Genomic DNA, 66,217 nt, shown 5'->3' on the forward strand with positions numbered 1-66,217 from the left:
TAAGCATTAGGTACTAAAGAAATAACCGGCACGAGGGCTTTTATGGTAATCGGGATCCTCTCCGGCGACGACTATTCCTTTATAGATAACCTCGAGTCCTTTTTTTAGGTTCTCTTTTGGATTTATATCTATTATAACGGATAGGGTAATAGCTAAAGTATTCCTCGATATGATAAGTAGAATTATATGGATATAGAAGAGCTTGCTACCTTAAAGCGAGGAATAATAACTAAAAAGGCCTTCCATAAAACTATATCGGTATACTTTACTCCGTATTATTAGTCGCTAATCCCTTGCGTAATTAAATTACGCGATATAGTATTTCCTAACGGTTAAAGTTAGGAATAAGAAGATAAATTACTATATTTACGGATGCGGGAAATTCTTTACGAAGCCTAAATTAATCCGTTAGTAGTAGTAGTAGATTAATAAACTTAAGTTTATTCTTTTGCCGCGACTAGGGGTAGTTAGGGTAGCGTAACTTTAAACGTAAGTACGAAGGTAATAATACGAAGGTAATACTACCTTATTTAAAATATATAAAGAGAAGTAACGTTAAGCGTCGGATAATATAACTACTAACGCGACGACGTACTTTAATGCCGACTTATTTAGGAAACTAACGGAGTCGATAATCCTTTATAAATATAATTAGATTTATCTTATAGCCGCGGTATAGCTAACCCCGATAAGGAAAACATACTACTATTATAAAGTCTTATTAGCCTCGAAATCTAGGATTTAAGTAATACGATCCTAGATATTAAGAGTTTCGACTATTATAATGATACGGTAGAACTAAGCTACGTAGCCTTTTAGATATATATTTATATAGGTCTCGTATTTATCTTTTCATCGATTAAACTTAAACTTATAGATATTAGGATCTATAGCTCTTTATTCGTTTCTTATTATGCCTTTATTCGCTATTTCCATCTATTTCTATTAGTTTTTCCTTTTCCTAGCTACCGTTTTTAGCTAGCCGATTAGCTAATTATAGTTATTTATAGCTATGATTTAGTTCGATCGGCATTAGGCTATGGTAGTACTCCTAAGACCCGTCGGAAGGTCCTCCCGGTACTAGGTAAGCGCTTCGTACGTATAGCTAATATACGGTAAGCGAAAAGGTCGTTAAAAGATAGGATCGTATATAAGGACGAGGCAAGCAACGAGGAGGTACCTAACGAGTAAGAAACGGCGTAGAAAACGGCTAAAAACGAGGGATCGTAAATAGAGGATTATATTAAGGTAGTAACGCCGTAATCGAAGGGTTTTAATTAGTTTTAATAATCTAAATAGCTTTAATTACTTACGTAGTAGTAATAATAGTAAGGGTTTTTTAGGTAGTCCGCGAAGGGGTAGTCCGTAGAAAGGGATCAAGCTTACATACCAAAGTCTATTTTATATTAAACGGTCTTTTTAGCGTAATTACGGTAATACGTATTTAGAAATTATGTAAGTTTATTTATATTAGGTTATAAAAAGCGGGTCTTATTAAGCCAGACTTAGGTTTAGGCTTAGGCTAAAAGCGGCGTGGCTTAGGTTGGATTTCCATTCCGATTCTGGATAGTAAAACCGATCTTGGAGGTTCCAGGTTCGACGTTGCTTCGCCATATGGGATCGTCATATCATCAGTACGCTAATGCTCCACCCCAGGGCACGCCTGCACGTATGTACATATGTACGTACACCCATGTGCACAGTACGTGCTGTGTCGTCTCGTCTCAGGAACGGGCATCTTATTTGGTCGTCGACCGTAAAGCTGTCTGTCAGGGGGGAGCGGCCGAGGCATGGTATGGCCCGAGGCTCTGGACATGCGTATATGTATATGTACGCACATACGTGTCGATGTCCATACGCACGATACGCCGCATCACTGAGATCGCGAGAGGGAGAAGGGGGGGGGGACGAGCTACCATAGGCCAGCCTAGCTTCTCTGCCAGGCCATGGGGGTGCATACTCATATATTGTATTGTTTCCTTTCCGGCGCGCGCACGGTCTATTTATTCATTGTCCTATGTGTTGCATGCTCCGTAGATGCATCCACGCGCGCGCGCACACTTCAAGGTTTTTTTCTTTCTTGTCCTTCTCATGACTGGCCCGAACGGGGAAACGGGCATGGGGACGAGAGTCCTAGAGCAGGACGAGGCGACACGGCAATTTCTCCCCGGAGCCCGAGGAGGGAATAGCTCTTCTTCCCCATCCTACCCTCGGAATCGGACGGAGTTTTCCCCTCTCTCTCTCTCTCTCTCTCTCTCTCTCTCTCTCTCTCTCTCTCTCTCTCTCTCTCTCTCTCTCTTCTTCCTTTGTGTCTATCCTATCACTCCCGGTGTATCCGTGCCGCTTTCTTCGCTGTCGTTGACGGGCCTGGTGGCTGCTTGATGTCTGAGGATCCCCGAATCTTGACAGCGGATCTTTTACTCGGTTAGGAATAGGTGAGGGGGGATGCGATGGGACGGGATGTCTCTGGACGGAGCGGTGGAGGAAAGCCGCGGCGTCTATCTATGCTCGACGGGTCGCATAGCCATGCGAACAGCGACTTGTTTCTCATCTACCGCGGGCTTCGATATTACGGCCGTCTCTCTACGTACATACGCAACGCTATCCATGTGTATGTGGGTATATAGTTCTGTTGCTCGGCGTCATGTTGTATGCGCGTTTGTATGCATGTGGGTTGTATCCTGCATTTGTTTTATTGCTCTTCATGGATGCAGGGGGGAAGCAAGTGTATATACCTAGTTTACGGACATACGGACACATGCACACGCACATACAGAACGACTTTATTATCTTATTACGATTATCGAAAAAGGGGTTCGACTTCACCGCGGGGCGTAGAAACGGTTAGACGTAATATGGATTTGTATACCACATACCTGTACACAGTCTTAGAGACAGGGGAAACCCTTGACCACTTCTACCCTTGGCGCGTGCCCATACCTAGGTACCTACCTATGTAGGTATGCAGCGCATGCAGGCGGACGAAGAATTGGGATAGGACTTCGGCTGATGTTGCTACGTAGGAGGTAGTAAGGTAAGCGTTGCGGAACGGACCATCTCAACTCTGCTACGACCAGGATGTGACTCGGCGATGGTGGCTTTCGTATTGGCCTGCCCTTTCATTGGTTTCGGCATACCTGACACCGTCGTCTGAGAAGAACAGCAGAACCGGTACGTAGGCCACCAGAGAAAGCCTGTTTCTACGTCGTATGGACACAGTCCCGGACCTAGCGATGACGACGAGATGGTTCCCGCTTACCGACCCCGGGAACCGGATGGGTCGACTACGATGCCTCTCCAAGATCTTGGACGTATCGTACGAAGCACACAGTCGGTCCCATGTAACGACATACGTGTATGTGCCTGTGTCTCTCTGTAGATGCTCAGCACTCCGGGAATTCTACTTGGACAGCCAGTCGCAAGTATGTACTTATATGCACATGCCTACACGCATACGTACCTACGTCGCAGGGCTTGCTTGAATGCCGGCATGGGTCAGATAGGCATGTAGTGTGTGTGTGTGTGTGTGTGTGTGTGCGCATGCAGGTATGCGTGAGCACGCACAGGTTTCATGAAACCAACAACGGCAACCCGGGGAGCTGGTCAGCGCAGCACAAGGCGGCGCAAGGCGGCACGTCGTAGAGGCTCGGAGAGCAGCGAGGGGAGGAGAGGCGAGGGGACGGTAAAAGTGATAGCAGACGTGATAGTGAGCGGCGTGTTGCCCGTCACACCTCGCCAAGGCAAGGCTTCGGCATTCAGGACGGGGCTCGTCAGCGAGGATGAGAAACAGGCACCAGCAGGACTGGTCCAAGTCCTATTCTATAAGCGGCTCCAATCAAAGAGAGGGAGAGAACAAGAAGAGAGAGGGGGGGGGGAAGGGGGGCTCTCGTTCCTTGCCCTACTCTCCCGCCTGGACGGGACGACTGTTACAATGTGTGATGATGGACAGGGCATGGGAAGGAAACCCCCATCGGGGCCGTCGCAGGATTCCATCTATAATTCCATCTATATGTACATGCACACTCGTATGTAGGGGTACTGTACGCCCACAGCCAGAGGAGGCCACCTTCGGAACACCCCCATCTGCTGGCGTCTACCTGTCAACGGCCCAAGCACCGGCCTCCTCTCTCCCCTGGCCTCCGGACACCGCTGATTCCGTCTCGGGATCCGGGACCAACCAGGCAAATTCCATATAGAATTACCACCTATTTATCGCTTCCAAGCTACCTAGACAATGGTCAGTTCTTTAGCGGCGGCGAGTATCATCAGACCACCACGCCGCTGGGGTGCGCGCGCGAACGGTCCGGGGGAGGAGGGACGGGGACAGGGACGAGGACGGAGGAAGGGTCGCGGCAATCTCCACACACGCACGTATGCCATGTACATATATGTCCGCACGTATGGACCGAACTTGCCTCTGGTATGTACTAGGTATGGCGTGTAGGTATACTAGGTAGTATGTTCTAAGTGTGCTCTCTCTCTCGTGGATATGGAGCAGCCAAGTGTCGAAGGATGAGTTTATTTCGGGGTTCTTCAGGCACGACAGCTGCAGGCGTCGAGTTATCGTACGTTGTTTTCTTTCCTTCTCGCGGCGAGGCTTCTCCTAATCAATACGGAGCTTGGCGTGTAAGTGGTTAAGACGGCTTTGCAATATGGCCATTACACGCCTGCTGCACCCAAGGCGCCTATGCGTGTATTGCCTGCTGCCTCCCCCCTCCCTTGATATATATGTAGTTGCTCGCGGCGGATACCGTATCCTCTTCCTCCTGTCAACGCATGCAAAACGGCGTGGGTATGAAGCACCCCTTTCCCATCTGGGTTTTATTCGCAGCGAGAGAAAGGGGGAGGAGGGGGAGTGACACCGATGATTTCTCGTGTCGCTATGCCGTTTTACCTCGCAGCCTCAATCCTTGGCGTGTTCTATCGGCAACGGTGTTGGCGGCGTCGGCGCGAATGCACAGGTAGGTAAGTAAGTACGTGTATGCGCAAGGTAGGAGAGGGAGGAGGTGGAAGAGGAGGGGGAGGATGGATGGATGGATGGATGGATGGATGGATGGATGGACTCGAATCCCGGGTTACGCGAATGTGTAATATGAGTAAAGGTATCCATGTACGTACACATGGGGGTACCTCAGGCAGGGTTCATTTGACGCTTCGAGGCGTCCAAGCCGCGGGGTTGCATCGATACTACGTTGGGTACCTCCAGGGAGGTACCTAGGTGGGTACCTACCCGGTACCTTCGTTGCGCGCGTGTACCTGGACTTGCGCCCTTCTACCATCCGGCCGAGAGAGATTGCAAAAAAAACGACGGCACTTGAGTCAGTTCCAAGTTTGCCTGCTAGTATTTAGTATTAGCGTGGATCGCCGCCGCCACGACGAGCGAGGCAGCCCAGCGGGGGGGTACCCGACACATACTACTACGCAGTACAGGGTACCTAGGTACGTACGTAGACGGGCACGTATTACGGTCCAACCCGAGCAGGCTATAGGTACCTACCTACCTAGGTATCTACCTCTTGCCTTCTACTGGAAGGGAATCAACAACCTGTGGCTGCTTTTCGGTACCTGAGCGATACTTGGCACCGCTTCAGGCGCCTGGCTACGGGTTCCCCCCCTTTAGGAGAGGAGTCCGGCTACGGACCGCGTAGTAGTAGGAGAAATTGCAAGTAGATACGGGTAATTCCCTGGTAGCGGCGCCGTCCTGCAATGAAGCGGCACCACAGCACCGGAAAAGTGCTGGCGGGTGTTTGAAAGTGCTGCCAGATGCACATGGATCTGCCGTTGGCGGACAAGGCTGGCACACCGTTCGGAATGGAAGAAATCGCCAGATAGGTGCGCGCTCAACCCCCAGGCGAAATGAGAGAATTTCCCTGCACACCTCCTTATTTTTGTTCTCGTTGCTCTTTCTTTTTTCCTTTTTTTCCCTTTCCCCTTCGCTGATCTCCTCGATATATGTATGTATACTACGATAGTATACACGCACGCACCTAGGCGGCCTAGGCACATACGCGATGTAGAGGCAGAATCGGACGAGGTGGGAGGTGGAATGTGTGGCGCCTGGGGGTGTCGATGTTAGACGTTAGCGTGCACGGGAGAGGTAAGTAGGTATAGGTAGGTAGTATTCCCTCTTCCCACACGATTTGACACCTCACGGCACACGTGCATATTCTATAATCGAGACCTAGCGCGCGTACATACTCATACAGCAGGGAGTGCGTGGTTATCGTGATCATAGAGCTTTGGGGGGGGGATCAAGATAGGGAGGCTAGCGGGAAGCCTTCTTTAGGGGCTGCCTTGCTTCCTTCTGCGGAGGTATCATCCACAGTTACGGGGTGATACTGCCCCAATCCAGGCAACCTAAGACGTGGAATAACTATATGGAATAATAGTAACATCAACAACAATAATAATATTTCTTCTTCTTCTTCTTATTATTATGAATTATCTTCTCTTAACGCGCAAGGCGGACTGCCTCCCCTAGCCTTGCTCTGCTAGGCACATTCGCGCATTGCTGACATATTGGTGGAATATGAGAGCCTTCTTCGCCTTGAGCACATGCCTCCTGCTCGCAGCCGTGGCACGCACGTTGCGTATGCAAATATGCATGTACCGAGCAAAGGCCGTCCGTAGGTATACATTTCGACGTGAGGGTGGGCAGACAGGCTGGCAGACAAAACACAGCGTACCTGCATAGACACATCCGACATTCGTCTACGGGGAATCTGAATAGCATTAGTAACATATTAGCTCAACGGGTTCCTCGCAACGGTGCGTCAGAGGCACTGGAAACTACCTACCTTAGGTAGTCCGTTCGGAGGTACCTGGCCTTAGATGGTTAGGTGGGTGGTAAGAGGAAGTACCTCGCGTGTGCCTGTACATTCGCATCCGTTCACGATAACCGTCAACCTTGACTATACCCATCCTTCCGTCTCAACAACCCCCCCGTCCTTCTTTTTATTTCGTGACATCTGGTTATATTAGTATTATTATTCCTCTTCTTCTGATTATCCCCGCCCCCCTCACCTCCTGGCTCCTCTCTCTCCCCCGTCTCTGTTTACTCGCTACGCCCGGCAGTCGGTTTGCCATCTGAGACAAGACAATTCTACTGGTTTAATTACCTCGATCGCTTTGCGGCAGCGCCCTCGTCCCCATTCGTCATTGCACCTGTGCCCTCTAAATTAACCAGCCCGGTAGCTTGCCGTCCAGCCCATCTCGACCTGCACCGGCGATTGGATCGTCGTACCCCAATGGTTCAGGGCCACCAGCCGCCCTGCAGATAATACTCCGACCTTCGCAGCCCATCCCCAGAACCTCCAGAGCCTCAGGTCTCCAGAAGCTGCAGAGCCGGGAGTCGAGAGGCCGTCGAGCGTCAACGAGTCGACTGCCAGCATCACCGAGCATCGGCAAACCCCAGCTCTCAGCCCTCTCCCGGTCTATCTGTCCGTACATATGCAGCACCCATAAGCCCTGCCCTGCCCTGCCCTGTCCTGTCCTGCCCATCCCGGCCCTGCCCATCCCTTCCCTTCCTATCCTATCCCGTCCGACGAACCAGCGCCATCGCAATCACGCACACACACGCACGCACACACACACACTCTCACCATACACACCCACCCACGTACACCTACACGTACATACATATATACACGTACATAGGCACGCATAGCCTGTGCCCTACGCTGTGCCCGGCTCGACCGTCCTCTCATACGAGCCCGCCGCCCGACCGCCAGCGTCGTCTTACCCACACCTGGTCTCGCCCATTCCGCCCGTCTGGCCGGTTCCTGCAGTTCCTGGCCCTGAATCTCCCCACGTGCCGGATGGACATGACTAGCCCGTGAGCGTTAGGAGGACCTGGCACTACATGCGCACGATATTATGGTAATATCGGCAAGCAGGTACACGCGGAACCCACCCTCCTTAGTACCCATTCGCGGCGTGGATACTCGACTCGAACCTGCGTACGCCGCCCTATCATGCGCCGTCCAGCCCACCCGCCTACATAGCTCGCCCGCGACAACTTCTCCCGTCCTTCTAGAATGCCCATCGCCCGATGGCAGCTGGTGAACCAACGATCTTCCTCGAGTCGCGATTTCTGACCAGACACCTCCCCCCCGCGCCCGTCTAGCTCTCTCGATAGCCTCCCCCCCCCCCGCGAATGAACCGCGAGGTAGGTGGCCTCGACGCCGACACACCTGACCAAATAGGCACAGCACTGATCCTTTTGATTCGTGAGGAGGAGCCAGCTGAGTGCTCGATGCTCGATCGCGCCCGTCTCGATGCCGTCGAAATCACGCAGTCGTGGTGTTCCGCCGCCGGAGACGGAGACTCACAGCGACCACATCGAGAACCTCGTCGACTGGTCGCAAGCCACTGCGGGAGATACGCTACCGGCCAGCAACGATTGGGCGCCCAATAGTAACAATAACATGAACGTCAGCAACAATCACAACGGCAACAATAATGACAACAACAATATCACACCCGCTAATATCAGGTCCAACGTGAGTCTCTTGCAGACCGCTACTGTTCGGGCTGTTACGCCTGAGCCTGGCGAGAACGGCCGCGCCACGGACACCAGCTTTACCCAAGTCGCTCGGGGCTTCGGCGCTGCCTCACCCCAGCAGAGCTCCCCCAGATCCATACCCGGTGGGGAAGCGAGACGACAAGGCATAGTGTTTAACGATGCCTGTAACGACTCCCTCGATAATAACAACACCTCCACAAGCCCACCGCCCCAGCACCAGAAGGCTCCTCTTAGACCGCGCACGCACACCGTCGATGGCGCGCTAGCGCTACGTCAACAGAACACCTCGCCAGTTGTCGACAGCAACCGGCACAGGGTCGGATCCTTTTCATCCTCGGGTTCCCAGCCGTTCGCAGACGTCGATATCCGTCCCCCACCAACAGTCCTGGAATCAGTAGGCTATCCGTCCGTCGCATCACCGAGACCCCCCGATCTGAAAATCTCCTCTTCGTCGAGCAAGGAGAAGAAATCCTCCAACCGACGCCTTATTAAACGTGCAAACCCCCGTCCGACCTCGCCTCTGGTATCTCCACCGCCTTCTGTGGACTCGTTGCCCCTTCCGGTACCTACGGACGATGCGAACAAGATCCTCCTGCTCATGAAGACGTTGTGCGGCCGGATGAAGGGCGAAATCGAATACCAAGGTGAGCCAAATGGTCCCTGGCATACCGGCACCTGCTATATCGACGAAGACCGAGGCAGCTTGGTGTTCGACTCAGCTCAGAATGGGCCGTACCACACTCCGCTCGTGGCGGATCTTCGCGGGTGCAGGGTCCTGCCGGTGGATGGCCTGGACGGCAGAGGAAAGTGCCTAGAAATCCACAACCATAAAATAGGCGTCGACCTTCTGCTGCGACCTATCCCAGCCGAGGAATTTGACCTGTGGCTCGCTAGCTTGCTCTGCTGGCAACAGCTGCGTCCCAGCGCGGTGAGATTCGCCAACGGAAGAAGTGCCAATCCACCCGGCTCGAACAGGACGGAGATGCGGAGGCGAGGATCTTCGGCCGCCGCCGGTTCGTCCTCGAAGGATGCGGCCATTATCAAGGTTGGCAAGGTGAAGCTATGGGACAAAGGCGTCGCTACGTCGCCGCGCGCCATCGTCAAGCGCCCCTCCACGCGGTATCTCCGCTCGGGACAGACGTCGTGGCGGGAGGTGTCGTGCATCCTGCAGGATAACGGCGAATTCAAATTGATGTCCGAGAGCGACGTGACGGTGCTCTCCGTCATCGAGCTGTCCCAGCTCTCCCGCTGTGCCGTGCAGCAGCTCGATAGATCTGTCTTGGACAGAGAATTCTGCATCGCCATCTTCCCGATCTACACCTCCACGTCGAAGCAGCTCTCGATATTCCGCCCCGTGTTCCTTTCCCTAAACTCGAGAGTTCTCTTCGAGGTTTGGTTCGTCCTCCTGCGAGCCTTCGCCGTCCCGGACCTGTTCGGGATCGAGGCGTCGGGAGGCCAGGTAACCGAGGTACGAGACTTCGAGAGGGAGTTCGAAGGGCAACTCTTCCGTCTCGAGAAGACCATACAGGTGAGGGTCACGGAGGCCAAAATATGCAAGCCGACCCCGTTGCCGGAGCACCATCACGACCGACACGCCAAGGACCGCGATGCCCTCGCCGGCAATTACCTCGCCGAAGTTATCTTAGACGGCGAGGTCCGGTCGAGAACCACGACGCAGCCAAACACGAAGAATCCGTTCTGGCGAGAGTCCTCCCAGTTCACCGAATTGCCCACCACGTTGCCGTACCTCTCGATCATCCTAAAGCGAGTCGAGAGCAACCCGGAAAGTTTCAGCCACCAGCTTCAAGCCTCCTTGGGCCTCCCCAGGACCGGAAACTTCGCCGAGGCTCTATGTGGGTCCGTGGATATATCCTTGGACAAGTTGGAGCGGGCAAAGGATCACGAGCAGTGGTTCCAGGTCTACGATGAGAACCAGGAGTCGATCGGAAACATGCTCGTCAAGATAAACCACGACGAGCTGATCGTTCTCGCGGCGAAAGATTACGAGCGGCTCTCGGAGCTCCTCCACAAGTTCAGCGTCGGGCTGACGAGTCAGATCGCAGTCGCGATACCTACCTCTATGCGACGACTTGCCGAGTTGTTTCTCAACATTTTTCAGGTGTCGGGAAGCTCCGGCCAATGGCTCATGGCCCTCGTCGAGGAAGAGATTGACGGGATCAGCAGTCAGAATAGTATGAAGAGGGTGCGCTTCAGCCGCCGGTTGAAGTCAAACGACTCTGGAACCTCTTCGAACGAGAGGGATCAGCTCTTCCGCGACGTCAAGTCCCTAGCCGGAGAGGCAAATCTCCTATTCCGCGGAAATACTTTGCTCACGCAGGCCTTAGAATTTCATATGCGGCGCCTCGGGAAGGAGTACCTCGAGGATATCCTGAAGGACAAGATCAACGAGATCAACGATCTCAACCCGGACTGCGAGGTTGATCCGAGCAGGGTTCAGCACGGCGACAACATACAGCAACACTGGGACCAGCTGATCGCCCTGACGAGCGACGTATGGGAATGCATCGCCGATTCGGCGACCAAACTCCCGCTCGAGCTCCGGCAGATTCTCAAATACGTCCGAGCCGTCGCGGAAGATCGCTACGGCGACTTTCTCCGCACCGTGAATTACACAAGCGTCTCGGGATTCCTGTTCCTTCGTTTCATCTGTCCGGCCATCCTCAACCCGAAACTGTTCGGGCTCCTGCGGGACAATCCGCGGCATCGGGCCCAACGGACGCTAACTCTCATCGCGAAAGGCCTCCAGGCCCTCGCAAACCTGTCGACCTTTGGCAAGAAGGAGAGTTGGATGGAGCAGATGAACAAGTTTCTAAGCAGCCACCGACAACCTTTCCGGGATTACATTGACCAGATGTGTTCGATACCGACTGATACCAAAGCTTCCGCTCTTCCCGCCTCATATTCGACTCCCATCACCATCATGGGCCGCTTATCCCCAGCGTCTCGAGAAGGATTCCCCTCGCTGCCGTACCTCATCGACCACCCGAGGAATTTCGCGGCCTTGGTTAAACTTTGGCTTGAGTCCAATCACAAGGCGACATATATGGACCCCGCCGACTTCGATGCCGAACTAGCAGAATTCCACGCCCTCTGCTTGGAGGTTCAGAGGCGCTCCGACGAATGCCTAGCCAGGGTCGAAGCCCTCCGCGCAGAGAACGAATCGGGGGTGGAGGACCTCGCCGAGAACTTTGAGAAATCATCTTTTATAGATTCGGTCAATACTGCATACTCTAACATGACATCGTGGACCGACAACGACCCCTACCGGCCGCCAGGTTCATCCGGCAGTGACATGGATGGCGGAGATCGACCAGCGTACCGTAATTTCGGTCGAGAAGGCAACCGTCACGGGTCAGACAACCCGTTCGAGGTGATACGGGCAAAAGCCGGAAACGTAAAGAGCCCTCGGAGTTTCCTCCACGGTCTGATCGGCGGCAAGAAAGCGAGAGAAGCAAAGGAAGGGAGGGAATCGGGCGGCTCGGGGTCGACCGTCCGAGACAAGAGCAGGGACAAGGAGGAGAAGGAGAAAGGCAGTAGGGGTATCCTGGGGACCTTCTCGGAATCTCGGCAGGGTGAATCGAACTCGAGGCACTAGTTATGCACCCCCCATACCCACCTGAGCTCGCCCGCGAAGTCGCGGACTAGACTTATCAGGAGATCGGGCAGACCCAGGCCTGCCTAACGACATGGTCGCTCACTCGAGAACCAGAGGTGCAAATTGAAGGGCACGTCTAGGCCGAGGTGAGGGAAAAAATCATTTAAGCAATACCCCCTTTGAGTTTCGTTTTTATCTCATTTCTTGTCCTCGTTTTTGCATCGTCACATGAACATAGAGTTATAGACCGTGGGGGGGGTGGGTATGAGGGCGGCACCTCTCACTAAAAAAGAGGACATGTGAATCCCGGGTTCGGGCAGAGGCTTATTCTTGTCAACCGTCCTTTTATTTTTATCTCGTATGGAGTTTTCCCCTCAGCATTTGGATTGACTGGTATAAACAAGCCTAGGTGGGGGAATCTTGATCTTATTTTTTTGGGCTGCTTTTCCCCCCCATAACCCCTAGCACTTCGGGCCTCTTACTTTTCCTTATTCATCTGTCTACCTCCTTGCTCTTCCTCGACCTATCCCTTCGCCTACGTACGTGGGCAGATAGGCTGGTGAAAAGACAGAGGCGGCCAGGCCGAGAACCAGCAGGGAACGGAGGAACGAGGGAATAAAGCTGCTTCTACCACCACTACTACTGGTTCCCTTGGAAATGACAGGATTACACGACGGGGCCAAGCGAGCAAGTAACGCTAGAGAGGCCTCCAGGCAGATGGATCCTTATCGGACGGAGAAGACAACGAGACTCGACGGAGAGAGGGGTGCGAGAGCTCAGGCAAGAGGGTGGTGAAACATAAACGCACAGGACCAAGCAGACAGAGGACAGAATAAAATAGGGAAGAAGAGACGGGACGTGAGACGAGCAGACGACGCGAAGATGAAGAAGACGAAGCGCTGCAGACAAGAGCTTTCCAAATAAATAAGAGCTTCTCTCCACGCGCGCCGGCGTGTCTCGCCATCGTTTAGCCCACCCTACTAGACCTAAACCCGTTCCCTGCCGTGTGCATAACTCCTCCTGGCCTACTCGCGTCAACGTCCAGCTGCCCGGCCGGCGTAGCCACGACATCCCGGACCGAAGTCGGAACTCCCGCGCCCTATCCCCGTTTACTCGCTTCTCGGACGAGACGGCACGTGCCTACTTATCCATCTACCCGTCTACAGGGAGCAGCCTCGGCCCCGTAGTCAGCACCTCGCGCCGGTGCAAGGTCGGCCGCCCCCCAGAGGAGAAGGGCGAGCAAGACGTGTGTATCTATCGCTTACTACTGCGGCCAACAGTCGAGATTATACTCGTGTGTCAACCTTCGTAGCATACAAGCATGCTTATCTTGTAAAAGGTTTCAATGCCTTATTCGCCCCTTTCTTATCCAAGGACCTGTTATCTACCTTGCATCCAGCACGTAAGACTCTGGGGATCCGCCCATGTAGCTATAACTGCGTGCTATATACTGCGAGCGAGGCCTTGTAGATATCGTCTCCACGGCTTGTGCGTGTCTCTCTCGTCGTCATGTGTCTAGAGACCCGGGCGGGGAATAGTTCATCAGCACGTAGGTTTGCTTGGGGAGGAAGGACAAGGCGAGCGTCTATGACTAATCACCGTCGTTATTGTCCAGTTTTATCCTCTGCCCTCCCTACGAAAAGAGCCGCGCGTCAGTGGGCGAGTCAAAAAGGGCGGTTATGGTTTTAAGTCTCCCTCGAGAGGTCTATCGGTGTCGAGCCCTGAACCTTCTCGTCACGGCTACCTCTCTACGTTCCCCAGCTAACCAGCTAGAACTATTACATTTATTTTACTTTGTTGAGCTTCTCTTCGTCTGTGTATCGTAATTCTCGTCAAGTCCAGAGCCACGCTATCGCATTGTTCACTCGGAACCAAAATCCGCAACTGGGTACGAAGATGATCGGTGTGCCAGACTGAATCGTTATGCCCAACCCTCCATTCGCCTGGCCCCTCATTCTTTTTTTATTTATTTTTCAAACTGTCCTTCGATACGCCAAGTCGTTTATCCCATCTATTCTGCCCTCCTACCCTGTCGCTTTCTCTAACCACGGAGGGAGATCACGAGAAGAACTTCTTATAGACAGCTTTCTCCTTGGCAAGACGGGCAGCGGCCTGCTTCTTAACGACGTCGAGTTCCTTCGTGATGGCGGCGTCGCCGGGGACCAGCTTGTGGGCCTCCTCGAGGGACTGGACAGCTGAGTCCTCATCCTTGAGCTTTATGAGGGCAACGCCGCGACGATACAACGCCTTGCCCTTCTCGGCGTCCGAGACGCCCGAGACAGCGAGAGCAGCGCTAGCGTGACGCTCGGCTTCGGCCCAGGCCTCGAGCTTAAGGTTAAGCAGGGCTGAGTTGCAATTGAGAGTGAAGCGTAGGGCATCGAGCTTCTGGCGGGTGTCGGCAGGGTCTTCGTCCTTGACCTCGGGCTCCTCGTTAAGGTAGCGCAATCCCTTCTGGTACTTGTCCAGGCCGGTGGGCAGGCTGCCCTCCTTGAAAGCGCGGTTACCGAAGTCCTTGCAGTCCTGAGCGATGCGGAGGACACGGGGGGCGGTCAAGGGCTGCTCGGGATCATCTTCGGGGAAATCCTCGTAGATGTCGCCAAGGGCGTCGGGGGCCTTAACCTCGGACGAAGCAGCCTTGGCGGCATCGGCAGTCAGCTGGCCGCAGTCGGCGATGACGGCGTCTTTGACGGGCTTATCATTCTGCGTGCGTAGGTTCTCGATCTGGCGCACGACAGACTTGCCGGACTTGACCTCGCCGAAGACCACGTGCTTCCCGTCGAGGTGGGGGGTCGGGACGGTGGTGATGAAGAATTGGGACCCGTTCGTACCTTAGGAATCAGGAAGGCGAGGCAAGCAACGAGTTAGCTCTAGTCGGTACAGCCCAAGGGGGAAAAAAAATTAAATGATAATAATAATAAAAGGTAGCGCGCTGGACTGGGGGAAATAGAGGACGTACCGGGACCAGCGTTGGCCATGCTCAACAGGAAAGGACGGTCATGCTTGAGCTGGAAGTTCTCGTCGTCAAACTTGGCGCCGTAGATGCTCTCGCCGCCGGTGCCGTCGCCGTTGGTGAAGTCGCCTCCCTGGACCATAAACTGCTTGATGACGCGGTGGAACAGACTGCCCTTGTAGGTCAGGGGCTTGCCGGCCTTGCCGACGCCCTTCTCGCCGGTGCATAGGGAGCGGAAGTTCTCAGCAGTCTTGGGCACGACATCGTCGTATAGCTTGAAGACGATGCGGCCGGCAGGCTCGTTGCCGATGGTGACGTCGAAGAAGACATAGCTATTGTTAGCGCCTTCTGAGCTTGCCATGGTTGCTATGGCTTTGCCTCTCGGTGCGGTTCAACGTTCAGCGTCCAACGTGGAATATTCGTCTATGGTTGGCAGTAGTGGGTGCGGCCGACTGGAGTCCGGGGGTGATGCTGGCTTTTATTGCTGGTGCTGTTGTTGCGAGAGAAGAGAGGAGAGAGAGAGACTCGGGTCAAGAGGAGAGAGGCCCGGGTCGAATCGATGACAGGACGCGGACGGAGGAGAAGAAGGGTTTAGGGCAGGAGGCAAGGCGAGAGAGGGAAGAGGGACAAATATCTCGAGGCGCAGGAGCGATGTCGTTAGGGACGGGAATGGGAATGCGGCTGCCGCCTCCGGGAAAATGCGTGTGAAGGCTCCTGCCGTAGGATGTCGTCGTAGAAGCTTCTAGCTGGAGGGGTGAGGCCCTGAATCGCGGGGTACCTGCCCGTTTTTCACGATGCAGCAGGCAACTACCTCCTCCTTGGGAGGTACTTCTAAGGTACGGAGTCGCATAGCTACAACTGGGAAAAAACTCCACTTTTCGGTCTAACGCCCTAGTTTTATCGTCTATATATACGCCTCTAATAGGAGGAGGTATATATATTTAATGCAAGTCCCCGATAGCTTTATATTATATTCGTAGTAGCTTATATATAAACGAATAAAGTTATAAGCTACCGAGCTATCCCTTCGCGGGCCGGGTATTTTATATAGGTTTATATATAAACGATTTATTACTATAAAAAACCGGAAAAAATTAAAAATATCGGAAATTTACTTATATAATTAATTAACTTAATTAAATTAATATATAAACTTTTCGGATTTTTCGCTTAATAATATAAGAAATTATTTATAATTTAAGGGTTTTTAAAACTATATTAATAATTTATTATATAATTTATTAATAAATTTATTAACTATACTTTATATTAGCTTCTTAACTTATTTCTTTTATAGTAATAAAGTAAGTTTATTACCTAATCCTTTATAATATAGATAAAATAATAATTAAAATTACGTAACCTTTTTTTTAAATTAATTAAGTCTTTAAAACGTTAATTTCTAGTATTCTTTTTTAGAACCTTTTTATATAAAAAAGAAGATAGTTAAAAAGGTAGAATTCTTACTATAAAAATAGGTACGATTTTAAAAAGTTTTAACCTATTTAAAAACGTAGTTTTCTTAAAATAATAAATTAAATAAAAATAAAAATAAAAAATAAAAATAAGATTACTTAATACTAGTTATTTTTTTATTTATAAAATAAAGTATTAAGTAATAAACCTACTTTATTACTATAAAAAAATAGGTAAATATATCGATATAAGTATAATTAATAAGGTTATTAATAAATTATATAAGAAGTTATTAACGTAATTTTAAAAAACCTTAAATCGTATATAACTTCTTATATTAGTAAGTATAAAATTCGAAAACTTTATTTATTACTTTAATTAAGTTAATTAATTACGTAAGTAAATTTTCGATTTTTCCGATTTTTTCCTAGTTTTTTACGGGGATAAATCGTTTATATATAAACCTATATAAAATACCTAGCTCGCGAAGGGGTAGTCTAGCTTACTTATTAGCCGACCTAGCTAGAGGGTAGCTCCTTCCCTACGTATAATTAAATATTCAACCTATACCTTCCTACTTACCATACCCCTAGGGTATACGTACCGAAAAGTAGAGTTTTTTCCCAGTTGTAGCTATGCGACTCCGTACTAAGGCAGGTAGGTTACCTAAGGTACCTACGTAGTAGCGATACGTACCCAAGTCTGTGGGGCAGTCTCTCGCTGCCACCTGCCAGTACCACGCTGGCGCCTGTGCCAAGTGGCCAAGTACCGACAGTACGGCGAGCGAGGAGGAAGCGAGAGCTCAGTGGGTTTGATAATAGAGGATAGGTTCGATTCCTGACAGCGCTACTTGGTAGTCTCTATTGTTAAGTCTATCTGCGAGAGGTTGAGTGTGGAGTAGACACCTGCCTACCTAAGTACCTCAGTACCTCCATGCCTATATCCCCTTCAGTGCAATACCTATAGTATACGCACCGTCCTGCTCCCACCATAATATTGGCACTTTATTGCACAACTACCGACCTCTCAGGTCTAGGAAGACCACCTCTGCGTTCTCACCATGTAGGTACCTACCTCAGGTACTTACCACGTAGGTACGCGAGCTATCGCTAGTCTCAGCCCTATGCCTTCGACGGAGTGTATAATCACGTCTGAACGGGAGAGAGGGGTAAATAGCTAGAGGTTAAGCAAGTAAGTATAAGAAGTGGCTTACTGGCACGGATCATGGCAAAAGGAGAGAGGGAGATAAGAAAGGAGTGCAGCAACAGTGGGAGGGTTTCCGGATCGGGCCAAATACGTGGCCGAGGGGCCTATGAGAGACAAGAGACGGATCAGACTCTCCCCCCCAACCAACTCCCATGGGACATCAGATTAAGCAACACTAGGAAAATGGACTATTATAGGTAAATCCACAACAGCCTCTCCCGCCCCCTTTTAGCTCGCCCACTAACACGTCCGCCAGACCCAGCCGTCCTAGGGGACACCTACTAGGTGCTCGGCCGCTTGGGGCTTATCTGTCTGCTTGCTATCCAATCTTGGACGGCCCCTTCGCCACGTTCCTCGCCACGTTCTTCGTCGTTGATGTCCGACGGGGGGTGTGTCGTCTCGTGCTGTCGAGCTCGAGTCTTGCGATGTGCTTCATCCACACGTGGCCCGTCGATGTGTCCGCACCCGTGGCGCGTATCTCTGCCTACTTACCTACTGCTCTCGGGTCTGTCCTCTGCGAATACCTCTATAGGTAGGTAGGTATATGAGGGTTCTGTTGTTGTCGTTGCCTGCCGCTGCGCCGACCGCTGCTGCATCCAGCGGCGGTACGTGGTAATTATCGCTTCCCGCGTGATGGCAGAAGAGGGCGAGAGGGTGTGGTTCCGTGCTATGTCATGGAAAGTCTCGACGAATTATCCCACACATGTGGTTCTCTTATTGGGGCTTGGTGGCGCTGGGCTATGGCAACCTACCTTAGGTACCTATGCGCGTTCATGTCTCCTGATGTAGGTACCTGGCCCACCCCTGTAGTCACTAGCCCGCTTGCGGTGTTCCCTGTATGCTCCCTAACCCGAAGAAGGTATCGGCCTTAGGTACCGATCCCTAGCCGTCTGTAGGGGCTCGGCCGGCCAAAAATAGCTCTGATAGACTAGTACATCTCTCGCCCCCGAGTCCAAGCCTACAGACAATGTTCCTTGCTAACAGGATGCCGTAAGCCGCCCGAGGTACCTCGCCAACTGCTTAGTGAGGTTAGTCTATTCTGAGCATTTCCGACAATGACCGCCTTCCCCCCCCCCCCCAGACTTTCCCATCCGGACATACCACAGCCCCCTCCATTACGGAGTCGCATAGCTATAACTGGGAAAAAACTCTACTTTTCGGTACGTATACCCTAGGGGTGTAGTAGGTAGGAAGGTATAGGTTGAATATTTAATTATACGTAGGGAAGGAGCTATCCTCTGACTAGGTCGGCTAATAAGTAAGCTAGACTATCCCTTCGCGAGCTAGGTATTTTATATAGGTTTATATATAAACGATTTATTCCCGTAAAAAACCGGGAAAAAATCGGAAAAATCGAAAATTTACTTACGTAATTAATTAGCTTAATTAAAGTAATAAATAAAGTTTTCGAATTTTATACTTACTAATATAAGAAGTTATATACGATTTAAGGTTTTTTAAAATTACGTTAATAACTTCTTATATAATTTATTAATAACCTTATTAATTATACTTATATCGATATATTTACCTATTTTTTTATAGTAATAAAGTAGGTTTATTACTTAATACTTTATTTTATAAATAAAAAAATAATTAATATTAAGTAATCTTATTTTTATTCTTTATTTTTATTTTTATTTAATTTATTATTTTAAGAAAACTACGTTTTTAAATAGGTTAAAACTTTTTAAAATCGTACCTATTTTTATAGTAAGAATTCTACCTTTCTAACTATCTTCTTTTTTATATAAAAAGGTTCTAAAAAAGAATACTAGAAATTAACGTTTTTAAGACTTAATTAATTTAAAAAAAAGGTTACGTAATTTTAATTATTATTTTATTTATATTATAAAGGATTAGGTAATAAACTTACTTTATTACTATAAAAGAAATAAGTTAAGAGGTTAATATAAAGTATAGTTAATAAATTTATTAATAAATTATATAATAAATTATTAATATAGTTTTAAAAATCCTTAAATCGTAAATAATTTCTTATATTACTAAGCGAAAAATCCGAAAAGTTTATATATTAATTTAATTAAGTTAATTAATTATATAAGTAAATTTCCGATTTTTTTAATTTTTTCCGGTTTTTTATAGTAATAAATCGTTTATATATAAACCTATATAAAATATCCGGCCCGCGAAGGAATAGCTCGGTAGCTTATAACTTTATTCGTTTATATATAAGCTACTACGAATATAATATGAAGCTATCGAGGACTTGCATCAAATATATATACCTCCTCTTATTAGGGGCGTATATATAGACGATAAAACTAGGGCGTTGGACCGAAAAGTAGAGTTTTTTCCCAGTTGTAGCTATGCGACTCCGTACTCCATACACCCACCGTCCATTCTCACGATCGCTTCCCATCTTCACCTTCTGCCTCTGCATATCCACATCACTAACCAGCCAGCCAAGGGCGCAGCAGCAGGGCTACCGTACCGCTTGGTTCCCTAGATGTTTTATATGGTATGGAGGGTTGATTCATGGTCGTTTCCTAGCTCCTTTCCTTCTTCAGCTTCTTCCGCTTCTTCTCCTGCTCCTTGTTAGCATCCACTCTCGGATACCCATCCTCGCCTTGTCGCTCCATGTATTTGCCTACCTTCCTTAGGTCTACTGTCGTTTTGATACATCGCTGCGCGTATATATCTGTCTATATCCCCTCTCCGTCGTATTTTCCCTCGTTCGTCTCCCTTCGACTAGCTTGAAATCCCGACCGCTCCGCTCCATTATCCGTCGACGTGCTATGCGCATCGGCGACCGCCCATTCTCTTCTCGATGTACCATCTCCGCCGCTTGACCATCGCCGCCCTCATCCTCACCACTATCGTCTTCACCCTCACCTTCCTGCCCCGCCTGCTCAACCCGGTCCCGCCTAGCAAGGAGAAACGGGAGGCCGACCAGCGATGGATCGACACCTCTCCATACTGGCTGGACCGGCAAGCCTGCCGTTGGTTCAGTCTCTGCGGCCTGCTACATCTCAAGGCCGATCCTCCCGCGAGGCCAAAGAATAAGGATGGTGGCGGCCATAGGCACGATTTGAGACATATAAGAGAAGGGAGGGCGTCGGAAGCAACGTCGATAGGAGGACAGCTGAGAGGGATTCCGGAATACGTCCTGACCTACGCGCCGCTTATCCATCTTTACTCCCAGGAATTCTTCTGGCCCTCTGATATCGCCGACCATATGCAGCATGTGATACCCGACCTCAGCGGGGACGACTGGCCTCTCAACGACACTCGGGTCCCGACCCTAGCCAATCTCCACAAGTTAAGCGTCGAGCTAGGGTTCCGACACCTTAAGAGCAAGGATGACGTCGAAACTCGTCCGCGGTGGCTTCACAGCAAGGATAATAAACCCACCGCCTTCGATGACGGATCCAACGACGGTAGCGATGGGAGCAACGACGGCCCGGACCCGAGCGAGCAGTTGAGCGAGGACACGACCTGGTTCGATGTGGATCGGGAGCACCCCTTACGTCGGATCTCAGACCCTCGGAAGCTACCTGGCGGCATTCCGAAACAACAGCAGCGGAAGGAGCTAGCTAAGCGGTCCCGAGCCGTCCGTGCCCGCGAGCAGCATCGGCTCCTATCCCAGGCCGCGCAGGATAACCAGAACAAACCCGACGAGTCGGGATACTCGCGCGCCCCCGTCACTCTCATTTTGGTGGACAAAGGGTCCGGCATCGTCGACGCCTTCTGGTTCTTCTTCTACGCCTACAACCTGGGGCAGACGGTCCTAGGCACCCGCTACGGGAACCACGTTGGTGATTGGGAGCACACCATGATCCGGTTCGAGTCGGGCATCCCGCGCGCCGTCTACTTCAGCGAGCATGAGGGCGGGCAGGCCTACGCCTGGCGCGCCGTGGAGAAGCAGCGCAGCAACGTGACCGAGGTGCAGAGGCCGGTCATCTACAGCGCGGTGGGGTCGCACGCGATGTACGCCACGCCTGGGAACCACGCGTACGTGCTGCCGTTCGGGATGCTCAAGGATGTAACGGACCGGGGCCCGCTCTGGGACCCGGCCAAGAACCTGCGCGCGTACTGGTACGACTACGCCGCGGCCGGACGCGGGGTGGGCGCCGGCGACGAAGCAGACGACAAGGGCCTCGAGCCGACGAGCGAGAACCCGAACGCGCCGACGGACTGGTTCCACTACCGCGGCACATGGGGCGATGACCTGTACGGGCTCGACGACCAGCGGCAGTGGCGCCTGTTCGGCCAGTACCACTACGTGGCGGGCCCGCAGGGTCCCAAGTTCAAGAACCTCGGTCGCGAGAAGGTGTGCCTCAACTGGAAGTGCCGGATCATACACAGCATCGCCGAAGGCAGGAAGGGGAGCTGGCACTCGTGAGGCGAGGTCGGGTCGCGCATATGACGAGACAGCGGATGTGGGGTTGTACATATGAGGTCTTATTACGTTAGAACTAACCAAGCACTTACAACGGGTTTCCGAGGCGTTCACGGTCACGGCGATAGATACCCCTGACCGCGGCAGCGGTAGTGGTGGCGGCAGAAGCAGCACTATGGCATGCTTTGGCGCGGATCGGGTTGCTTTTTTTGAGTGAGAGAGAGAGAGAGAGAGAGAGAGGATTGCTATGCCATATCCATACATGAAACGGACCTCGGGGCCTGGTCTATTTAGAATTATGAATTCCCGAACAACTTGAATAGTCATGTTATTCGTCTGCGACACTAGGCGATACGATGTCTGAATGTGACTGCTCGCGTCTAATGCCGCTAACTCGCTCATCCGCCTCCCTCGTCCCGGGACCTCGCGTCGGGGGTATATCTGTGCCCCGCGCCGCTTTCGGCACTTCAGTCGCTGGGCGATGCGACGAGAGAAACACGAAAGAAGCTTAAGGGAGGGAAGGGGGGCAAGTGACAGAATCGGGGATAGAAGAAGGCTATATAGCTCTTCAGCTGAAAGCTTCGGAGACGGTGCACTGGTGGTATATAGGCAATGTTATATATATCCACTGGTGTAGGCAAATTCAAACTCAGACTCAGCCCAAAAGCAAAATGGCGAAATGCGATGGATATCGCCTGCTAGTGACATTGAGTCGGGTTAGAGGATCTCGAGGGACTGCCCGAGTCAGGAGCAGTGTGGACGCAATTCGCGGGTGGATCGATATACCCATACACAAGCCCGCGGCATTTGCGGTTGAATCAATACGGGATGCGAGAATTTCTCTATTCTTCAGAGGAAATTATCAGCCACCCTCTCGGATGAGAACCGAGGTCTCGAGCACTATGATAGGCCCACAGCTCGAGGCCACTGGAATAATAGACTTGGCCGCATCTTTTCTTGAGACTCTGCCCTCCTACATCGTCTCTATCCACCCCTCCTCCATACCCAAGGCCCCGGTATCAGGAACGTCAAAACCCGGCCCGCAAATTCTTTGGTTCTTCTATAACCGACTGTCCAAGATCGTTCGTCCACGTATAATATAGCTGAATTGAGACGTGGCAATAGAACCATGATCGCCAAGGGGTATACATAAGGTAAATATATCTGCTGATATAAAATCTCTATAGCTCTCTCTCTCCCCAACCCCACCCTCAGGACTTGATGAAAGCCGGGGTTTGGTCACCAATGTTCTCTAGCACGGCGTCTAAGGCCTCCTGTAGATCGGCGTGGAAGAAGGGCCGGTTGAGGCCGTATATGGGTACCTGACGGGAACTTCCTTCCGAATCGTTTATGGAAGCGGGAGGCAGCGCCCCAATCTCCTCGTCGTTGCGCCCCCCGAACTTCTCAGCCGTTGCCGCTCTGCCAAACTTGTCGTTGCTCGAGAGAGGCGAGGCGGCATCCGCCAAGTCGGCCACGCTGAAGATGGATTTCCACCGGCGGCCGGGCTCGGCATCTCCCTGATTGGGCAGTATAAATCCGAAACCGGCAGCGGTGAAGGCGCGCCGTGTCCAAGGATTCCTCACATTGGCAAAGTGCCATTCGACCGTGTCGGGCTGGGCATACTTATCCAGCTGGTTACGCACGTCAATTAAAGCCTGAACCGAAGTTACGTCGACGTTATTGATCGCCGAGCAGTCTAATATAATCGCCCGGAGAGTCGGCCGCACATCCGGCTCTTCAGGAAGTTCTTTCCCCTTACGAGGCCCGGGATCGTTCCAAGGACGGTCCTAGAGAAACGTGAGCAATCGAGAATAAAAGAGGCGGTATGACACCGCAAGAAACTTACTCCTAATTTCCCGAGCGACGCGGGATCGGTCCTTCGGGTAACCTTGAAAATTCCAGTGGAAAGCTGGTCCAAATAACGATTCGCGTTCGGATAATTGAACAGCTCCGAGAACTGATAGATGAAGACTCCGGGATAGGGGTGAGTGACGACGACTTCGGGGTTCGAGTTATCTTCGTGGTCGATCGGAAGGAAAATGTTACGATACGTCGACACACTGCCGCCTTTGAGGCTTGCCGGCGCCTTCTGGTCTGGGGAGAGAGGCTGACCCTCACTGGCGGTCCCAGTCCTCACGTCTCCGATAGTGCGTATCTTTGCCACGCCGAGGAAGCGCCCCTTAGCTTGGAATAGGCGGAAAACGAAGACGACGAAGGAAATGCACACCGTGGTGTAAATGCCGTCTTCGATGCCGTCGAATATAGTAACCAACACACCGGCCAGAAAGATAATAACCTCCAAAGGCGATACCCTCCAAAACTGATACACTATTCTCGGCGGCGACACGACGTCCAGCACTGCGTGAACGATGACCGCCGACATAGACGCCTGGGGGATGTACCAGAAGACTGCCGTCAACGCATACAGGGCGAGAAGCACAACAACAGCGGTAATGACGCCGGCAAACGGCGTTCGTACGCCAGCCTTCGATTTAATCGCAGTCCGAGAGAAAGATCCGGTGGCCGGGTATCCGCCGAGGAAGGGTCCCAAAAGGTTGGTGACACCGATAGCAACCAACTCTTGGGACGGGTCGATGACGTAGTTGTTTACGCGGCCGAACGACTTCGAAATAGAGATGTGCTCGATCAGGACAACGATAACGGCCGCAGGAAGCTCCGAGACGAAGGAAGAAATGATTCTCGCGTCAAGATCTGGCACGGCAGCATGTTGAAACCCTGAAGGCGCTTGTCAGCTTTTCCATCGAAGGACGAGTACCGGGGATGGGATGGGAGCGCTCGTACCACGCGGGACTTCACCCAAGACGCTAAATAAGGGATCGGTCCGACGATACACGTTGACGCCCGCGCTGATGCCCGTATAGAGCAAAATGACAAAAGCGGTTCGGAGCGTGGAAACGAAGAAGAATGTCTTCGCTCGGTGGGGGTACCTCTTGGCCAGATATGCGCAGGTCTCCCTGATGATATAGAGCATAAGCAAAGCCGTAAGCCCCATGGCGGCATCGATGGTAGTGTACGGGAGATTCTTTAGGGTGTTGATGATGACCTGATAAGTGGGATCTCGGGTCGAGAATCTCCTCCTCTTGCTATTCATCCCCATCACGGTGGGTATCTGCCCGACCGCGATGTTGATTCCGGACCCCGTCATGAACGCGGCAATGGAGGGCAGCGGGATGAAATCCACAACCCAACCGAGTCTGGCCAGTCCGAGGAAGGTCACAATACCGCCGACGATAACGGCGAGAGCAGATGCAACGACGTGACCGGGAACGTCCGGGATGACCTCCGCTGCTGTGTTGACGATCCCACCCGTGACAGTTGACATAACCGCGACAGGCTGGGTCGGGGAGTTAGCACGTCATGTGACCGAAGCGACACAATCCGAAGAGTCGGACAAGATTCATGACATACCCCGATGGTGATATCTTTCGAGGTTGCGAAGAACCAATAGATCAGGACACCCATAAAGGATGAGTACAGGCCATATTGAGGCTCAAGCCCCGCCAAGAGCGCGTAAGCCATACCCTGAGGCACGACCACGGCACCGACGGTAACGCCTGTACCCACTGTCAGTCACGATCGCGCACGGAGGAGAGGGGGCACACATGGTGTGTGTGGGCTTACCAGCAATTAGATCGCCAATGAACCATGTCAGATTGTATTTGGTAATCCAATGCAGGAAGGGGAACAGTCGATACAGGTACTGGAAAATACCTCGGGGCGTGGGCGTGATGCCGAGGATCCAGTCCAGCGCGGTGGGATCCCTCTCGTCGTAGGGCTCGACATTTGGGTGGGACTCGGACGCATTGCGGCTATCGTTGCGCTCAGCCTCACGCTGGCCATACGGGTCCAGTTCCAGGTCGAAGAACCAGGCGAAGCCGTGGCCAATCTTGGACCATGCAGAAGACATGTTTCAGTCTCGTGCCGTGCGCCAACCCGGTTACTGGTACACAGCGGGAAGCCGTCGACGGCGCTCGGTACTCGCCAAGAGGCGCTTTATTCGTGCCGGCCGGCAAGCCAGAGGTTTCGCCTCGGTGTTTCGGCGCGAGAACGTATATTAACCCCCCCCCTCAGAGCTTGACAGGGCGAGCGACAGCGGGAGCGGGAAAAGGTGGATGAGGAAGAGACCAGCGGAACAGCGCGATCAGGCTAAAAGCCAGGCCTCTCTCATCGATATCAGATCAGCGCGCGGGTCGAAGACGACTGGTCTCGTCGGCTCGGTGGGACGGACACAGCTGCATGGCACGGTGGTATTTAACATGATTCGGAAGGTGAGAAAGGGCCGAAGAGCTCGAGGGGCTCGAGACCTTTGCGAGCTTGGCCTCGGAGAGGCAGATGGCGCTACGACGCGGCATCATTGTGCGACGAAGCTTTGCTCCCGTTTTTTCGTCCGCTTTAGGCTGCGGCCGCGGGAGGTCTGGTCTGGCTGAGAGCAGAGGCCGACGAACGAGAGCAGGCGTAGATGACGAGATGTGGGTCACGGATGGTGTGCGCGCGCGAGATCGCAGGGGGTGTACCGCCCACGACGACGTCGGCGTGTACTGACACTATGACGGCGCAGTCGACCGAGTACACGTCCAGTACAAGCCGAATACTTGGTTGCAAATATAAACCAAGCATTTCCACCAGGCGTTTCCAAGCCGTCCAAGCCATCCAAGCAGTTGTCAAGCATTCGGACAGATCGCGGACGTAGGTACCTGCCGCGTTCCTTCGCCCTCCCGCAACCTCCGACTCCTGATACTATACCACATCCATTCTACCAAGGCCGGCCACGATTACGCCACGGACCTGGCACCCCATGCCTAGCTACGGCCTCGCCTAAGGCGCCAGAGCTAGTCCTGGGCGTGTAACCTACCTACCTACCTACCTCATCACCGCTCCCTGCCTCTCCCTGCCTGTGCTAACCCACCAGCTCCCAAGCAAAAAGCCCAATCTCTCCAGACCAGCTTTTCTGGGCCAGTGGGGGGCAAATCCAACTGCTCCATCCTCTGTCTGCCCTCGCTGTGTCGAACCGGGGCAGAAGAGGGGGGAACTAGTTGGTACAAGGCCTCTCGCTACCTACACGAGACGTGCCTACCTATAGACGGCATCAGTGTCGCCCCAGCCCGCATCCCTCTGCCTGTCCAGACCGGATATCATCCACTGTCATCACTGCCGCCGCCACCACCATCGCCGCCGCCTCCGCCTAGCGTCCTACGAGTCTCCGTCCAGGCCCTAGACTCGCCGAAGCTGAACGGGGGTGTGGGTGGCTAGCTCGCCCACCTACCTACTAACTCACCCCATCAGCAGCTGCAGACAGGAGGCCGCACAACTCGGGGGACAGGGGAAGGGAGCGTGGGTGAAGGGACACAAACCACAGCCCCAGCCTATGGTGATAATAACTATGAGGTAAAAGCATAACATCTGTCATTCAACACATCGCAAACGTGCTCGCTTCTCCTAACCTATTTAGACATACACCCGCGATATCTTCCTTGGCGATAGTCTTCCCACGTACGACACGATCACTGTCGCCAGATTATGTAGACAACCGGATAGCCCCTAGCTCGCCATCCAAGAGGGTATGAGACCAGGTTTACTAGAGCCAATGCCCATCCTTACATACATCACCTACGTCGGTGGCTTGGCCCAAGTCCTAGACCATCGATTACCCAGCTCCCGCCGTGCTACTCGCCCCACGGGCATACCGAACCCCTAATCGGGGTTCCCCGGGAACGGATTAGCTGGCTTGCGGAGTCTCCCTGTCTTGAGGGAGGTAAGGCACGGTCTCGACCGCGGACGGAAAACTCTGTTACCACCTCGCGTGACGGGTCTCGCCCGTAGCCGCATTAATATTATCTGCTCTCTCGGTCGTCAGTACGGCCGTCGATGATGGAGCTAGTTGAGTGACTAAAAAATGTGGACATCCCCGGGGACGGATATTCGACCAGAAAACCAAGAAGGTGTTGATACCCATCGATACCTGTATTCGGGCATCTCGCCGAAGCCAATTCGAGGAGGCCTATGCATACATGGAGAGAGCTGAAGAGCTAGCTGGGGAAGAAGAAGAAAAATGGGCAATCGAGAACAACCTAGGTGGCGTATTAGCACTATTACATCTCATAACGACAACGTTGTGGTCATGCGCGGTATCTCGCCGTCGTTTAGTAGGCCGGCAAGAAAGCAACTTCTCATCGTATTATCGGTGCCCAAATTACCGAGGCGATTTTATATTCGGAAGCATATGCAACTCTATCTACCAAGAGAACCCCGTCGGTATATAGGAAATCATAGGTGCCTACAGGTAAGTATTATATGGGTTAAGTAGGTATAGGGCGCGCGGCAAGCGATAATACCTCTGCTACATAGGTATTATTCATGCCTTCTAGGTTACCTCTCTACACCTATTACCTATTCCTACAAGTACGTTAACCTACGAGTATTGACACAGATACCTAGGTATTATGATGCGCCGTACGAGAGGATACCGACTCCTATCTCCTGGGTGACAATATAAACCTCCAGGTTCAACTGGTTCGCCCCGGCCGCCTTTCGTATGATGATGAAACGCCCGTGACTGGGTACTTGGTTTTAATGGGGGCCCGGACCACCCGCATTCTCCCCATCGACGAGTGGAGGCCCCAAGAAGCCGGATTCGGGGCATCATCCGTGAGATCGGGAAATCGGGCCGTTAGGAGAGCACATCGCTCCGAATAATAATCCGTAGTCATCAGATACCCATGCTATAATATTGCATTAGGTGCATATGCAATATTAATGTCCTTTCATCCGGCGTTGCAAAATCCCCTTCGTGACTATTGACCCCATTTTCCTTTTCTTTTTTTTTTCTCCATCGCGTCATGAGATGCAGAAACTCAGCTAGTACGCAAGGAGGCAAGCGGCTGAATTGCCCATGGTTTCGGCACGTAGAGACCACCGTAGTTTAAGACGTCGAGACAATGGGGAATGTCGAAGGTGCTGATGTCGCGGGAAAGGGGTAGAGACTTGCCTGCATCTTCTGGGTGGGGGTGACATAGGGGAGTGATATTCTACAATAATGTTGATTTTATGCGACAGGGGGAGGAAGTAGTCGTCGAGTTGGGCATAACTTCTTATACGTCATGCTAAGAGACTATGTAACGGCATCGCGTTGGCGTTACCGTGTATCGTGCGTGACTACGTACGTCTGTTGCTGTCGTCCGTCATTAGAAGCAGTCTCATTTCCCGATCTGGGTGCGCTTGAGGGTGGGACAGGGCAAGATGCAATCCTCGTAACCTGCAAGTATAAGTCTGGGTGGTTGAGCAGATTAATGCAGTGGCTCCTATCGTAGGTGTGTCCCGTGGACTTTGTAACGGGCGGCCGAAGGTGGTGTTGCGCACAAGCAATTATGTAACCCCTTATTGCATTGACTCTTTGACAGACTACATTCTCCGTCTATATATATCGTATCAATTAGGCATGGAGGATCTCCGTATCTGGCCTGCAAAACCTCAAGTCCCAAATAGCTTATAATATCAAAAGTTAAGGTTAGTAGTATGAAAGGGGGTTCAGCTGAGGATCCTTCTCGTCCCGTCAGCACTCTTACTCGTTAAGCCCTCGCATAAGTGACAACTAAGCGGGTTAAGCGCTGAGCTTCCCGCTGGCGGCGGGGACAACTAGTATTAAGCCGTAGCCTCAGCATGTGCTTTACATATCGAGGCCGGGTTTCGCCCGACAAGGAGACTGATGTCCACCGCCTAAGATTCCATTTCAGTCCTTTGGGAAGCAGTACGGAAGTGGAATTTCCTGGCATTTTGGCACACCATAAACACCCAAGCCTTGTTATTCGAATTTGAGGACCATGATGTCGTGATTCTGGAAGGCTATTACCCTATCTCCCGTGCCCAACAACTATTACAAGGGACACCCTTATATCTCACTCCTTCACACTCGCCTATACAGCTATATTATACCAACCTCAATGTCGCCAATAGCTCATTCAGCTTCCAGTAGCCATTCCCCTCATGATGAGGCAGTAGAACGGCGCTAAGCAGCCACTAACTGACAGCATACGAGCACGATATTGCTGCTAGTGTGGGGGGAACCCAATGGGGGTTCTTTCAGCTTGCGAGGGCTGGCATTTGAAAACGTTCTAGATCTCTAACATTTATCGAATGGCAAAAGGCCAATTAGCTAGCGGGTTAACATGCCTACGTTTAACTCGGGACAGGTGAAGCCGAAGCTTGTCGCGGAACAATGACTGCCCGATATATTTCATGAACCGATTGCGCCGTACACACTCGGCGCCTTCTCACCAGACTGCAGCGCCGGGCATGTCGACGAAAGCAACCTGGGCTGTTTTGTGATGAGGCTATATGCACACTTAATTGCTGGAAACCTCCCTTCCCCTCTTTCCGCCTAGAGGCGTCACCATTCTTCCGTGCCTATAAAATAACTATAGGCCCGATCAAACGACCGAATGCTGCAGGCTATGCTCGACTCAGGCCAACGCACAAACAACACCTCCCACCTAATACCTTGGTACGTCTCGCAGATTTACGTAGTATTCGGTTCGTGGTGGTCGTGTGCGGTTGTTGAAGTGTTCTCGAACCCAGCAGCAGTTAGGAGGAAGAACCAGACAAGAGTCTGAGAGCACACACACATACATATATATACATACTTAAATGGACTTACAGGTATTTTTTGACGTTATTGATACTGATATGCTTAATGGCCAACAGATATCGATTCTTAACTACTAATCGGTGCTTTAGGTCTCAGACACAGGCGAGCTTCAAAATTGAAAGTTGATACATATAAGTACGGGTTTCGATACTCAGGCGGCGTATCGATACAATAATAATATAACCGCCGCAGCCCCCCCCGGACGTTATAAAGTCCCCGGAACTGTTTAACAACACCCAGCTCTGCTATGAGGTATATCGTAGCCCCAAACTAGCAGCAGTCGCAGCTCTGATTCGAAAGTAGTTGAAGAGAGAGAGAGGGACGATGCAAGGAGAGGTCTCAGCTCCTACCGGAATTCTATCATCGCACCTATGTAACTCCTTCAGAACATATCAACCAATAAATCGTATCACGATAAGCTAGCGTTCCGCCTCGATTCCGAGCGTCCGGTGACTCCAAAAGATGATGCTGGGGACCGTGTGTTATCGTCTTGAAGACGACACAAGCCCCCCCCCCCCTTCGCACCAGCCTCATGCCGCCTTCAGCTTATTGGTCGCTGTAGTGGGTGGAGAGACGGAGGTCTCTTCTTGCTAGCAGTTATCTCTCCCTTATAACGGCGGTCCTGCGCCCTCCCGGCAATATGTAGGTAGATACGTCGTATATTACTGCATGTAGTCAAGAGACATGGATCTCATACACCCTCCTGAGCATCGAGATGGTGGCGGCATCTGCTTACTCATCATGAGTAATCGCTAATCGCTGTAGGGTTGGCCGAGGAAGTTTCTCTCCCCCTTCTCTGACGCCCTTCCTGCGCGAACCTGCACGTGTGTCCCGCATCGCAGGCATGCTATCCCTCATTAGAGCATCCGGTTGGCGCCGTGGATCGACAAATCACGGCGTCTGGCCAGGAAATAAATAGCCTCGCCGGTCCTCACATATATTCGTGGGACAGTAGGTACCTAAGGAGGTGCTACGGCGCCAGGCTGGGGGGGTTGCGAAGCTCGGTGCGTAGGGATAGCAAGGATGACGGCGGCGATGGCCCCGAAGCCGGTCAAGGTCTCTCTGAGGTTTGCTTAATGGTAATACGGGTAGGTGGGCTCTTCTTACCTACCTACCAGTCCGACCCAAGGCCGCCGTGATGGTGTGGTGCTGGAGGAGCCCGCCGTGCATATACCTCCGGCTGTACACCAACACCAACACCACACACCACACCACCAATTTGGAGTGGGCATATGTGTGCATACCTGACAGACCATCCCTGCGTATGGGGTAGGTCACAGGTAAAGGCAGATAGGCAGTAGGTATGTAGGTAGGCCATAGACACATAGGTATCCGTAGAAGATTAGTCCTCACATACCTAGACGATTGGCGCATGTAGTGGCCGTATCAAGGCACATTTACAACAGGTAAGTTATCTGAGGAACCCGGAGGTATTGCGTCGGATGTCCCCCCCTCCATTCTTTCACTTCATCAGTTGCCCTCTTTCGATTTGTACCTAGAGCGCGCGGCATATTCCGATGGTAGGTAGTTACATGTAGAGGTCTTACTCAGGTATTCATGTACCTAACCCTGGTACCTACGTCATGGTGGAAGATGGGGTAGGTAGGTACCTATATTGAATTGTACGTAGGTACCTCCTTAGTGAAGTGCAGGGCCACTATGCAGGTACCTCAGATTACGTCTATGCCTTTCGAAGTACCTAAAGGACCTAGGTACCTAAGTCATCAACCGCCCGCCTCCGGCTTCCACAGCTGCGTACCTACTACCTAGGCGATGTTCAAAATATGCATGCGTGGTACCTACCTAGGTACCTCGTAGAGGTATGTAACCTGGAGCTCAGTGGGTTAGATAATAGAGGATAGGTTCGATTCCTGACAGCGCTACTTGGTAGTCTCTATTGTTTAGCCTATCTCCTGGTACCTTGTATAGGTGGACACCAGTGAAAGTACCCAAACGCACATACCCATGATTAGGTATCCCTATATATACATTAGGAGGTGCTACCTACATGCAAATGCAGCTAAGCCAATAAGTTTTATTCCCCTCTCCCCTCTCCCCCGGACCAACTACAAACAGCAAACCCACACAACCCACCACGAGCCTCCCACCAACTGCCCACGCCTTGGGATCTTTCCCTTCCTACACCACCTCACCACGCCTCGCCTCATCTCACCACCAACGCTCCCAGGAACTCCTACGAGAGCAGAGACCCAGGCACGACACTAATCCAACCAGCCTTTGCTCGACCCTGGTGGCCGATTTCCGCCTGCCCGAAATGAACCCTCATCAGAAGAACAAGATTGACGTCAAGGTTGGTTTTCACTCCCAAGCCGCCTAGCCCATCCCGCTCCGTGACCTCGGTTCCATCGTTGGGCTGGATACCTCCTACCTCCCCTCTCCCCAAGCAACAAGCAGATAGACGGCGCGACTTCTGCTGGCTCCCGTCTTTCAATTGCAATTCGATGTGTCTGGGGCACGCTTCTTTGTCCTGCGTCCGAACCGCCCATCCCAACCCACCACCACTCTCACCCTCTTGATAACCCGTCCATCCGTATAAGCACGCACTTCACTGCACTGCACCGCACCGCACCGTCCCTCACCTTCGATGGCAACGACTGCATCCCCGTACCCCAACCGCTTGCCCGTGCGGATCACACTGCTGACATGGCACGCACACCTCGCTACCTACAGTCGCTATCGCCCGACGAGCAGCGCCTGTTCCGCCTGTACGGCAAGCTGCCCTCGAAGTCGGACCACTTCGCCAAGCATCTGAAAGAGCGCAAGTATTTCGACAGCGGCGACTACGCCATGTCCAAAGCCGGCAAGGGCGACAGCGTCGACACAGGCAGCGTCGGCAGCCAGCATCCCGTTCCCGAGAACATCCCTCACCTCTCTTCCCCGACTCAGAACGGCAGTGCCACCGGACACGGTCACCAGCACCACCCCAGCTTCCACAGCCAACAGGTCATAAACGCATCCGGGTCAGCGTCTGCCGCTGGGAGCCCCGTCAAGGAGAGTAGCTTCCTCCACCGCGAGACCAGTGCCGACGATAACCCTGGCCCCGATGCCGAGAAGGAGAATGCGCTCGCTAGACCGACGCAAGAGGCCGACGCAAAGGACATACCTATCCGAAGATAGGCCGCTCTAGCCATATTTTCTACGGCAGAGGAGAATATCCAAGCCGAAGAAGTAATGGCGGCGGACATGGGCGAGTGAAGATGGACGAATACCAGGGTTTATGTGGCCTCTACCCGGCCTGATCGCTCACACCTATCGCTGCTATGACTGTAACTCCCCCATTGGCGCACGCCTTTGGTGTGGTACAGCTGCAGGAGCGAGAGGCTGGCATACAAGGGAGGGAGAGTGCCAGGGACGGGTGACCAATTCGCCAACAAGGTTAGCCCTTTGTAATGGTTATGAGGACTGAAATACCTACTTTCCGCCTGGCGTCTTCTTTTCCTATTTCCTTTGCTACTGTTCTTCTCCATCTTGTGGCGTTAGGGGCAGGTACGGGTGCGTTTCATGTGATGTGGTTACGACCGGTAAAGGGAACTGAAATTGAAGTTATAATTACCGAAAAGGAAGAAAAAGAAGCAGCCAAAAGAGGCATTTGTGGAGTACGACCGTCGCTCCCATATTCATCCTTATCATCGTTGCGGTCTATTCTCTAAACTATTCAGGGAAGTCTCTGGCGCCCGCAGGCTCCGGTTTGTGGGCCGCTTCGACGAGCCGAATTCTAGCTGTTTGTGTCGGGTCGTTTCTCTCTTACCCGGATACGATTCGGCATACGCCTGCGAATCCTAGAGAGGGGGCCGACACCTCATAACTGGTTTCCCGGCCGGTCGTTAAACATCATGTCTGTAATTTTCGGGGTCTCTCGAGTGTCTTGTCTCTTAGGTATTTCATCACTGTATCTCACGGGTGTCTGGGGTCGCGTTCGGGGTCGGCGGGCACGGAAAGGAGTGTTTTTTAAAAAGGGGAGACGAAGGTGGGAGAAAATTCTAGTATCTTTTTACACCCGCCGCGTTGCGCCAACGCCTGCTTTTAGTGCATGCCCCGTGAGAATCCGCCAGTATCGTGTTGGCATCTCTATCTGCCGTCGTACCCGTCGACCAAGCAGTAAATGCATCAACTAGCATACTCTCCTCCTCGGCAGCGTAGCCTGGGGTTTCACCCCGGGACGAGGATGTTTAGCTCCTAGGCAGGTCCCTCACAACCGCCCACTTCCCCCTTTATCTAGCTTTCCCCTTCTCTTACTATATACGGCACCCTTCCCGCCGCCCTCGCTCGAGATCTCAAAACCCCTAGCGTCGCCTCAGAACGCGCAGGCCTTCTCGGCAAGGGCGCGGACGCCGTCGAAAGATTTGTGACCGCCGGTGAAGCCAGAGGCGTGAACGAAGACGCCGCCGGGCACACCGGTGATGGTATCGAGGTCGGCGTCACGTGTGCCGCGCCACGGTTCCGGCAGCGCCTTTCGGCTCTGGTAGGAGTCCTTGCTCACGCCCACGGCCTGGATCCGCCACTTGGCGCCCGGAACGGGCTTCTCGGGGTACAGGACGTAGAGCACCTTCTGGAAGGCGGCGCTTCCGCCCTCCCCCTGCTCCCGCCCCAGGCGCTCCTCCTCCTCCTCCTCGAGGGTGTAGAGGTGGTCGACCCAGGGCACGGACTGGCCCTCGAAGACGAGGACGCGCCCCGCGGGGTCATAGCGGTGGCGGGCGTCGTAGGCGGCGCGGACGATGGCGCGCGCCGGCAGCCAGGAGGTGACGAAGAAGTCGAGGTCGCGCTCGAACTCCTCGCCGATGCGGGCGCTCGCCGCGCGGAAGCGCGCGTCCTCGGCCGCCTGGGCGGCAACCGGGTCGTCGGGAACGGGGTCGTTCCAGCGCGGGTTGAACCGTGAGACGAGCGCGGCCAGCGAGAAGCCGCCGGAGCGGAAGCGGCGGCGTAGGCCGGCCTGAGCGAGGAGCTCCGGGTCGTACGGCTCGATGCCGTTGTCGTTGGCGTCGACGGGCTCGACGAAGGACTCGTAGATCTTGCGCCAGAGGAGGGTCACGTCCTCGTCCTCGTCTTCGGCGGCGGGGTCGGCGGGGGCGTCGGCGCGGGGACGGCCCAGCTTCTGGGCGACGAGGGCGCGGCCGAAGTGCATGTAGACGAGCCCGGCGCTGGAGAGCTTGGTCTCGCGGCCGGGGAAGACGGTGTCGAAGGACCGCTGGTGGTGGTCGAAGCGCCGCGCCGCCGGGTCGTAGACGCCGCCGACGTCGACGACGGTGTGGCAGGCGTCTAGGACGGCCGGGTCCCGGGTACGGACCAGGGAGGCGTCCCGATACGCGGGCAGGAGACGCAGCATGTGGAAGGCGAGGGCCTCGTCGGTGTGGAAGCGCCCGCTGTGGGTGCCAATGGCGACGGGGCCCCCAGCACCGGTGCTGGCGGGGACCGCGTCGGCGGTCTTGAGCCGTTTCGCCGCGTTCTCGGCCATCTTAGCCAACCACCGCCGGAGCATAAGAGTGTCCCCGCTTCCCTTTTCCCTTCTCTCTGACGGACTTGACTGTTTCTTTCTCTCTCTCTCTCCTTGTTCGGAAGGATGCTGGATTGTAGAGTCGAAGGTGGTCGATGACAGGAAGAAGCCTAACTGTGTAATGTAGGTAGGACTAGAGGCAGGCAGGCAGGCGGGTGGGTAGGTGAAGATGGTGGGGCCAAGAATGTCGAGGTTTTCAAGGGTCCAGATGGGAAGATGGGTGGTCATGAGCATTGCCTACGGTGTGATTCGTACCATCTGTCACGTGACCACAGGCTACACCCACCTAGCCTGAGGTGGGTGTGGCCCGTGGTCACGTGACAAATGGTACTTACAGCTGGAGGTACCCGATACAGCCAATACATGCCCGGTAGGTACCTACCTACTCCCTGGGCAGGATGGCGAGTAAGGTACCTGCCTGGGCAGGTCCTGTAGTGTACCTTCCTGCGTCCACTCGGGCAGGTCGACGGATATGTATGTATCGGGGCCATACAATGCACCTATGCGCATCGCCGGGTTACGGAGTAAGTGCTGCTACTGTTGGGTAGGGTTGGTGAGAAAACGCGTGTCGGGCGAAAAAGAGGGAGGAGGATGCGCGGTAGTGGCGGCGTCGTTGTCAGGGAGGCCACGCAGGAATAATTGACGACCTCCTCCTAGGACCCTGGCTTAGCCTCCTCCCAAGCTACCCACCAGAATTGCCCTCCCCTTCGTCTACGGGGATCGGATTGTATTGTATACGGGGATTGAGTAGGGTAGCGTATCGTACAAGTGCGCGCCTCTCTACCGAATCTCGCTCCTGGCTGTGTCTCCAAGCCAGTCAGACAGATATCCACCTCTTACTCCCTCTCTCTGCTTTTCCTTTTCGTTGTTGTTTCTGACGTCGGCACGTACGGTCGGTCCAGCTTCAACAATCAGCCTGCCGCGCCTGGCAGCTCATTAACTAATCACGAACCTTGCTTATTACCACTCAAAACTGCGAAGGGGAGGAAGAGAAGAAATCTCCCTTCTTCCCCTCCCAAAAAGAGAGGTGGAAGAAAAAAAACCGTCCGAAAATCTCTCGCCTCTTCAATTCTTCCCTGTTCGTCAATCGTTCATTCACTTAGCCGACCAGCCCACCCGACCATCATTTTATTTCCAGCCCCCTTCCGACGTCTAACACACACGACGCAGATAACACACCCGAGCCCTTTTCTGCCAACAGCCTGGCCATTTCATCACCACATTTCATCCCTTCGGCACTCCGCATCCATCGTCGCCGTCGCTCTTGCTGCCTCGCAGCTCCACCACTCTTCACGCGCCGCGAATCCTCCAGTCGGCAATGGATCGAGCCTCTATCAAGGCTGAGTTCGGCAGAGATGTCGATCACGATGATGTGCAGATGGCCGAAACCCGACCATCCTACAAGTCCTGGAAGAAGAAGTATCGCAAGATGCGCATCAAATTCGACCAGCAGATGCAGGAGATAGAGACCCTGCATAAACTCGAACAAAAGGCTATGCGAACAGCCAAGCGCCTAGCCATCGAGAACGAGTGAGCAGCCGTCCCTTTACCCTTCCCTCCCTCCCCAGCTACCTTTCACCCCCTCTCTTGCTCGCTTCCTTTCTTGCTTCCCTACTGCCTTTCTCCACGCGCATGCACGAAACGAAGTGGGATGCTGATGATGACACCCTCCGCTTCGCAGTCGGTTGATGGACCTCCTGGTCGATATCAACGAGTCGCCTCAGATTCCCTTTGAGCGACGCATAGACCTGAATTTGGAAGATGAGGAAGACGATAACGACTCCGATGCCACTCAGAAGCCTACGAAGTCTCTGCGAAGGCTGGAGCAGGAGGTCCCGCACAGATCGTATGCTGCTACTGTCGAGCAATTCCCCGAGATCCTGGACGACCTCGATCCCGAAGAGCCCGCCATACATCCTACCTCGTTCCTCACCGCCGACGACATCGACGAATATCTCCACGAGCTAGACCAGCAATTAAAGCTCAAGCCGAAGCCGTCGCTCGCGCCCAGCGTCCTGGGCAAGGAGGTTTCGAATCCGGCTGCCAATTTTGCCCTCCGAAACCCAACGAGCGTATACAATTGGCTGCGGAAGCACGCGCCCAAGACGTTCCTACAGGATCTTGAGAAGGAGAAGGATAAGGAGAAAGCAAGGGAGAGGGACAGGGAGAGGGAGAGGGACGACCACGGCGAGCGGGATGACGACGGGCGCAAGCGGAAGAACGGCGGCCCGCGGAACAAGAGGCAGTCGACTGGCGGTCGCAAGGAAAAGGAGGCCGTGGAACCAGCGGATTGGGACGAAGACCTAGGTTTTGATCTGCCCAACGCCGCTGCCAAGGGGAAGAGGAAGAGGGACGAGGACCCGGGATACAGACCCAAAGGCGGATCGAGCCGGCCGGTGAAGAAGCGCAAGAGTAGGGATTTCGGTTCTATCCCGTCCAAGGGCTCGCGAAAGTCCACTGCGTAGCCTGGCATCCTCTGCTCACACTGCCGCGTGCTGTCGGATGGTACCACCGAGGGACGGTTGCTACCGAGAGGGGAGGGGTTATAATGCTACGATACGGTCAGAGAGGTCGGTTCGTGATCCGGAAGACGGCGTTCGAGGTCGGCAACGAAGGGTATATAAATAATGCACGATTGCCAAACTAAGCTTCTCTCTTTTTTTTTCTTTCTTTTTTAAAATATGTTTTTATGTTTAGCGAGTGGGCAATGGCGTTCGCAGTGCCGCGCTGGCGGTATATGGCAGCCTTCATCCGGCGAATGTTGACGGATATCCATTCAGGGGAGGCAGCTGGCGATGTAATTCTACAATGGGGGCATACCGTGTTCTACGGAGTCGCGAACTGCCATATATTTGTTCATACATGCAATACATAGGTATGCATATGTACTTATACGCATGCCCAGCGTCGAGACGTTACCTGTAGGAGTGCACAGATTGATTGGCCGGTTGCGTGGTTGCGTGGTTGCGTTACCGACACGCAGGTTGCACCCTTCTCTTTCTCGATGACTCTACCGAAGCTAACCTGGCAGCTTTCAGCTTTTTCCCGCTATTCCTCACCTCTCGCAGGAAAGAGGAGAAAAGGACCTCGTGGAGAGACCTGGACATATTTGCGCGGACCTCGCGATTGAGAGACAGGCGTCGAAAGTCACTCAGTACCGAACTGGTGTGTGCAATTTCGTATACTGCGTCCCGATCGATTTGGCGTACGGCTGGTTGTTATTGCTATGACGGGCGCTGCCAGCTCCCCACCCTCCCGTCGCTTTGCCGATAGAGGACAAGTGTATGGAGAATACCACATCTTACAACAACTAGGCCGGACGCCCGATTAGAAACCGCACGCCCCCGCCCCCGCTTCCAAGACAAATTATGCCTGAGCGCCGGACGTACGTGGTTGAGCACCTGGACCCGGAGCTGGGCGCGTGGTCGGAGCTCGAGTACGCGGCGATCGCGCGGGAGACGACGTCGCGCGGCGGAACCTTCATCCTGTCCTCCCTGGCCCCGACGTTGCGCGTGCCGCCGAGCCTCGAGCGGGTCCCGGGCTTCCGCGCCGAGCGGCGGAGCGCCGAGGAGCTATTTTCGGCCGGGGGCGGCGGGAAGGCGGAAGGAGAAGGAGGCGCTGCGGGAGGGGCAGGAGAGGAGAGGGTTATCTCGAGGGAGAGGGTGTGTCTCCTGGACCCGCAGGCCCAGAAGGACCTCGACCCCGACGACAAGCGGCTCTTCGACGTGTTCTTGTTCGGCGGCATCCTCGGTGAGTGGTCGGGCATCCCCCGAGGAGACGGGGAGTGGCTAGCTTGCTTGCCTAGGCCGGGGACAGGTTCGCAGCCGAGGGAAGAAGAAGGACGGTAGGGTATCGGAGCGGTAGGGTGGCTAAATGGCTGACATATACATGTGCGTACTTCTCAGGAGATGATCCGCCACGAGGTACGCCGTTCTACCCCCGTCTTTCAGTCTTTCTCTCTACATCTTTCCTTTTCTTTTTTTTCTTGACCTCCTAATTATTCTGCTTTACCCCGTCTCTTGGTATAGGATAGAGATGGGACAGCAGACACAGCATTAGAAGGACCCGCAACGCAGTAATCAAATGAACAGACGGCCGGGATCTCAAGGCTGACGCGCGTACGTATAGATCGGACGTCCGAGCTGCGCATGAAAGGCTTCGAGGGCCGCCGGCTGGGCCCCGTACAAATGACAACAGACACGGCGGTGCGGGTGACGCGGATGGTTATCGAGGAGCAGTGTGAGATTTCCCTGTCCTCGTCTATCTCTCAAACCCCTTTGTTCCCTCAAGACCCCGACCCGCACAAATCTCGTGCCCATATTCCCCTCTTGACCCCCTTAAAAGGGCTTCTAACCGAAGCGTCCCAAGTCCTTCGGCTGGCTGAGGAGCAACGTATGCACATATAAAGTGAAGAGCTAACGCGCGCGCTCGCCCGCAGTCACGCTCAACAAAATCCCGTACATCGACTTTCCCGAGCTCCGGTTCAACGAGCACGAGAGCACCGAGATGCCGTTCCGTTACGTGTGCGGCGATGACGGCCGGCCCGTCATGCCCGAGGTAACGAGTTCCGCTGCCGCTCCCTCATTTCCCGCGTCCCTCTCGCTCCCCGCCCCATCCCCCCCATCTCTTCCCTTACAATATATCCGATTCCCTATATGCCCGCAGCCCCTACGCACCATCCCTTCATCGACCCCAAGAAAAAGTATAATACGCGCTGACGCACAGCACCAGGGCATGCTAGATCTCATCAGGAGAGATGCCGACAAAGGTATTGACGACCTGTTCTAACGGCCGGCCACAGCCCCAGCGTGTACACCCCAACATCTCAATCCACCCATCCGCGCCATATATCCTTATTCCAGGCGAACGAACCGTACGTCAAGCGAGCTGCGAGCCAGATGCATCTTGCGACCTGATAGGAACGGACTGGACTAGACTTGGCCACCCCTGGGGAAGTTTTCCATGAGTAGACGCATTCGGCGATGTTGAGACAAAGTTGATCTCGGCGCTACTACGAAGTCAACAAGGGATCACGCAGGGGATTTGATGGCAGGGACGGGGCGAAGGGGACCTTATCAGGACAGATGTGACTCAACAAAGAAATACGCCAGCGTCTGTTTGAGCAGCGTGCCCATTCCGTCTTCCCTACACCTACGCGCATCTGCTGCTCGTCTAACACCTATCCGAGACGAGACCTAGGCACCTCTTTCGCAAGCTGTTAAGTCTGGATATGCGCACTCCCCCCTGCCCTTCAGCCAATGCCGTAGTGGGTCCTCGGACGGTACCACGTGTACGGGGACCCCATCAATTCTCGTTATCGAGGTCGACGTCCATATACCCCACTCTTCCATACCCCCTCTCGTCGTCCTCATCGTTGTCGTCGTCGTCCTCGGGCCCCATGTACGGGTTCTCGTCTCTGTCGTCGTCGTCCTCCTCCTCTTCCTCTTCCTCTTCCCCTTCCTCTTCCCCTTCCTCTTCCCCTTCCTCTTCGTCGTCATCGTAGATATCTTCCATCCTTATGTCGTCGCCGTCGTGTTCCTCCTCTCCAGACTCGCCTATCCGCTCTACTCCACCCTCACCGCCTCCTTCTCCCTCTTGCAGTTCGTCCCACCGACTCGGCGTAGGCATTGACCCCGCGACCAGCAGAGACCCAACCCTTTTAACGTCTGCACTTTCTCCCCCCCTCCCACCACCCAGAGCAACATATCCTGCCCCTCCGCGTATATTCAGCGTGCGTAATAGATCAGATCCGCCGGCAGCGGCGGTGGCAGCGGTGCCACGTCGCCTCCTTGGCCCGCGCATCAGGCTCCCACGAAGCAGGCTTAGCCCTCCCCTGCGGTATCGGTCGTACTTGCGATGATGAGGAGGAGGATAAGCGTAGCATTCAACACCTCCCATCTTTGCGCCCCTCTTAGTGATACCGCTTCCTCGAACCGCCACCCGCCGCGGGCGTCCTGGGGGCGCCGAACCCGGCCGCTTTTCCATGCCGCGCGCTATAACTGTGACCTCGTCTCGCTCGCCGCGGCGCCGCTTCAGCGCGATTAGGCTCGCGAGGAAGTTTCCCTGGTCGATACGCGACTGTGATGCCCATTTCTCAGGTGGAGGGACCGAGGGGTTTGGCGCGTCGTTGTTGCTGCTACTGCTGATCGTCTTCTCGGCAGCTCCGGAAGGGGGGGCGGCAGAAGCGGTGGTGGAAGAGGAGGCGCCGTGCCACCGCTTGAGCGCTGCGTTGTCTTTGGGTTTGAGCTGCTTCTCCTTAACGGTGATGCGCGCGCAGCTCGCGGCTAGCAGCTCGACGTCGTGGCCGAGGCAGCGCAGAGCGGGCACGGGGTTATCGTCGTCGCGCCGCGTCAGGAGCAGCTCAGTGCCGGCATTCTGACTCCACTGGCCGGCGTAGACGTGTCCCCGGTACGAGATGACGGGGTGGTGCGAGTGGAGCTCGAGGATCTGGACCTGGTGGTCGTCGTCATCGTCGGTGGCGTCTGAATTGTGCTTCGGCGGAGGACGCTGCCGCTGCGACGGCGCGTCCGCGCCATCGTCGCTGTTGTCGGGACTGGCACCTCCCGGGCCCATGCGTCTATTCAGGTACAGCTTGGCTCGTTCGGCCTTCTCGCCGCCACGGTAGCCGCCGCGGTTAGCAGTGCTAGCTTCACGGCTCGCGAAGTCGATCTTGGATAGGTCGAGAGTCACGTAGAAGGTCTTAGTTTGCACGGCTTAGCCAACGCCGAGATAAATATAGAGGCAAGCAAAGAAACGAGTTGAGAGGCGACTCGGAAGGGAGAAGGAGTAGGCTTACCTCGGTCTCCGTCTTAGAGTACTCGTATTCCCATTCCGATTCTTCCTCGTGTAAAGGCGGCCGACCATCTTGATTTGCGGGAGAAACTAGCGGGATACCACCAGCGGACAGGCGAGGAAAGCTCTCGCATGCTATGCCGGCGCTAGCCATTTGGTATTTTCGGGAGGAGAGCGCGGCGGGTCAAGAAGGGATAGGAGGGAAGAGGGTGGGCATTGAGAGAAGGGAGGAGACGAGAAATGAAAAAGCCCCTCCCCTCCCCTCTGATGATGTAGTGAATGTGGGCTTAAGTTAATATTTGCCTGTTTTTCCCTCTTGTTCTTCCCAGTGAAAGAAGGAGAGCGGAGGGAGAGGGAGAGGGAGAGAAGTGGTTGTAGTTGAAGATTACCTACGTCTTCCCTTAACATCAAAGAGGAGCAGGGGCCTATGCAATGCTACGCACATACCTATACCTATACATTAGGTAGGTCACATCAGGTACCTGTATACCCCGCCTAAGGTACCTGACAACACACGACTTGGTGGGGGTGAGGTCACATACCTTAGGTACTTACACCGAAAGGGGCGGAGGGAGGGAGGGGTAGGTACCTCTGCTGATAGTGGGATTCTATCACCACTTATCTTCTTGAAGTACTGCTAAGGTACATATTTCAGGTACATTCTCTTGACTCAGCCCATATTAGGAGTGCATACATGGGCCTGGAGCGGTACCTTTGCTACCTATAGAGGTGCCCGACGGAATGAAAGAAGTACCTGCGCTGCAGTGAAAGAAATACATAGGTAGGTACAGAGCAGGTACCCGACACTGAAAGTCCCCGTTTAGCACCAGCGACCTAATCCGCTGCCACTTGCCCCTCTGCCGAAATTCTCATCTCGATATTACATGATATTCCCCTTGGATGGGCGATCGAGGAATGAGTGAGTCAACCTGTCAGTCTGTCCACCTGTCCGCCTCTCAATCAGCCATCCCGACGGTCATCCAATGCAAACGAAGCCTTCAGCCACTCCCTCCGTCCGGCTCTCTTCCACATCAAGTTGCCTCGACCCTAGCTGGCATAGGAGGGGAGGAATCGTTGGGTAAATAATATTAATACTAATCTAGAGGTACATATAAATATCACAAATACCTCCTGAGAAGAACAGCGCGCATACACATCCCTCATTATATATCTTCTCCCCCCTCCCCCTCCTCCTTCTCCCTCTCTGCCATCCCCTCTCTCACGCGTGCCGCGCACACCTTCTTACACGTCTCTCGCCCCCAGGTCCCGCCATGACGCAGCAGGAGCCGCCGGTGAGGCCCGTCGTCCACTTGCTCGACTACGTCGCCGGCAACGTGCGGTCCCTCGTCAACGCCGTCGAGAAGGTTGGCTTCGCCGTCGAGTGGGTGCGTTCCCCCGCCGAGGTCGCCCGCGCCGAGCGCCTCATCCTCCCAGGCGTCGGCCACTTCGGCCAGTGCCTCGGCCAGCTCGCCGCCGCCGGCTACCTGCCCGCCCTGCACGCCCATGTCGACGCTGGGAAGCCCTTCATGGGTATCTGCGTCGGGCTGCAGGCTTTCTTCGACGGCTCCGATGAGGACCCTGCCGCCCACGGGCTTGCCCTCCTCCCCGGCACCCTCGATCGCTTCGACGATGCCGACAAGGCCGTCCCCCACATCGGCTGGAATGACGCCGACACCTCCGGCAAGAGCCTCCACGACCTGCGCCCTGGCAGTAAGTACTACTACGTCCACTCTTACAAGCTCCCTTACGTCCCCGGCCGGCTCGAGGCCCATGGCTGGACCGTTGCGACAGCCACGTACGGCTCCGAGACCTTCGTCGGCGCCGTCGCCCGCGGTAACGTCCTCGCGACGCAGTTCCACCCAGAGAAGAGCGGCGTCGCCGGCCTGCGCGTTCTGCGCGCATTCCTTAGCGGCGACGGCGCCAAGACACTGGGGCGCGAGGTCGCCGCCGCGGCGTCGCCGGCAGCGCAGGTGGGCGGTAGCGGCGGCAGCGGGCTGACCCGGCGCGTAATCGCCTGCCTCGACGTGCGCGCCAATGATGACGGCGACCTCGTCGTCACCAAGGGCGATCAGTACGATGTACGCGACAAGACGAGTGACCGCGGTGTGCGCAACCTCGGCAAGCCCGTCGATATGGCCCGGCGATACTACGAGCAGGGCGCTGACGAGATCACCTTCCTCAACATCACGAGCTTCCGCGACTGCCCGGTCGCGGACCTGCCTATGCTTGAGGTCCTGCGCCGCGCGTCCGAGACCGTGTTCGTCCCCCTCACCGTCGGCGGCGGCATCCGCGACACCGTCGACGTCGACGGATCCGAGGTCTCGGCCCTCGAGATCGCCGCCATGTACTTCCGGAGTGGCGCCGACAAGGTCTCCATCGGGTCCGACGCCGCCCTCGCCGCCGAGGAGTACCACGCCGGCGGGCGGCGGCTCTTCGGCAACACGGCCATCGAGCGCATCGCGCGCGCGTACGGCCGCCAGGCCGTCGTCGTCAGCGTCGACCCGAAGCGCGTCTATGTGCCGAACCCCGACGACGCCACGCGCCACCACACCCTCGCCACGCGCTTCCCCGGGCCCCGCGGCGAGCGCTTCTGTTGGTATGCGTGCACGGTCCGCGGCGGCCGCGAGACCCGCGACCTCGACGTCATTGAGCTCGCCGAGGCCGTCGAGGCCATGGGCGCCGGCGAGATCCTGCTCAACTGCATCGACCGCGACGGCACGCGTGCCGGCTTCGACCTCGAGCTCGTCGACCACGTCAAGGCCGCCGTCCACATCCCCGTCATCGCCTCGAGCGGCGCAGGCGAGCCCGCCCACTTCCGCGACGTCTTTGAGCGCACCCGGGTGGACGCTGCCCTCGGCGCCGGTATGTTCCACCGCGGCGAGTACACCATCCGGCAGGTCAGGGACTGCCTGGCCGAAGCCGGCTTGGAAGTGAGACGACCCGAGGGGGGGTTATGAAACCTACGACGGCAAAAATGGGGATCGAGCTGTCATGATAGAAGACGGGGTAGAGTGAGCGAAAAAAAAAATGAGCCGGCGATTACGGTGCGCCGATCGATTCAGATTCACGACACTCCCTGGCACGAAGGCGTTCTTGGTTTAGAAAAGATATACTAGAGGGGATAGACTTCTGGGGTGTATTGATAACAAAGTGGTGGCCAATCCCTTTTTGGACCCGACTGCGATTTTCAGTTAGGTCCCCTAAATCGACTTTTGTTCACGAAAGAGAAGAGAAGAGATGATACAGTAGGAATGACTGAATAGAAACCAGCGTACGGAAAACCCTCGATCAGTTGCGCAAGAGCGCCAGCTGAGAAACCCCCACCAAGTAAATCCATTCCAGAATACGGACTCTTCTCAAAAGCACCCCAGCATCTGGACAGGTCGGGATTGTTTAGACTAGCATTTGGAATCCAGAGACCCAGTTAGATTTCCATCCCCATGAACAACCATTTGTCGCTGGTGACGTCGACATCTCTAGCCCAGTGGTCGAGGGTGACCAAGTCAAACCCGACCCACTGAAGACTTCGCATTAATGATTTTGCGTAGTTGTGTGGCATCGAACGGTCCACGCAGATCACGATATAGGAGCATCCCATCGGGACATCGGCCAATTCGATCAAGGCAATGAGTCTAAAGCATCTAATGTTAGTAACGGATCATGCTACGGTGGGGAGGTCGACGGATGTGGGGGGATCTGGGGACTTGCGTACGCTTGTTTCAGATCACGACCAACAAGCCCGCTGTCGAAGAAGGCAAATAGCGACTTCTGGCCGTCGCCTTCAGCCGTGAAGGCCCGGAAGCTGGCACCCCCAGCGTAATCCCAAAACTCCATCCATCCATTAGCTCGGACGGAGGCGTCGATGGTGTTACCGGAGAAGGAGAGCTCAGATGTTTTCGTATAGTCATCGGGTGGCGTGAGCGCGCAATTAACACCAGCCAGGAGGGAGCCATTATTAGGCGTGTTCCACTCAACCTGGAACACGGCTTTCATGGTCTCGCAGAAGAATCTCTCACATTCTTCCCTGATCTGAAGTGTTGCCCCCCCTCGGCGGCTGCGGCTGTAGGGCGCGCTGTAGCTAGAGCTGCGCTTCTTGGAGCTTCTGGGCTGGAGCGCGAGCTCGTTGGAGGAGGTGATGGCCGCGAGGGGGGGGCTTGACGGGGGAGAGGGTAGGCCTGAGATGGGGACCTCAGGAATACCACTCGGCCCCTACGGTTTCCGGCAACGTCGTTGCTGATCAGCGCGCACGATCCCACAGAGGTGGCTTGGATGATGTCTCGGGTTCGGGGATGAACTCACCTGCAGCCCCCGTAGTGCAGTAGTGCAGTCCCTTCAGGGAGGCGGTAGGGTCGACGAGGTAGCAACTGGCGAGGACATTGACCTGACGGGCCACGACCTCGCCGTAGTTACTACTACTACTGTTACTTTGATTGGTTTTCATTGGCGCCATGATCACTGATGGAATCCAGGGCTATCGAGACTATCGAGCTAATAACACACAACGAAGTATAAGAATGCCGGCGAAAAGGATAGCCCGAGCGAAAGCGTAGCAGGAACGTTCGTCGGTCGGAAGGCGAGGTCGACTCAATCTTCCGCGATATTGACAAGGTTAATTGAGGGTATTAGGTTCGGCGGTCTTGTTGTTGAGGTCGAAAGTAGTCTCAGGCTTAGGCGATGGGTTCTCTTTTCTTTTCCTCAGCGAATCTTGGACAAATGCAGTTGCACCAGGTGGCAGAAGCGAAAGTGGCTTGAATTGTTACGGTTTATGGCAGCAAGAGACGAGGCGGAGAGGGGTGGGGTGGAAGAAATATAAACCATTACATATAAGCTGCCTTAGGCCACCGTAAGTTACCGGCTAAGGTACCTACCCCCGAATAATACGTCGGGTTCATCCGTAGTACCAGGCACCTGGGAAGATACCTACCTCCTATCTACCTCCTACCTTAGGTAGGTAGGTAGGTAGGTAGCCTGAGGACTGGGAGGGGATACAGCGGTCAGCGCCACCCCATTGCCTCCGGCAAGGTACTTACTACATGCTCAATCCTATGTAATACATACAAAACACATACGTAGCGACCATATACCGGGTACCTAGTACATGTATAGGCCGCCAACATTCCCGAGAGCAATCAATTCAATTCAACTCAAAGTAACCTTACCTAACTCTAGAAACGGCTAGACTCATACGAGTCGACCAATGATGCCGCCGAGTCCTCAACCGTGGCACCCTATAGGTCCATCACGTGCTTGTCAGCTAGTTAATCGAGCCAAATGGTTTGCGATTGGACTTCTGAGGGCCACGCTAGCACAGTTTGCCCAGTTTATGTGGATGCCGGCCAGCCACTGACCCCATCAAGCGGGTCTTCGCTCAAATGACAGGTCCACCTGAGTTTTTTTCTTCTACTGTGTACTCATATAAAGGTGGTAGGCCGGTGGACATCTGCGATCGCGCCTGTACCTCCTACGATTAGGTGCCTCCCTAACGATTAGGTACCTCTACTTAAGGACCTCAGTAAGCACCTACCTAAGCACCTCTCCTACCTCCGTGTAGGCACCTGCCTAAGAGAGCTTGGAAGTCAGACCCGAAGCCTGAAGCGTATCCCGCTACTGCCGGTACTCGAGCCCTGCATCAAGTCAGCATGAGACGGCGCTGGAATGTAGGCGTGTTATTCTATACCTGAGGTTAGGTACCTACCTGTGGTAAGCCTCGAACTACATATGTACTAGGTACCTACGTTCGACTGGGAAGATTGCTCGTAGGAGTCGGTCGGCTAAGTCAATCAGTCACATAATATTATATTGCCAATCACGTATAGTAGTAGTCGTCTCGTAGCCAGTGGTAAACATCCCTCATGACTCACTTTCGTACTAGTACCTTCTAGTATTTAAGTATCCTACCTCCTATGTCCTGGTACCTGCCTAGGTACCTAGGTAGTTACCTACCTCTAGGCCCAAGATAGATGCGCCTGCGCCTCATGGTCCTCCCACTTCTCATGACGTGATGCAGAAGTACCACGGGATCAACTTTGCACTGCAGCTGCTCCTCCTAACCTAACCTCTACCTACATGCGTTAGGTATATCTACCTATGCGTATGTCTCCATGTGCGTATCTACACGCGTATGTCTACATGCCTATTGTCGACGTGCGCAGGTATATCTACATGCGTATCGACATTTCCGTTAGCAGCGCGAGCCTGACTTGGTTGTCGCCCGCACCCTCCGAGGGTATTCCGTGCTTTACCCCTCCACGCCATTCCGCGAGTCTCTCCCCCCTCCCCCCTCCTCTTAAACGGCGCCCAGTGCCTCTTCGCTGTCCCTCCTGGAACCCCCTCCGTCCGTCCTGCTCATCTACCTAACCCTGTTACTCCGTCGGATATCATCAGAGTAGCAGTAGTCCTCGGCAACCCTCCCTATTGTCTCTATCCTCCTTATAACCATCTGGCTTCCCCCGCCTGATGCGAGGCTCTATGTTGCGATATTGACATTGATGCACTTCGGCTTCCCTCTCCATCCGCTTCCTCCTCTTCCTTCTCGTCCTCGGCCTTTTGGTTCTGCGGGCCAGAGGCATTCTAGGGTAGGCCCAGCGAGCACGCCTAGGCCTTGGGCGTTAAAAGGCCATACTACCGATACACCCGGAATATCCGTGTCCACGCCGAACGAAGCGCTACAGGGCCTTGTCTGTATATCCTTGATTCAGCTTCCTACGAGTGCGACGCCACCGAGGTTGCTATCTGCATAGGTAGTTTGGCCCGTCCGTAACTACCGAGATGTATTCCATGATGTTCAACGATGTCATGCCGGCCCCCTTCCACCCCACGCTTCCGCCGGCTCCGTCCCCAGCTCACGAAGAATCCGGGGCGCTCAAGTTTCCCGTTTATCTACTTGGGGGCCTCAGCGTGCCGTTTCGCCGTCGGCGACAAAGCCCCCGCGCAACTCGGGAGATTCCGGCTGATGAAGAATCCCCACCATCGCTGAGTACCTCGCCGATGAGCTCTGTCGTGTCGAACCCCGTTGGCAGCCTGCGGACTCGCTCTCTGTTCGTGACCCAGTCCCTCATGTCCAACTCCGGGTACGAAGACCGCTACTCCCGATCCTCCGTAGAACCCCTCAGCGCTACAAAACTCACGCAAGCCCAACCCGATACTATCCGATGCTCAACCTGTGCCAGTGACTTTGCTTTTTGTTCGCAGATCGTAAGCAAAGGTTTCACAGGGCGATATGGCCGAGCCTACCTAGTATCGCAACCCGACCAGCTCCCACCAAAGGGCGCCAAGACTAGAGACCTTATGAACATTAGGGTCGGCAAGCCTGAGACTCGCCTCTTAGTCACCGGCTCCCACGTCGTCGCGGATATCACCTGTCTCATCTGCCATACTAAGGTGGGGTGGAAATACATAGACGCAAAGGAGGAGACACAGCAATACAAAATAGGGAAGTTCATCCTCGAAACCCAACGCGTTGTCGTTTTTCGGGGCTGGGAAGACGTCGTGGTGGATGAAATGCCGGAACTTGAAGTGGATGAGAAGCAGGGATACTTCCTAGCAGGAAATGACGAGGAGCCTGTCACCTTTGATTCGGATGACGAGGACGAGTGTGAGGATCTTTTTGCTGGCATGTGGGACCCCGCAGTTGTTGCTAAGAGGAGGAACCGGAAGGTCAATAGACACCTGAAGAATAACGCCACTTAACGTGATTTTCTCTTTTAAGCGATCACGTCTGTTCGGTTGGGGTATTCCGTGTGCCCAAGAATGGATCAAGGGGGCGGGCGGGCTATCTCGACGTACGTTTATACCCAGGTTTCACATGTCTGGAGTTTTCAGGTTCTTAGGATCACTGGTGTCAGACGATCGTTGGAATTGCTTTTGGTTTAAGGCCCACGCATTGTTAATATAGTATTGATACCCTCTCGTCATAAGCATTACATGATACCGCTACTTTCTATTGGCGAGTCTCTAGGTATCTCGAGTTCCGCTACTGGCTTCGGTGCGGATGCCTTCGCTGATACCGGCGCGGGCCTCTGACCAGTGGACAATTCCAATGTAACCTAGTTGGTGAGGAAAACGAAACGAGGTAAGAAACAGTATTAACCTGTGGGATTCTGAAGGGTGCCAGACATACAGGTCCGTCGTTAACTAGGGCGACTTCCATCATCGCCTGGAATACGCCATTTTTTACCTTGCCGGGCGCATGGTCTTGTAGTATCTTGTCGAAGAAGTACTGATATAATCGCTTGGCCTCTTCCCCGCCCATCGCTCCGTGGAAGTCAGGTTTATTACCCTTCTTCGTAGACGCGAGCAGGGTAAACTGAGACACTGGCACAGAATACTTCACCATCAGATTTTCCGATGCTCATGAAAAACGGCCAAGCCCATGGTAGATTCAAACTTACCACACAGAACCTCACCGCCGATATCCCGTACGCTCTTCTTCCACTGGGGGAGACGTCAGGCGTAAACCACAAGGCACGAGTGCGTGAGGGAAGCCAAGAAGGGAGGGGGGGGTAAGACCAGTGGTGAGAGGAAGGGAGAGAAGGGGGATATGAAACTATACTCTTGCTCCAGCCTCGTCGTCCCACAGCTTCAGCTTCAGCACCTTGGCCGCGAGAGACTCCGCCTCCTTCTCTGTATCGCCGGGGGCCATCGCGGCGAAGACTAGAAGCCCCTTCCCGATGGAAGACACGACCTCCTTCTCCACTGTCACAGAGGCAGACAGCACGCGCTGCAGGATGACTATAAGGTATAGAACAAAGAATTGAACGTTGAGGTGAGGAAATGTAGAAACGCCAGTGTTGGGGGGAGGTAGAGCGGGGGAGTACCAACCTTTCATCTTGAGAGTCGGGCGGCCTACAGAACTTGGGATACCCCCTTTGACGTTACCGGATTATATGTAATTGGAGACACGTAAGTATATAAGCGATAGTAGAGTATGCATACGAGTAGCCTATATTTATAGATTCTGTAGCCATCTAAGGAAAGGGTGAATAGTTAATGGAATTACAGCTATCTACGTAGCCTTTTAGAGCCGTTTTTACGTGCCTTTTATCCCGATTAGCCCTCGCTAGGGCAGGGCTTACCCTATAGCTATACGTAACCGATTACGTACTTACGCGCCTATACGTCCTCTCAGCCTAGGTAAGGCTATCGTTAGGCTTTTAAATAACGTAAGGCCCTAATTCCGTAGTATTTTTTTTCCTTATCTCTCTATCTATATACTTATTTCGTTTAAGGAGTAAGGCTATTACGGGTCCTTTAGATATAGTAACTTAATAAACCTCTAATATTCCTTCGCTTTTAAGGGCTTCGTAAGCTTATTAGCCGCGTTCTTAGCTAATAGTACGTATTTTAGTTTAACGTATTTTTCTTTTACCTTTTACCTTACGTAATAATAGTTCTTTCGGATATATTGCTTTTATTTATTTATCGCGGTTTCTTTCGCTTATATATTCGCCGTCGTATTATCGTATTATAAGGTAATCGGGCCTACGGGTATTACGCTTAATTCCGTAAGGAAATTACGTATTTACGCGGCATCTACTACCGCCGTCGATAAGGCTATATACTCGGCCTTTCCCGAGCTTCGCGCGACTACCGACTAAAGCTTCGATATCTATACGATTAAAGCTCTTACTATAAAGAATACGTAATTATTTATTAATTTAGCTATAGAGATATCTCCCGCGTAATTCGAGTTTACGTAGCCGTAAAGACCTATCTCGTTATATTTTTTATAAGGATAACTTTCATTTAATTACCGATACCGGATCCCTTAGCTTACCGTTCCTTTAAGATATCGTATTACGCGTTTAATTCTCGTTAGATATTCTTATAAGGGGTTATTTATAAAACGCGCCTAAGTCGAAGCTACGTAACTAATATTAGGTCTTATAATATATACCGGAAAGTTCGCTTTTCTTATTAGCGAGGTATATTTTTAAACCTTTCGTAGGTCGGCTTTATCGTTAACCTCTTTCGGTACGATTACGTCCCGATTCTTTAGGTTATACGGTAACGGGTATGGCTTCGTATCGCCGTAATTAAGCTTCTTTAAAGCCTTTTCCGTATATTATTATTAATGGAGCCGGACGTTTCCCGTAAAAGACGATCGTTTTATCCGGATCCCGAAAAATTAATTAACGTTTCTTAGGTTAATTACCTTAACCTCTTCTTTAATTATATTCGCGAGTTTATAAAGTCGTTCCTTTTTAAGTCCGAATAATAGGAAATCGTTTATATACGAGGCGATTACGTTTCCTATTCCAGGTCTTATATAAATAACGTCGTTTAAGGTTAATAAAACGTAGCCGTATTTCTTTAAAATACCTCTTATACGTTATTATTACGCGGCTTTAGCTTATTTTAAGTCATATAACGGGTTAATTAGCTCGATAATCTTCGATTCGTTATAATTATAGGTTTATTTCTCTTTTTCATAGGCCTCGAAATACTCCTTTAATATAGAGAACTACTTTATAAAGATCCTTTCGTTTAGCTTTCCGTTAAGGTAAGCGGTAATAAAGTCGATCTAAAGGATATACTATTAATAAATAACGGCTAACGCTATTAGCATTCTTTACGATATTACCCTTACCGTTATCGCCTTAGTCTCGTTATAATCGATACCTTTTCTCTATATAAATCCTCGGGCGTAGATCCGTACTTTTAGCTTATCGAGATTTCCGTTAAATAAGAACTTCTTCTTTAAGACTTATTTAGCGTCGATAAGATAGCCGTTAACTATCTCGCTCGGCTATATAAACTTAAACGTATTACGTTTTAAGTTCTCTCGGATCTCTTTAAAAACGGCTTAGGTTTAAAGATTACGCTCTAGTTCCTTCATTACCCCCTTAAAGAGCGGTTCGTTTTCGTTTATCCTAAATAAGCCCGTTATTACTAATACTATCTACCTATGGCTTTACTTTTACGGTACGGTAGCAAGCGTATTAATATAATATAGCTCCTCTTAAGGCGCGTTTTTAAACGCGATTTTAAGCGTATCTTATTCGTCTTTAAATACTCCTTCTAACTCGCCCTCTTACGAGTCGTTTAACGCTAAGGCGGAACGTACCTTATCTAACTTAGGTAGTACCTTTAATATATAAATCTAGGGTAGTTTCTTCTTCAGGCGCTCTCTTCGGGAACGTATCCTACCCTTATCTTCGTTTATAACGTTTTCGTCGACGATATTATTATTCTTATTATAAACGTTAATCGCCGCGATCTTTTTCCGATACCGTAGCCGTTTCTAAACGTACTTAGGTAAGGACCTAACGACGTTCCTTAGGTCGGGAGCCCTTTCGGAGTCTCTTAGTTCTTCGTAAAAGATAACGTAAGGCGTCTTTAAGAAACGACCTCCTTTTATAAACTAGACTAGGTAGTTATACTTTCCTTCGTAACCTATAAAAACGGCGCGGGCTTTATGTAGTTTTATTTTCTCGGAAACGACCCGATAATTCTTATTAATATAAGCTACGTAATAGCTACCGACGATACGTAAATACGCGTTATTAGGTTTATAATTCTTTCCTAGCTCTATGCCGTTTATAAATCTCTCGTATGATATAAGTTTCTTTACGGACGAAACGCTAGTCTTATTAATCGTATACGCCGTTACTACGAGGACGTAGTCCTAGAAGTAAGTAGGGATCTTTATTTAAACGTAGATTACTTTAGCGTCGTTTTATAGGAAGCGTATACTTCTTTTCGTTACGCCGTTTTAATATTAATTATTTAACGTAGAGGTATTTAACGTAATGCCTTTCTCGTTATAAAATTACTCGATAGCGCTTATACTAAACTTTCGGCCGCCGTTAAGGCGTAATATTCTTATCCGTCGCCGGCTCTTATCCGGGGCGTTCGGTAATGCCTCGAGTAACTAATAGACTCGGGTAAGGTAAGTTATTAATACTTATTAAGCCTTTTCCTTAGACTTATATTAGGTAAACTCTTTATTTCTACTATCGTCGTTTACGATTAATATAAAATAACGGTAGTTCTCGATCGATAGAGGCTATAACTTTCCGAGGTCGTATTAAGTAATCTCCTTAGGAGTTTAGGTACGCTCCTAAGGATCCTTCGAGGATATCCTAGTAATCTTTACCCGATTATACGCGTAATAAGGCATCGTTTTTATAAGTACTAGATCTAGGTCGATTCCTACCGACCTTTTAATAGTTTATATAAGTCTTTCCGTATTAGGGTAATAAAGGCGGCGATACTATAGTATTAATTACTTTATAATATTATCGTCTAGCTATATTAATATCGCTTATAATATCTCGCTAAGCTTACCGAGTTAGTACCTTAGCGCGTCCCCTTAGTACCGTTTAAAGGGAAGGAGTTTCGGCTCTTCTTTCTTATATTCTTATAATAAGAAACCTCGTTTCTTAAGGTTTAAGGTCGTTAGGACGGTTCCGTTAAGGTTTATAATGTTATTCTTATTTAATTAGCCTCTGCTACGATAAAATAACTCTCCCGAGAAGATCTTAATTAAAAAGGAGCTAATAAATAACGTATAATTTAACTACGCTCGGTTATATTCTCCGTCGTCGCTAATAAGATAATAAGTAGCCTTACCTATCTTCGTAACGTTTATAAGGCCTCCTTTCGTATTAATAACGTAACCCGGTAGTAACGTTATTACCGTTCTCGGGTCTAGATCTTTTAAATCGTTCGTAACGTAAACGTTAGCTCCTATATCGAAGAATAGGTAATCCTTATAAGCGTTAGCCTCCGTTCCGTAGTTAATTCTTAAAGGCTTTACGGGCCGCTCGCCTTTTAACGAGTTAGTTATAGTTAGGTTATTACCGGGGTTAATAAGTATAGGCTTTTATTTAGGGTCCTTCTTACGGCGTAGCTCGTTATAAGCGCTTACTAGCCTAGAGAGCTTTACCGTATCTATCTTCGTTCGATATACCCTACCCCCGCTATCGTAATAACCGAATTAAGGTAACGTATACGGTACGTACGTAGTATATTACGTCGACGGTTATTTCGAACCGCTCCTTAATCCGCCGAAGGCGTTATCGCTATTATTATTACCGCTACCGCTACCCTTGCCCTTTCGTTCCTTTAGCGGTTTCGGGTAGTCCTTAGCTTTATGCCTATACTCCTTATAGTTAAAGTAAAGGGGCTCTCCTTATTAGTTCTACGAGGGCTTTTTCTTCTTATTCTTTTTCTTACCTTAAGCGTTATTAACTTAGTTATTATTATTACCGCTACTCTTATTACCATTATACTTATTAATCTTATTACGGAACTTTTCGCGAAAGTTATTAAATACGTCTAATAAGTCTATAGGTTTCGTTCTAGTTATAGTATTTACGATCTTAACCTAATTAGCTACCTTATTTTATATATAGCTAAGGAATATCGTAATTTACTACTCTTTATCGATTACGAGGCCGGTATTTATATACTAACGGACGGTTAGTTATTATTTAAACGTAAACTTTACCGGGTCCTTACCGTCGTATTTTACCTTAATAAGTTACTCTTATAGCTCTTATTAACGAGCCTTTCCTATGGAGGCATAGGTTTAATCGAATATCTTTAATATCCTCGTATTTAAACATACGCCCGCTATTAATTATAAAGGTTAACCCCGGTAGGTTCCGGCGATTACTCTCGTTAGGGATATTTCGTCTTATTCGTCGAGTTCTACTCCTTTTCTATACCTTACTTCCTTTATAAAAAGCATAAGTATATCCCGATATAAGCTTTAGTTCGAGATTCCCTTAAGATAAGCGTCCTTATCGGAATTAAAGACGAATTTCTTCTAATTGATCCTACCGTCCTTCCTAAATACGGTACCTTTATTCCTATTTCTTATCCTTCGGTTACGTCGTCTGCCGTAATCAGAATTACTATCGGAGGAGCTTCCTAATAGGCTACTTAGGCTACGGCCCCGGCGGCGGTAGCTCTTACGCCGGGTTAAACGCGAGGCACGATAATAGCGGCTATCCTCGCGGCTCCTACCGTAATCCTTACCGTAAACTTATTAAGTTTCTATAGCCGATTTATTTGGTTTCTTTAGAATCTTTAGGTCTTTAATATAAAGGTTATCCTTATCCTCGTTAACGTCGGTAAAATCGCCTTCTTTTATTAAATCGGCGACGTCTTAATAATAGCTTCCTTACCGTTATTCGCCTATTATTTCTAGCTTAATTATTATTTCCTTAAGGAGATACTTTACGGTATTTATACGCTAGTTAATATATTTAATCGTTTTACGTAAGCCCTTCTATAGCTTTTTACGTATCTCCTTACGGAGGTCCTTTAACGCGATATCCTACGTAGTCCTTTATTCGGTTCCTTCCTCGGCCGCCTTATCTTATAATCTCGTGGCTATTTTCGTGGTTATTTTCGCGATTTAATCGTTTAACTTATCGATAATCTCTTTCTACCGTTAATCGTAGTTATACGGTTACCTTAAGCTACTCGTTTATCGGAGCTTTCGTTACCTAATTACTTCCGTAGCGCAGGTAGTTAGATAATAATAAAATAACGTAATAATAAGCTTACGAAACGTATAAGGTACTACCATATAGCTATCTAAGGAAAGGGTAAATAGTTAATGAAATTATAGCTATCTACGTAGCCTTTTGGAGCCGTTTTTACGTACCTTTTATCCCGATTAGCCCTCGCTAGAGTAGGGCTTACCCTATGGCTATACGTGACCGATTACGTGCTTGCACGCCCACAGATTCGTAGAAAGTGTACCATGTATCACATGACCACGGGCCACCCCCCCGCGGGCCACCCTGCCCCTTATTAAAAAACGCGAAAGGTACCATTTTTAACCACGTATAACGTTATTAATAAAATACGTCGAAGCGCTCCGCGCTTCTCCAGGTGAACCTCTCCGAAGGCTAGGGGAAAAGAGGTAAGTAGGAATCGACGTTTGAACTGCGAAAAGGGATTATCAATCGACTTTTAAACAAGGAGAACCTGACTTTAATTGATTGATTCATATATGAATAAAATTGAAATAGGATTAAAATAGGATTAAACGCGTTAGTAGGTAAATAGATAGATGCGTATGCTGAGGTTTTATTAGATACATCCCTTTTAAATGAGCCGTACGAACTTTTAATTAATTAATTAGTGTATATAAACTTTTAGCTAATAAAAATAAAGTATCTCCTAAAATAACTCTGCATAAGTTATATTAATCAAATTTTCTTTTTAAGCTCTTTAATTAGATTTAGATTTAATTAGATATAACGCTTTATAACTATAATGGGCTGTGTCTAGTTATAGAACCTTAGTTAATATAGTACTAAACAGTAGCAGCGTAGGCACGCTATAGTGGAGGCACAGAAAGGGCTACCCAATTAAAATTTGGCATGATTTATTCTGCTTTACAGAATAATTCGAGCTTCTTTTTAACGTAAACGCTAAAAATAATAACCTATCTAGAGAATAAAGAGTTATAAGAAGTATACTTAATTTATTTAATAATGATTTTTAATGCTACGAACTTTATTCATTACAAGCATGCTAGGGCCCCTCCTTCGGGGGGCCGTAGGGGTTTTAGTTTATTTAAAGAATAATTAGGTTATTTACGATACTATTGTCTATTATATAAAACGTAAATATTTATCCTATCTGGAGGATAGTTATAATACGTTAAACCTTTCATTATATTAATTTATTTATAAGGGTAATTCCTTTATAAAAATACCCTTATAAATAACCCTATAAATAACCTTATGAATAACCTTATAATCATAAAGTTATTTAAAAGATATTCTATTTTTATTAGCTAAAAGTTCATATAGCTTATTTAAAGGAGATATATTTAATAAAACCATAGCATACGTAACAGGATCTTTATTTACTTACTAATACGTTTAGTATCTACCTATTTTAATACTATTAATATATAAATTAATTTACGTTAATTTTTCTCTGTTTAATCTAGGTTGGTTTCTTTTCGTTTAATATAAGTTAATTTCTCTCTATTTAATTTAAGTTAATTTCTCTTTATTTAATGTAGGTTAGTTTTTTTCTATTTAGTTTAGGTTAATTTCTCTCTGTTTAATTAAGAATTAATTATTAATTAATTCTTTTTCGTAGTTAAATTAAATATCGATTCTTACTTACCCTTTTTCTCCTAGTCTTTAGAGAGGTTTTAAGTTTTCGATACGAAAACCTAGAAAAGCGCGAAGTGCTTCAGCGTATTTTATTTATACCTAACGGTATATAGGTATATAAAGGGTACTTTAATTAATATATAACATTAATTTAATTTATTATTATCTTATTATTACTTTAGTATTACTATTATTCATTTATTATTTTATTTATTATTTTATTTCTAAATTTTAATCTTTATATTACTTTTTAATTTTATTAAATATTATATCTATTACGTAAAAAGCTACCTATATATAGATCTTTACTTTTTCTTGAATTACTCATTTACTTACCTTAATTTCTAATTTACTTATATAATATAACTCGTAACTTCTTATTATTTACATATAGGTAATTTATATTTTCTTTATTTCTTTTTTATTTTTAAATAATTAGTTAATTTACTTTCTTCTTCTTATATTTTATTACTTATAAAGTAGCCTAAATAATTACGTAGCTTTCCTGATTTACGTAATGATATTTATTCTATTTATTCTATTTATTCTATTTATTCTATTTATTCTATTTATTCTATTTATTCTATTTATTCTATTTATTCTATTTATTCTATTTATTCTATTTATTCTATTTATTCTATTTATTCTATTTATTCTATTTATTCTATTTATTCTATTGATTCTACTTATTCTACTTATCCTATTTATTTTATAATATAAAGTGTTAATATATATAAATATAAACGTTTAAATAGATCATTACATATTATATAGTTTAGTTTATTATTAGGTTTTATTTAATATGAAGACTTTAATTTATAAGTTTAAAGTAATTATATTAAAACGGATATATAATGTTAAAGGTTAAATTAATTAATTAATATATATTTTATAAGTAAGTATAACGTATAACGTAAATTATTAATATATATCGTAAAGTGTTATTATAAGTAGCGTATAGGTATGTAGGTACGAACGCTATAGACGTAACCGTACGGGTACGTAGGTACGAACGTTCTAGACGTAAGCGTGCGGGTACGTAGGTACGAACGTTCTAGACGTAGGCGTACGGGTACTGTAGTGGTGCGGTAAGACATACCCTCTTAATGCATTACGTAACACGCTACGATAGGCCTTATGCCTATATAGAGTAACTATAGCTCCCGTAAGTACGGGACATACCATGCTTATCATTTAGTTTATTACCTAGCTAGATTACTATCTTTATTATTTTTACCTTAATTAAAGATTCGTTTTTATTATTAGATTCGTCGTTTTCCGATTAATATATCTATCTTAATTATAAGCGCTTAAGTTACTTCGTCGTACCGCTATAACCGAATAAGTAACTTTTGCGTTTTGCCCTTTTTCTCTCCTTACCTCTTATGCCTTCGGGCTAGCGATTATTATATCTCTACGACTAAGGGGTATAGCTAAGATACGATAACTACATTAGATTCCTTGCCTCTCGATTAGCGTAGTAATACTAGTTTTATCTATCTTAGACTATCGTACGTACTATAGTCTTCGATAAAGTATACTTTCGAGTAAACATATCCGGGTCTCTAGTATCGCGTACGCTCTGCTCCTCCTCAGTACGTAGGTACTATAGTGGTGCGGTGGATCTAAGCCACGTAGCCTTTTCGATATCTATTTATATGGGTCGCGTACTCATATTTTCATTAGCCAGACTTAGACCTATAGATATCACAGCCATTAGCCATTCACTCGTTTCTTGCCATGCCTTTCTAGCCATTGAACAGGAGCAGCGTAGGCACGCTAATGGAGGTACGAAAAGGGCTACCCAACTGCCAACAACTGGCCTAGTGCCGATTAACCAAGATTATAGCTGTAAATAGCTATAATCGGTTAATCGGCTAGCTAAAAACGGCAGCTGGGAAAGGGGACTGGAAAAGGGGTAACGAGGATGGCTAGAAAGGTATAGCAAGAAACGAGTGAATGGCTATAGGTCCTAATATCTATAGGTCTAAGTCTAACTAATGAAAATATGAATGCGCGACCTATATAAATAGATATCGAAAAGGCTACGTAGCCTAGATCTACCGTACCACTATAGCCTCCCTAGTTTAATTAATCCGTAAAGAGTAATTAAACTCCTAATAGCAATAGGTACGGTAGCTTTCGTTTCCTACTAAGCCTAATTAACCTGATCCCGATTAACCCTAATTAACTAAAAGCTAGCTAGTTTAATTAAAGACTAATAGGATAAGTCAGGAAACAGGGCTCTAACTAGGAACGATTGCAATAGTAACGAGTAGGTGGTAGGGTAGGTAACTAACTATAGCCGTGCCTGATCCTAAACCTAATCCTGATCAATCCCGAACCTATTTAATCGCTGCTAACTAGGAGCTAAGCTAGTTCAACTAACGATTAATAGGAAACGGCAGGAAAGATTAATTAATAAGAATAACTAGGCTAGCGGAGCTATAACTTATAAACTAACCTAATTAACCTATTCCTAATTAACCTTAATTAACTAGGAGTAAGCCAGTTCCATCAAAGGCCACTAAGAAATAACAGGGATTAATAGTTAGGAAATAGGAACTGCAACGGGCAGGTAAAACAAGCGTAGCTCCCGTGAGAAACAAAGAAATAATCCCCATACGATGTTACGTAATCCCGTCCTTCTCGTTTATAGCTATCTTTTACCGATCCTTTTCAACTGATTCCTAATCCTATAAACTAACTAATATATCCTATTTATGCTCGATTATTTCTCGTGTAACCGTTCTAACTGTTATTCGTCCGGTAGCATCTACTGGGCTTCCCTTAACCCTCGATCCCTCCCCTGTACGTGGTTCTAGGGGCTCTCTAGGCTCTTCCTACCAACTATATATCGGTAAGGGCGATAAGAGGGGTCTCTGGACATTAACCTATAACTATTTCCTATCTTATAACTATTTCTAGGCTTTCTTGTTTAGTATTCTATTTAATTCGTATATCGCGGTATTGTTACGGTTTTAAGAGCTATTCGCTAAGTAAAAGCCGTATGTTAATGAACTAAAGCTAAACGAGGAGAAAAAGGAGAAAAAAGGTACGCCGTATGAGCCGTACTTATAATAACTAGCCTTATTTTCCGTAAGTACTAAGGGCTTAATTACGTACTATGCCTTAGTACTAGCTAGGGCCTTACTATAGGCATAGCTTATTATATAAGGTCTCCTCCCGGAAAAAAAAAAAAGTACGCCTTACCGCCCTTTTCTTCGGCGTCTAGCCTTAATAACCTAATCCCGTTTTTCTCCGCGCGCCTTAGGATACGTACCGTATCCTTAGGTACTACTTCCGTTCCCCGGGGTACGCTACTCGTTCCCCGGGTTATTAATTCCGTCGCTTAAGGTATTAATATATCCCTAGGCTTTCTTCTTCTTTATTTCGTTCGTTTCCCGGGGTATTAATACCCTCCGGGTATAGCCTCTTTCCTTTCTTCCCCGGCGGTTATACTATATCCCGGGGTCTACTTCTCTTTTACCGTTTCCTTCCTAGGGCCTTTCGTTTCCCGGGGTACTACGCCGGGCGCCTCTAGCCCCCCGGCGCTTTTCCCCCGGGTCCTATTCTTCCCCGAGATTTCCTCCTTTCCCTCCTTATCCTCCTCTTTCTAGGGTATTACCGGCGCTCCGGGTATTATCTAACTCCCTAGTATATTATTTCTTTAAAGCCGCCGTTTCTATTTCCCGGGTTACGTTATCCGTTCCCCGGGTTATTATTTTCGTTTCCCGGGGTATTATTATTCCTCGGGGCTAGTTCCGATCCTCCTATTAAACCGTAAAGCTCTAAAGCCCTACGTACGAAGTCGCTATCGGCGCTTACTAGGTCTAGCCTAGCTTTCGTAGCTACGGGATCGTCGGTTTATTTACCGCCGTTTAAAGACCCTCGTTTATCTTCCGCTAGCGGAGCGAGGGCTCCGCTTAAGGACGAGTTAAGGCGCGCTCTTCTTTCTACTATCGTTAAAAGGCCTACGGCCTCTCCTACCGTTTAAAGGCTAGGGGCTTATTTTTTCGTTTAAAGGCTAGGGGCTTATCCGTATTATTAACGGAACCGCGAGATTCCGCCGGAAGACGTACTAAGATACGCCGTCCTTATTCGTTTAAAGATTATCGTTTATTTTCCGCTAGAAGACGTATTAGGATACGCCGTCCGATTCGTTTAAAGACTATCGTTTATCGTATACCGCTAGCGGAATCTAAAGGGCTCCGCTTAAGGACGCGCGGAAACGCGCCTTCTCGTTTATTACTAGCGTCGCTAGCGCCCTTATCGAAGTATTATTATCCTAGCTTAACCTATCGTTTCGTTACTATTTTAACGCCGTTCCTTCCTTATGTTACGCCTCGGGCGTTCTTAACTCGTCGACGAGCGCTATACTTTAACGCTTTATTATCTTTCTCCGGAAAAAAATTTTCCGCCGTTTTCAGCCGTAAATTTCGTCGATTTCGTCGATTTCGTCGTTCCTTTATCTCGAAATTACCGTTTAAATTTACGTTTTTTCGGGGTCTATCGGTCGTTTTCTTCGGGTTATCTTATGTCGGTCCTCGTCCGTAGGTACTACCGGCGCGTATGTCTAAAGGCTAATACCGCCTTTCCGATTATTAACTTTACTAGCTACCGCTTCCTTTAGTATTATATCGCCGTTCCTATTACTAATTCCGCTCGTTAAAATACTAATCCGTAAAACGATAAAAGAAGGTTAATTTAGCTTTTTATTACGGTTTTAAGAGCTATTCGCTAGGTAAAAGCCGTATATTAATGAATTAAAGCTAAACGAGGAGAAAAAGGAGAAAAAAGGTACGCCGTATAGGCCGTACTTATAACAGCTGGCCTTATCCTCCGTAGGTACTGAGGGCCTAATTACGTACTATGCTCTAGCACTAGCCAGGGCCCTACTATAGGCATAGCCTATTATAGTTATCGTTTATAGGTTTATCGCACTAATCGGTAGGTTCCCCGATTAGGTTCGTAGGTAGAAGGTATATCGGTATCTTCGTATAGCAATTGAAGGCATCGTAGCACCTTATCGGTTAAGGAGAAACCTCCCTAGGTGCGGTAACTAGCTGGTAGGGATAAAACAAAGGCGATCGGAGCTATCGGCAAGCCTCTTGCAATTGAAATAAACTGATCGGTAAAGAACGGATGCCTTTAAGCGCGTGTTATAAAAAGGGGTAGTAGCGGTAACGGAGTTAGATTAACTAAGAAAAACGGCCATCTAGGCACTGTTAAAAACGGGGGTAAAACTAGATAAAAACGGGCATAGCTCCTTTAAAAGAGATAATTAAGAAACGAGGATACGATAGATCCACTAATCGGCGAACGAGCTTTCAGGTAAGCTGATTAAAAGCTGATGGGAGGGCGTGGATTGTTAAGATGGTCGCCATGGTTGTCTATCCTTTCGTTAATCCTAATGCCTAACCTAAAAAGGCTTAATCTAAAAGCCACGAAAAAGGGCTCTGGAGCTACGAAAATAGCTCCTGATTAATTAAAAAATAGGGAATCTCCTAATGGACGAATCCTGAACCTAATGACTGCAAAAACGGGCGCAAAAGGTCGCTCCTAAGACTGAGGTAAGGCTCGGGCTACTAGGTGGTCGCCACTAAACAGGAGTAGCGTAGGCACGCTAACGGAGGCACGAAAAGGGCTACCCAACTGCCAATAACTGGCCTAGTACCGATTAACCAAAATTACAGCTGTAAATAGCTGTAATCGGTTAATCGGCTAGCTAAAAACGGCAGCTGGGAAAGGGGACTAGAAAAGGGGTAACGAGGATGGCTAGAAAGGTATGGTAAGAAACGAGTAAATAACTATAGGTCCTAATATCTATAGGTCTAAGTCTAACTAATGAAAATATAAGTACGCGACCCATATAAATAGATATCGAAAAGGCTACGTGGCCTAGATCTACCGCACCACTACACCATCCTCCTTTACCCCCGTTTCTAGTCTTCTCTTCCTTTCTTTTCCCTTTCCTAGCTGCCGTTTTCAGCTGGCCGATTAACCGATTACAGCTATTTATAGCTATGATCTTGGTTAATCGGCACTAGGCCAGTTGTTAGCAGTTAGGTAGCCCTTTTCGTGCCTCCGTTAGCGTGCCTACGCTGCTCCTGTTCAGTACGAACGTTCTAGACGTAGGCGTATAGCTTCGTATGGCTTTATAGAGCGGCTTACGTAATTATAACCGTTTCGCCATTTTCATAGACTAATTACCTTCATAAGACTTTAGCTTATTTCGGACTGTGGCGCAGGTTTGATCTTAGTATATTAGATAGAAAATCTAGAAGATGTAAGAAATTATATATAAAAGACTTATAATTTATATAAAATTATTTATTACAAATTCGAAACTAGTTTAAATTTTTACATTAACATATATTATATCGAGTAAAGCGTATATTATTTAATATAAAAAACGTATATAGTAAAACGAATTTAAAAAGAATAAAATATAAAAGAAATCTAATATAGAAAAAAGTTTTTAAAGTTAAAATTATGAAAGTACATAATTTCTATATTAGAAAAGGGCACTATGCCTAATAAAACTATGAAAACCTTAAACTTATATTTTTATTACTTCTTTTTACGTTTCTTTTCTATTTTCTTTTACATATTTGTATTTTTTTCTTGTAATATACGTAGGATTTCTCGTAATAATTCGTTGCTAAAAAAAGTGTTAATATCTAATCCTTATTGCTTTATAACCCGTTCTTTCGCCTTCCGGATTACTTTTCTAATTTTCTTATAGACTTTATTAAAGGCTTACTTTAAAATAGAATTTCCACATTAACGAACTTTATTACATATCAACGTACCTTTTTATTAAATCTTTTTTAAATTGAAAGCTTTTCTTCATTTTATAAATTTAACGAACTTAGGCTCGGCTTCCTAGGATACCTTAACGTAAGCATAATAACTCTTATAATATGTTACGTAGGCATGCGCCCTTAGTAGAAACCACCTAGTTTACCTAAGCTAGTTAAGTACTTCTATATATACCCGTAGATTACTCTATACACTTTAGTAGCTTTCCTTCTTTTCTAGTTAGTTAATATATACCTTCTTACCTGTATTCCATTACT

At 50.1% G+C, this 66,217-nt stretch overlaps 17 protein-coding genes across 17 annotated transcripts; 9 read left to right on the forward strand and 8 right to left on the reverse strand.

Moving 5' to 3' along the window:
* The first annotated feature begins 1,938 nt into the window (after positions 1–1,938).
* On the forward strand, positions 1,939–2,516 carry GGS23DRAFT_306362 (uncharacterized protein). The gene has a single exon (XM_051512757.1). It carries the CDS (start codon positions 2,038–2,040, stop codon positions 2,380–2,382), a length of 345 nt encoding a protein of 114 aa, XP_051375815.1. The 5' UTR covers positions 1,939–2,037; the 3' UTR covers positions 2,383–2,516.
* Positions 2,517–5,883: 3,367 nt separating this feature from the next.
* On the reverse strand, positions 5,884–6,972 carry GGS23DRAFT_553579 (uncharacterized protein). Its single transcript, XM_051515485.1, has 2 exons — positions 6,798–6,972; positions 5,884–6,722 (listed from the first exon to the last, which is right to left on the reverse strand). Exon 2 carries the CDS (start codon positions 6,698–6,700, stop codon positions 6,452–6,454), a length of 249 nt encoding a protein of 82 aa, XP_051375816.1. The 5' UTR covers positions 6,701–6,722; positions 6,798–6,972; the 3' UTR covers positions 5,884–6,451.
* Positions 6,973–8,170: 1,198 nt separating this feature from the next.
* On the forward strand, positions 8,171–12,473 carry GGS23DRAFT_306410 (Rho GTPase activation protein). The gene has a single exon (XM_051512759.1). It carries the CDS (start codon positions 8,277–8,279, stop codon positions 12,138–12,140), a length of 3,864 nt encoding a protein of 1,287 aa, XP_051375817.1. The 5' UTR covers positions 8,171–8,276; the 3' UTR covers positions 12,141–12,473.
* Positions 12,474–13,704: 1,231 nt separating this feature from the next.
* On the reverse strand, positions 13,705–15,535 carry GGS23DRAFT_306408 (cyclophilin-like domain-containing protein). Its single transcript, XM_051512758.1, has 2 exons — positions 15,097–15,535; positions 13,705–14,968 (listed from the first exon to the last, which is right to left on the reverse strand). Exons 1-2 carry the CDS (start codon positions 15,449–15,451, stop codon positions 14,199–14,201), a joined length of 1,125 nt encoding a protein of 374 aa, XP_051375818.1. The 5' UTR covers positions 15,452–15,535; the 3' UTR covers positions 13,705–14,198.
* A 4,498-nt stretch (positions 15,536–20,033) lies between these two features.
* Positions 20,034–22,226, forward strand: GGS23DRAFT_553599 (uncharacterized protein). The gene has a single exon (XM_051515486.1). It carries the CDS (start codon positions 20,504–20,506, stop codon positions 22,076–22,078), a length of 1,575 nt encoding a protein of 524 aa, XP_051375819.1. The 5' UTR covers positions 20,034–20,503; the 3' UTR covers positions 22,079–22,226.
* A 1,006-nt stretch (positions 22,227–23,232) lies between these two features.
* GGS23DRAFT_306509 (sulfate permease) lies at positions 23,233–26,105 on the reverse strand. The gene is made up of 5 exons (XM_051512760.1): positions 25,718–26,105; positions 25,505–25,650; positions 24,878–25,430; positions 23,922–24,811; positions 23,233–23,862 (listed from the first exon to the last, which is right to left on the reverse strand). Exons 1-5 carry the CDS (start codon positions 26,001–26,003, stop codon positions 23,287–23,289), a joined length of 2,451 nt encoding a protein of 816 aa, XP_051375820.1. The 5' UTR covers positions 26,004–26,105; the 3' UTR covers positions 23,233–23,286.
* A 5,344-nt stretch (positions 26,106–31,449) lies between these two features.
* Positions 31,450–32,253, reverse strand: GGS23DRAFT_306662 (uncharacterized protein). Its single transcript, XM_051512761.1, has 2 exons — positions 31,849–32,253; positions 31,450–31,797 (listed from the first exon to the last, which is right to left on the reverse strand). The coding sequence occupies exons 1-2, from the start codon at positions 32,109–32,111 to the stop codon at positions 31,629–31,631; spliced, it is 432 nt and encodes a 143-aa protein (XP_051375821.1). The 5' UTR covers positions 32,112–32,253; the 3' UTR covers positions 31,450–31,628.
* A 759-nt stretch (positions 32,254–33,012) lies between these two features.
* GGS23DRAFT_603222 (Endosulfine-domain-containing protein) lies at positions 33,013–33,875 on the forward strand (the record flags this gene model as incomplete). Its single annotated transcript, XM_051519445.1, has 2 exons — positions 33,013–33,048; positions 33,429–33,875. 2 exons carry the CDS (start codon positions 33,013–33,015, stop codon positions 33,873–33,875), a joined length of 483 nt encoding a protein of 160 aa, XP_051375822.1.
* Positions 33,876–34,011: 136 nt separating this feature from the next.
* Positions 34,012–34,500, forward strand: GGS23DRAFT_306755 (uncharacterized protein). Its single transcript, XM_051512762.1, has one exon. It carries the CDS (start codon positions 34,148–34,150, stop codon positions 34,406–34,408), a length of 261 nt encoding a protein of 86 aa, XP_051375823.1. The 5' UTR covers positions 34,012–34,147; the 3' UTR covers positions 34,409–34,500.
* Positions 34,501–35,052: 552 nt separating this feature from the next.
* Positions 35,053–36,210, reverse strand: GGS23DRAFT_593843 (metal-dependent protein hydrolase; the record flags this gene model as incomplete). Its single annotated transcript, XM_051518081.1, has 1 exon — positions 35,053–36,210. The coding sequence occupies one exon, from the start codon at positions 36,208–36,210 to the stop codon at positions 35,053–35,055; it is 1,158 nt and encodes a 385-aa protein (XP_051375824.1).
* A 1,020-nt stretch (positions 36,211–37,230) lies between these two features.
* GGS23DRAFT_306759 (IEC3 subunit of the Ino80 complex, chromatin re-modelling-domain-containing protein) lies at positions 37,231–38,826 on the forward strand. The gene is made up of 2 exons (XM_051512763.1): positions 37,231–37,779; positions 37,931–38,826. The coding sequence occupies exons 1-2, from the start codon at positions 37,568–37,570 to the stop codon at positions 38,712–38,714; spliced, it is 996 nt and encodes a 331-aa protein (XP_051375825.1). The 5' UTR covers positions 37,231–37,567; the 3' UTR covers positions 38,715–38,826.
* Positions 38,827–39,617: 791 nt separating this feature from the next.
* GGS23DRAFT_603225 (DUF431-domain-containing protein) lies at positions 39,618–41,037 on the forward strand (the record flags this gene model as incomplete). Its single annotated transcript, XM_051519446.1, has 5 exons — positions 39,618–39,999; positions 40,155–40,172; positions 40,378–40,488; positions 40,688–40,806; positions 40,981–41,037. 5 exons carry the CDS (start codon positions 39,618–39,620, stop codon positions 41,035–41,037), a joined length of 687 nt encoding a protein of 228 aa, XP_051375826.1.
* Positions 41,038–41,326: 289 nt separating this feature from the next.
* Positions 41,327–43,330, reverse strand: GGS23DRAFT_306768 (uncharacterized protein). Its single transcript, XM_051512764.1, has 2 exons — positions 43,046–43,330; positions 41,327–42,948 (listed from the first exon to the last, which is right to left on the reverse strand). The coding sequence occupies exons 1-2, from the start codon at positions 43,193–43,195 to the stop codon at positions 41,554–41,556; spliced, it is 1,545 nt and encodes a 514-aa protein (XP_051375827.1). The 5' UTR covers positions 43,196–43,330; the 3' UTR covers positions 41,327–41,553.
* A 660-nt stretch (positions 43,331–43,990) lies between these two features.
* GGS23DRAFT_307132 (imidazole glycerol phosphate synthase HisHF) lies at positions 43,991–46,351 on the forward strand. Its single transcript, XM_051512765.1, has 2 exons — positions 43,991–44,146; positions 44,305–46,351. Exon 2 carries the CDS (start codon positions 44,313–44,315, stop codon positions 45,996–45,998), a length of 1,686 nt encoding a protein of 561 aa, XP_051375828.1. The 5' UTR covers positions 43,991–44,146; positions 44,305–44,312; the 3' UTR covers positions 45,999–46,351.
* Positions 46,352–46,465: 114 nt separating this feature from the next.
* On the reverse strand, positions 46,466–47,491 carry GGS23DRAFT_603228 (ornithine decarboxylase antizyme-domain-containing protein; the record flags this gene model as incomplete). The annotated part of the gene is made up of 3 exons (XM_051519447.1): positions 46,466–46,673; positions 46,754–47,242; positions 47,337–47,491. The coding sequence occupies 3 exons, from the start codon at positions 47,489–47,491 to the stop codon at positions 46,466–46,468; spliced, it is 852 nt and encodes a 283-aa protein (XP_051375829.1).
* A 2,219-nt stretch (positions 47,492–49,710) lies between these two features.
* On the forward strand, positions 49,711–50,872 carry GGS23DRAFT_307290 (yippee-domain-containing protein). Its single transcript, XM_051512767.1, has one exon. The coding sequence runs from the start codon at positions 49,810–49,812 to the stop codon at positions 50,728–50,730; it is 921 nt and encodes a 306-aa protein (XP_051375830.1). The 5' UTR covers positions 49,711–49,809; the 3' UTR covers positions 50,731–50,872.
* Positions 50,771–52,031, reverse strand: GGS23DRAFT_307172 (D-tyrosyl-tRNA deacylase). Its single transcript, XM_051512766.1, has 5 exons — positions 51,862–52,031; positions 51,593–51,771; positions 51,432–51,474; positions 51,161–51,354; positions 50,771–51,086 (listed from the first exon to the last, which is right to left on the reverse strand). The coding sequence occupies exons 1-5, from the start codon at positions 51,866–51,868 to the stop codon at positions 50,961–50,963; spliced, it is 549 nt and encodes a 182-aa protein (XP_051375831.1). The 5' UTR covers positions 51,869–52,031; the 3' UTR covers positions 50,771–50,960.
* Positions 52,032–66,217: the final 14,186 nt, after the last annotated feature.

This window comes from Durotheca rogersii (genome assembly GCF_024521655.1).
Source record: "Durotheca rogersii strain YMJ 92031201 chromosome Unknown GGS23scaffold_3, whole genome shotgun sequence".
NCBI lineage: Eukaryota > Fungi > Ascomycota > Sordariomycetes > Xylariales > Xylariaceae > Durotheca > Durotheca rogersii.

What these genes read in the sequence shown, in the direction of transcription:
- GGS23DRAFT_306755 (XM_051512762.1), top strand. Translation starts at nt 34,148, where the DNA reads ATGGTTATGAGGACTGAAATACCTACTTTCCGCCTGGCGTCTTCTTTT.
- GGS23DRAFT_306509 (XM_051512760.1), bottom strand. Translation starts at nt 26,003, where the DNA reads ATGTCTTCTGCATGGTCCAAGATTGGCCACGGCTTCGCCTGGTTCTTC. An exon ending in CGAAAGATATCACCATCGGG is followed by an intron (nt 25,431 to 25,504) that starts GTATGTCATGAA and finishes TCCCCGACCCAG; the next exon opens with CCTGTCGCGGTTATGTCAAC. An exon ending in CTTGGGTGAAGTCCCGCGTG is followed by an intron (nt 24,812 to 24,877) that starts GTACGAGCGCTC and finishes AAGCGCCTTCAG; the next exon opens with GGTTTCAACATGCTGCCGTG.
- GGS23DRAFT_306410 (XM_051512759.1), top strand. Translation starts at nt 8,277, where the DNA reads ATGCCGTCGAAATCACGCAGTCGTGGTGTTCCGCCGCCGGAGACGGAG.
- GGS23DRAFT_553599 (XM_051515486.1), top strand. Translation starts at nt 20,504, where the DNA reads ATGTACCATCTCCGCCGCTTGACCATCGCCGCCCTCATCCTCACCACT.
- GGS23DRAFT_306768 (XM_051512764.1), bottom strand. Translation starts at nt 43,195, where the DNA reads ATGGCTAGCGCCGGCATAGCATGCGAGAGCTTTCCTCGCCTGTCCGCT. An exon ending in ACTCTAAGACGGAGACCGAG is followed by an intron (nt 42,949 to 43,045) that starts GTAAGCCTACTC and finishes GTGCAAACTAAG; the next exon opens with ACCTTCTACGTGACTCTCGA.
- GGS23DRAFT_306662 (XM_051512761.1), bottom strand. Translation starts at nt 32,111, where the DNA reads ATGCGCCAATCGTCTAGGTATGTGAGGACTAATCTTCTACGGATACCT. An exon ending in GCCTTGGGTCGGACTGGTAG is followed by an intron (nt 31,798 to 31,848) that starts GTAGGTAAGAAG and finishes CAAACCTCAGAG; the next exon opens with AGACCTTGACCGGCTTCGGG.
- GGS23DRAFT_306362 (XM_051512757.1), top strand. Translation starts at nt 2,038, where the DNA reads ATGCATCCACGCGCGCGCGCACACTTCAAGGTTTTTTTCTTTCTTGTC.
- GGS23DRAFT_307172 (XM_051512766.1), bottom strand. An exon ending in CGGCGGTGAGGTTCTGTGTG is followed by an intron (nt 51,355 to 51,431) that starts GTAAGTTTGAAT and finishes ATTCTGTGCCAG; the next exon opens with TGTCTCAGTTTACCCTGCTC. An exon ending in CCCTAGTTAACGACGGACCT is followed by an intron (nt 51,087 to 51,160) that starts GTATGTCTGGCA and finishes CTCACCAACTAG; the next exon opens with GTTACATTGGAATTGTCCAC.
- GGS23DRAFT_307132 (XM_051512765.1), top strand. Translation starts at nt 44,313, where the DNA reads ATGACGCAGCAGGAGCCGCCGGTGAGGCCCGTCGTCCACTTGCTCGAC.
- GGS23DRAFT_306759 (XM_051512763.1), top strand. Translation starts at nt 37,568, where the DNA reads ATGGATCGAGCCTCTATCAAGGCTGAGTTCGGCAGAGATGTCGATCAC. An exon ending in CGCCTAGCCATCGAGAACGA is followed by an intron (nt 37,780 to 37,930) that starts GTGAGCAGCCGT and finishes TCCGCTTCGCAG; the next exon opens with TCGGTTGATGGACCTCCTGG.
- GGS23DRAFT_306408 (XM_051512758.1), bottom strand. Translation starts at nt 15,451, where the DNA reads ATGGCAAGCTCAGAAGGCGCTAACAATAGCTATGTCTTCTTCGACGTC. An exon ending in CATGGCCAACGCTGGTCCCG is followed by an intron (nt 14,969 to 15,096) that starts GTACGTCCTCTA and finishes CTGATTCCTAAG; the next exon opens with GTACGAACGGGTCCCAATTC.
- GGS23DRAFT_307290 (XM_051512767.1), top strand. Translation starts at nt 49,810, where the DNA reads ATGTATTCCATGATGTTCAACGATGTCATGCCGGCCCCCTTCCACCCC.
- GGS23DRAFT_553579 (XM_051515485.1), bottom strand. Translation starts at nt 6,700, where the DNA reads ATGTGTCTATGCAGGTACGCTGTGTTTTGTCTGCCAGCCTGTCTGCCC.